The following is a 61,123-nucleotide window of genomic DNA, read 5'->3' as shown; positions in this document are numbered from 1 at the left end:
AGTTTTTAACTTTGCAGAAAGTGTTGTGGTTTAAAACAAAAAAATGAAGGAAAAAAGAACAAGTAGGGAACATCTAAGAAAATCCCTTTATGGATGATATCAGCACGTGCATTGAGAACCTTTGTGATGATTTTGTGGCTGTAAATGTTTTGCTGGGCACACACACTTTATCCTAGACTGTGATAACAGAAGGAATACACACCCCCAGTACATTAGAAAGGAACTTCTGTGTGGGAGGATATGGACTTCTGTTCACAGATGTAAAACTACTATGTTGGCAGGAATTTTCACCAGAAATACAAAGAAACCTAAGTTAGGTGTCCAGCCAAACACTATATTCCAATTACCCAAGAGAAAAAGTGGACCAAATAATGAAAAAATAGTAGGCAATCAATTACCTGTGGAATTGTCAGTAGAACAGCCTAGAAAAAAATTGACTAGAAATACCTAATGTTTGCTTTACTAGGAAAGGGTATTGTAATCTCTACAAGGAAGATGAATAGCATAAATTGCTTGGACTAACCAAGGCTGAGCTAAGTCAGTAGCAAACTTGAGAAAGCACACTTGAGAAAGAATCTGGGGCTTGAATTAAAGCCTGATGTTGCAAAACCACATTTAAAACAGGGTCTAATCAATTACTATAAAGTAATTATTTCTATTAGTAAAGCATCATAATGAAGTCCTCTATGTCACAGAGTCTCACGGTGGATGATGGGAGTGTTTGAGAGAGAATTTTCTGCATTCATATTTTATAAAAACATTTGTGTAGTTACTTCTAGTAGCTTTGTGGCACCTTTCTTTATATGCCTTTTCTGCTGTTGCCAAAGGAAGACTATCCAGGTACTAACAGCTGTGGAGTATGTAGTGAAAAGCTGAGTTGCAGGAAGAAAGGAAACAACAAAACCCATGAACTACACAACAGCTGCTCCAAGCAGTATTACTTCCCTGGTACCCTGGTCTGATCTCCAACCATTGCTGCCTTCCCTCTTTTTGTTGTCATATTCACTCCCCCAAAGATAGGTGAAATATGGGGAATTCAAGTGGGAAAAGAAAAAATTACAACAGTCTTACTGAAATTCCCAGAAAATCAAAGTACTGTACACATGTGCACACAGTGTACAGTACTTTCTTTTCCTCCAGAGCCATTCTTTCAGTCAGGCCCTTGACACCAATTCACAGATCATACACATGGATAGAAAGCGACCGGCTTTGGTTTTTTCATGCTTACTAATCCTTACCCCCAGGAAAAAACATTGCAGGTATAAGACAGCTAACGTTACCAGACAATAAAACAACTACATTCTTGTGATGTGCTGTCTTTTTTATTTTGTTCAGTTACTCACAGATTCACAAAATTCAGCAGTTGGTAGTGGGTCACCAAGTCATTCATTAGTGCAAACTCATTAACTGTGACATTTAACCCTCCTTGTCTTTTAGGCAAGTGACACACACTCCTGGTGCCTGGCCTTTGACCTCGGTTTGTTTTCTTAAACTTCCTCCATTCTAACCAGCATTAGTGATAATTTAAGTGGATTTGCACTTCAAATGAATTTAGTGCTATATAAAAATGGTTTTGCAGAAGGTACTTGGTGGTGTAAGAAAAACCCTCAAAGTGGTGGAAATTTTTGAAGCTCTTACAGAAAAGTTCACATAAGACAGCAGTCTGTTTGAGCCCGCTGCACCACTGCTGTGACCAGAGCTCTCTACAGGTACAGCTCCCAGTGTAAGCTGTGCATATTGAATACAAAGCCTTGAGACAATCCAATATGTAGAAAAATAAATTTTTGGCAGAATTCAGCTGCTGCATTGGAAAGATACATGAACAAATACAGGTAATTTTTTCTGCATGTACACTTTTAACAGTGCAATATGACATGTTAACACAAGTGTGTTGAATTGTATTCTAAAATCATTTTCATGTGTTTACAAAATTCTGCGTAAGTTAAATGTCATGGAATTTACAGGTAATATTTAAAGCATATTACAAATGGTGATTTAAAACACGTTTTTACTGTATAATAAGGAAGCACAGTTTGCTAAAAGTAGCATTTAATATAATTCACATGAATAAGGTGTTAAATTTTAGTATTTTTTTAAACACGTCTTTGCAGTTCAGCAAATATATGCCAATAAAACTAATTTTGAAATGCTTTTATGTTACTGTGCATTTAGGACAAACCTGACCTACATAAAAGGATGACAGGTTTTAGACTGTACTTCATTCAAGTACATCTAAATTTCAGTAAGAACATTAAAGAAATGAGGTTATTTAATACTAAATAATGTTTTTATCTGTGCAAAGCGTAACTTCAATTTTATTTGAGTTTACTAGATCCAGTATCTGAAACTGAACAAGAACACAGAAAGCAGCAAAATTCACATTACCTTTTTTATACCCTTACAGCTCAGTTTACATTAATATAACTCTACAAAGTTATAAAAAGGACATCACAGATTGAAAAGGGAAACCAAATAAAACAAAACCAAATTTAAAAAAAAAAAAAAAAAAGCCTGCGAGACACCAGACCAAGAAGAGAACGGGTAATATTTTCTCTTTTATTATTTTTTCTTTGAAGATTACCTAACATCCTCATGGTAATAACCCAAGGTACTATGTAAACAAATTTCAATGCTGCTCAAATGAATTAAGATACTCTGTTCAGCTCCTGCAGTAAGTCAGAACAGTGGCACCAATTCCTTTCAACGTTAAATCACATTCATCGCATTGTACATGACTCCTGTGCAAGTAGTAAAGGCTTTATTCGTGACCTTGGCTACATCAGTAGAGAGGGATATATCAGCTATTTATGTATTTTTAAAAAATGACAGAAGAACAGATTCTGTCGTCTCAAATACCAGCAGCATCTTTCTACATATTTAGGATACGTTTGGCCTAAGCCTTTAACACCTTTTAGAACAGCCATGCAGTAAAACAAACTTGGAGATGTTTCTTTAAAGAACACTGAGCAGTTTAAACATTTTTCTGAATGATAAAGCCAAGATAAAGCAAATCCAGGCCCTTTTAAATGGCTGCAACTTTTCATACACTTAAAGCTCTATAAAACTAGAGCTCATTAGTATATATATTTATATTTTTATATATATATATATATTTTAAATAAGTCTCTTGTTTGCTTTCAAAATTTATGGAGGGGTTTTTCTGGTCTTTTGAAAGGGCAATAAATAAAAGTAGAAAAGGCTGAACTGTTTTGCATATATTTGTGGAAGAACGGAGAACAATTAAACTTTTAGAGTTCCAGAAAGATCACTGTACAGAACAAAAAGCTTATATACAATTAAGTGTGCAATTTTAGTTGGCTGGGCCTTTTATTATGCAAGGTATCCATTTCGACTAGAAGTCACTTCTACTCTTGTCCAAATCCCTCAGTTTCTTCAATGGCAAAGAGCAACTTCTCTTTTAGTTGTTCATAGCTTTTATATGGTGGCAAATCCAAACGATTAAAACTGAGCAGGAAAAAAAAAAACAGAATTTTGTTAAGTTTATCTAAATCCCATGTAGAGCTGTACAGAACTCAGTTGTTATAGTAGAAGTTATAAATGTTCTGATTTAACAATTAGAAAAAAAGAAACAACAATCAGCACAATCTCACTGTCTTGGCTTTTCTACAAGAAGTAAAAACAAGGTCTCAGAGGAATATTTTAAGAAACAAAGAGTCTGTTTCCAGATAAAAAGTCAGAATGGTGAAAAACTAAAGACTGTCCGACATACAGGGAACTATAAAACTTAAAAAAATACCACATAAAAACATGATACTTAGAATAATAATTGCTTATAATAGTAATACATAGAAAAGGAAATTTTCAGCATGAAGTTTAATATAATCCTAGTTTGATACATCTCCAAATTTCAACAACAGCATAAAAAAGCTGAACTTTCCTCCTTCCTACAAATGCTTGGATATAGGTTGGTGTTTATTCCCTCTAAACTTTGCCCTGAAAGGCTTCTGCCAAAACATATCGTTTCATGTCTTCCCCAAAATTATCCTAGACAAATTACATTTATCTCTTGCAAACATCACTCAAAATCCAGTGAAAAAAATGTAAATTGAAAATTAGCAGTTTAAAAGTATGATGATTATCATTGTCACAGGTTGCTAAAGGAAAGTGTGTCCATTTTGCTATAAAAAATATAAAAAACTGATCTGTGTACCTGATGCACCAGTTCAAGTATGCACAGGAATGCCAAGCCAATAATGGCCATCTGAAGCCTGCTGGGAGAAGGTATCAGCATTCTTGGCTGAGCATCCTTGTTTTGAAGATTTACTGACATTTCTTTCATGCTATTTCTTGTGACTATACATTTTATCTTTTATAATGTTACTGCACAATAAATTTATCTACTAACTATGTGCCTACTACTAACATGACTTGTTCAGTTACTTAGTATTCTCTAAAATAATTTGGAAAACACCTTTCAGTTCTACACAAGGATGTTTTCATTCTTTTGATAGATCTGACACTGACAAACTCTTCAGCTCAGTTGCAAAATTTAAGAGGGCAGCTAGGAAAGTTTTCAATACTGGCATGTCAGGGCAATCAAATGAAGCTGAAGATGGAGACAGAAAATTAATCCAAATTAGATTTAATTTGATTTGGCCAATGCAAGGCTGGAAGAGATAAACCACTAAAGGCACAGAAAGTTTACACATAACAACTCACCAAGTGTGACTTCTTGGTAACCAGGTTTCCTTACCAACTTTTTCAATGCAGAATTTCTGAGGACCATTACTTCCTAGAAAAGAAGATTTTGAAAAGTGTAATCTGTACCTTGCATACATGAACATGCTTCTGACAGAAACAAGCTAATTTCCAAACAGCTTATAAACATATTCATGAGATTTACAATATAAAAATCCCTTCTAGATGCAAGGTGATGAACATGAAGTTTCTCTTATCTGTACACTTGCAGCATGGTTCATTTGCAAATGAAACAGTGACAATATAAAAGCAGTTCTGGTCACCTTTTACTTACCCATTAGTTCAGCAAATCCACCCAGTGGTAATCTGCAAGTGCCCGTGACAAACTGCAGAAGTCGCATGCGAACCTCGTTGTCTGTTTCTTTTACAAACTAGGCACAGAAATTCAAATTACTTAATAAAAAGCTGGATAAAAATAAAAACCCCATGAGATGGTTGAAAAACTATAATTCCATTTTAAAATACACCACCTTGTTTGGTTGCATTTCTTTATTTTAGCAAAATTGGGTGGAGGGAAAAGAATGGTGATTTCAGATTATAGGCACTGGGGCCATTATAATGTAAAGGCTGGGAACAGCAAATAAGAATTCTTACCTATTCTATTCTAAACTAAAATATAAATCATGCCAATGTTTTGTATGAAGACTACTGCCATTGTTATTAAACACAGCACTAGTCTAGCCACAGAGTCTGGGTATTTCAAGACTAAGAAAAATATGCATATGAATGTTGATACTTAAAGTTCTGCTATAGATTTTTTCAGTACCAAGCATCTTAAAAAGATACATCATCAGTTCTTACATTATAAATAAGATAGGAAATAACTGATTTGCATCACTTTCCCAGAGAAACTTAGTCAAAAGCATCTCTAAAATGTTTTTCAAAAGATAGGACCCTAGGTCTGACTTCTCTTCAGGAAAATCACAGAAACTGAGAGCCTGAGTAGTGTTTGAGGGTTTTTCTTAGTCAACTTCATTAAAATTTGAGTGAAGACTAGCACTGGCTAGACTGGAACAGTTAATATAACAAATAATCATAAATACTATGTGACATTTTTAGATCACAGAATGAGAATGATTTGGGTTGAAAGGGACCTTAAAGATCATCTAGTCTCAGCCCCTCTGCTATGGCAGGCACACTTTCTACTAGACCTGGTTGCTCAGAGCTCCATGCATCCTGCCCTTGAACACATCCAGGGATGGGGCATCCAGAGCTTTTCTGGACAATCTATTCCAGTACCTCACCATCTTCACGGCAAAGAACTTCCTCCTAACATCTAACCTAAAGCTACCCTCGTTTTGAATCCATCTCCCCTTGTCCTGTCACTACATGCTCTTGTCCCTCTCCATCCTTCTTGTAGGCTCCCTTCTGGTACTGGAAAGTGAAGATACACAGGTGTACTACATATAAGAACATTTAGGAGGCAGATCACTAAGAATAAAATAAACCTCACTGAATAATCACTAAGGACAAGATACAAAAGAAAATATTCATTAGCCAGCATCCATATGTAGTATGTGTACCTATCTGCCATTTCTCACCCTAAAGTATCCTCCCTAAAGACCAGTAATCCTTCTTTCCTTCTCTGCAAAGAAAAAAAGAAATGAAGCTGTAAGAACCTTCATTTGGACAGCCTCCACTCCACGTCATTTGTGCTACAAATCAAAACAAAACCTACAGGATTCCAAAATGTAACTGATGAACATACCTGCCAGAACCATATGATCTGCTTGCTGTTCCTTGTGTAATGACGATAAACAGTGTTCCTCTGCCAGTCTGCTAAATCAACTTCTTGCATACCACAGAGCATAACCTAGAAAAGAGAATGATTTCTTCATATTAAACACATAAATCAAGAGTATTTTCTATTTTGTATGAGACACAGTAAAAAAATAGAAGTTTTTGCTCTGAAAAAAGGACTGGTAATTTTTTTATTTTACTACACAATTAGCTTTTCCTTTATCCTAAGGTTACAGAGCTACTCCAAAATTGTCTCTGTATTTAAGTGGTCTGAAAGACTGAATATCAGAATCTTGGTATCTTCCAACTAAACAGATCAATAATAAAATATACTACCTTTCCCACAAGAGGAATTTTTACACTAAGGAGGATATTACCCTTTCCCTTATATCTTCACCTCATATTCCAAAACAATGATGATTAAATTGCTGCTACTGCTACTACTAATAAAGATAAAACATACTGCAAAAGAAGTCTGAAAAGTATTCATTACAAGAGGCAATGAAAGCTGAAAGTTCTGAAGGCAAAGCCTTCTACGAAACTGAACACTAAGACTGAGAAAAATCTTTTCATAAAAAAAAAAATCCTCCCTATTTAACTTAAGATTTCAGAAAACTGCTCATTATATACAGGGAATGTTGACAAGTCAGACAGAAATAAATGAGCACAGCACTACAGAGCCTTTTGTCCCTACTCCAAATCACAACCCCAAGAGTGAACACAGGCCAGACTGATTGCTAAGTAAATGTGGAGCATGCAAGCAATCCCTGTTACCTGTCCTTGGGTTGCATACTGAGGATCTGCAAAATTCCATTTCATGCCTTGTTGGTTCCTCTAATTTTCTGTCTTTAATTATAAAAACCCTAGAACCTGTCTTAGATCATGTATTTGATACCAAGCAATCACTATACACTACAATCAACTTCTGTGTCATCTGTTACATAGTAATTCTATCCATCTACCACAAAGGGAAAAAGTCTCTGACTCACAGATCCATCAGTGATCTCATATACTTTCACAGAAACTTTCAAAAATACATTTTAATGCTGAGCACCACAAAACATGAATTAAATTTTCATCATGATCTAACGCCATTGCTCCTAATAAATTCTTCATGTTCCAGAAGCTATCAAATGCAGCACACACAGATGAGTGATTCAAGCTGACCTATCCATTTAATCTCCTTAGGTATTACCTTTGCAAAAGGTAAAAATGCTGAATAAAAACCCTCACCTCCAGTTCCTTTTCATCAAAATAATGTAGCCATTGTAGAGGAACTACTTCATTAAAACCATCAAGAAAAGCTTTGGTTTGTTCTCTAACTCCCCGAGAAAATCGCCACTCTGCCATTAGCCTGAGATAAAACAAAACCAAACATGAATTAAACATCAATTCACATTCAACATAAAAAGTTCAAACACATAGGATTGCGTATATATTCCCCTCAGGTAAGAATCCCTCAAGCTTCACTTCTTACCTGTTCAATTCCATTAACTATAAGGAAACTACTACACTATATTATCACAAATCTTCAAATTTAGATAATAGTAAAGTAGCATGATGTAACTTAGATTGCCATTACAGTTAAAAATAAATATTGTTATTAACCTTACTTTATCTATGTACTATAGAAACTATTTCTCTGAGAAACTGGAGACTACTAATTTAAGTAGAAACTTTATGTGCAGCACTGGACATATACTGTATCCCAGCAAAGGGTCCGTGTACATCTGCTTTTGGGATCACTGAATAGACAGATCAGAAACAGAGGTTCAGAAAAAGAAGGGCAGTGATAAAATTAGGAAATAAGCAGAAAAGAGTAGCAGAAAGAGTTTTAAAAAGCAGTTGAAATCACAGCATGTTACACACCATTCTGAATTTCAGTTTCCATATTTATAGCAAAGTTCAAAACAATTTTAGAATCTTCTTCCAAACAGGTATCTTCCCTCTACCTGAATTTGTTACCTGAAGTTACTGAAAATAGACTTTCTCATTTCAGTTTCACCTGTTCTCTCACTGTACATATAAAAGCATGACAGGTCACCTTCTCTCCATATGGTCTCCTTTTGTACCAAGAAATTGTGTATCAAGATAGCAACATGTACCATGATACCATTTCAATAACAATCACAAGAATTACACAGTAACATGGGAAGAAAAAGTAAAAACAAAATAAAACAAAACCAACAGAAACAACCATCTTAAAGAGGACTAGAGCAACAGGAGAAACATGGAACACTTTTTTCAGCATCTACACCTTCCTACCCAATATATTCTTCTTTGTTCTCCTCAGTTACCAAGATATTTGAACCTCCTGATTTCAGTTCATGTGAGGTTACTTTTCCTAAGAGCTCCATATCCACACAGAAGTACATTTCCAAGTTACACTCCTCAATGTTATTATCCCTGGATGAAAAGAAAAAATATTGCAATGAATTCTATATGAAAAAAAAAAATCCATAAAATATCAAAGACACACAAAAAAATAAACTACAAACCTTATCCAAATTAGGGAGTTATAAAATTCAGTATCAATAGATTCCAGGTCTTTAATAGTAAGCTTTTTGCTCAGCATTCGTTTGTAGAAAGGCAGAGAAAAACCAGTGTCAATAAATTTCCCATGAAACAATGCCTGTTGAACAGAAAAATATGCTTAGTTTTTATTGAACTACTGAATGATTGAAGTGTTTCTGGACTTGAAGGTTTTTTTTTTTTTCATTCTCCTTCAAATAATAAAGAGTACCAAATAGCTGTAGCAGCTTTATAAAGCCATGTTTATTAAGAACAAAGCATTAAATGGAAAGCAAAAAAATAAAATGGACAAAATTAATCCAAGCATACGTTATTACAATTTAGAAATTCTTTGATTAAAAAGAAACTTTCATAAAAGGACTTAATCCTTTCTTCCCTTAATTTGGTGAATAGACATAACTGTCAGGTGTTATTTTATCCTACTTGATCAGAATATTTGATCCTACTTGAGTATTACTGCCATTTCTTACTACATACATACATCCAGCAACATCATCCTTTACAGAATGCTACTGCAGCTTGTAAGAAAGAGCTTTGGGAATCACATTTTTTTGTAGGTGAGTAACAGAACTGAGGACTTAAGTTCTCCAAGAAACTGAAAAGAAAAACCAAAACAAAACCCAAAACATGGTCACACTTGTCTCATCACACGTGCAGATAGGGTGTAAGCTGATTTCTAGTACTGAAGCATAACATTACACACACACACACACACAAACACAGCGTGTTAACCGCTACGCTGACTCAGTGTGTTTGACAGCTCACAAAGCTCAACCATAACCATGAAAACCCTTTTCTTCCCCTCAGCTTTATCAAGTACACTTTCTTCACTAAAATTCCTCTTTTAAAAAAAGCATCCTAAACATAGGCCATGTATGGCATTCATTGCTTCTCTTACCTCTCACCTGAAATTCTGTGAGCAGAAGAGCCAATTAGCAGCCCATTTCCTCTAGGCTCCATCTTTTTTCCTCACCCAATTTCCCCCCTTTTAGGCTTAGTCTAAGCATGCATTTTCTTCTATTTAAGGAGACCTTGAAGAGGTTCTCTTGAAGGCCTTTATTTATTTATTTGTTTATTTATACATCTATTTACTTTTAAACTATTCTTCTCATGGGAGGGTGATCTGACAGAAATTCCATGTGAAGCGCAGCATCTGGGCACGTGATTTTCTAATTTTGCAAAATTAAGCTCTTAAAATCATCTTATTTGATGTGTATGATAATCTTACAGCAAAATATAAAAGTTGCCTCAGACAGCTTCATTTAACAGGTTTTTATTACAAAGTTAGATGTGTATTCTTTATATTTAATCCTGTTTCAGTTGAAAACAACTGTGGCTACCTCAGTACTTAAAACTAAACATCTCACTACTATTTTACAACTGTGAGAAGAACAGAAACTGCAACTTCATTTCCCAGTTGCATTATTACCTGAGCTATCTAAAGCCACTAGAGGGTATCCCAGGAAGCACTGCAGAAAGCTCAGTCCAGTATAAACCATGAATACACACAAACCTTGCAACAGACCACACCAGGCAGCATTACACAGGTCTCTCTCTCTTGCCCCGCTTAGAGAATTTAAAATATAAATACATAAATACTTCAGGAAAGGAAAGTTTGCCTTTTAATTACATTAATAAATTAACTTCTCTACTATGATCTGTACTGTTATGAAACAGCTTTCCTAAAGTTAACATTTCTTACACACAATATCAAAAATCATCAACTGAAAGAAACACTGGCTCGAGCACCTAATTGGCTTTACCACGCCTTCCTGCTAAGTGGCCCTGTAACTTACTGAGGAATCTAAAGTAAAGAAAAAAGGTGGCAACCTATTCAAAGTGTTAACCCAATGAGGTAAATTTTCATGACAGCACGAAACTTGTGAACTCAGCCATAAAACTCTTGAAATCAGAGATGTTATTCTCATAACCAAATATATTTCTTAAGAAGCATCTGTAAGAAAAGCAGAAGTAAGAAGCCACCCAAACCTAATTTATTTTATGTCTGGAAGTGTTTTTTCATTTATGTTACACTTTGTTTATATTTATTCTAATTTTGTACAAAAAGCCTGAACAACACAAGGCAATATTCTCTTCAGTTTGAAAATGCACTTGTATCTACTCTTTTTGGTTTCACTATTCACCAGGTTGTGGGATGTTGCTGAGGACTACCTTTAGACATGATGATTATGTGGAAAGATGACTTTATCACTACATGGAAGGAAAGAAATGTGACAGAATAGGAGTCACTACAGAAGACTGACTCAGTGGTAAAGAAGAAATGATACAACATGCCTGATCAGCTTGTAGTTTAAGAGAAATCGGATGTCAGAGAATCAGCTCCCTGACAGCTTGTGGTCTCCTCAGTATCTGACTTTTATATCCAAGCATACACATTTAAATTAAGGCCCAGTGTACTCTGCAAAACATTCTAACTCATTTTTTCAAATATACTAAGGTATACCAAGTCCAACTGAGGAGCCTTTTTCACAAAATATTAGTCACATTTTTCAGAGCATCAGTATTCAGACACTCAGACAACAGTTTGCATGAAGTACACACATCCAATTGATAAAAATAAAGTATTATATCGAACATCATATTAATTTTGATCACTCTCCCAGGAAACATGAGTGTGCAAGAGACTTAACTCTCAGGGAATTGGCTCAATAAATTTATATGCCTTAACCTTCCATTTCTATGAGATTAATATAACCTTTAATAACTGTACAAACAAATACTGTTCAGGAGTAAATGTATAGCTACAGCAAATATAAAACCTTAAAAATCTAACCTACCATGGCAATAAAGCGCCCAATGAAACAGAAATATGAAAGATGGTCAGGATTGATTGTTGATGCTGGATTTATCTGCAGGCAATAGTTGCTCTTGCCAGCATATTCAAATAGGCAGTACATAGGGTTCAGTACTTCATGGGAAAGCAAGAAAAACCATTCTCTAAGGAAAAAAAAACATGTATACACATAAAAACCATCAAATACAGCTGTTTATCACCATTCCCCTTAGGTAACTAGCAAAATGGTCAAAATATATGCAAACTTTGAAAAATAATATAAACAGTGTTGTATTAGAATCACAGAATAATATATGGTATTATATATTTCTTAAATATAGAAAAATAGTTATCAGACCAAATAATGTTACAAAATCATGTTTTCCAAAGTTTAGAAATTATAGTTAAGACTTCCATCTTGAACACACCCTCAGAGCACAGGTTTTAGCTGCCTATTAGGAACATTTTTCTTACACAGTCCTTGCCTCAACCAGTACGCAGCATTTACCCTCCTTATGCCTACTTCACTGTCTACAACTCACATCTTTACTCAAAAAAATCACAGATTATTCCATGCTTATTATAAACAATTTAGATAAAACAAATCAAAACAAACAAATTGAAACCTCAGCAGACCTTATTTGCTTTTCCAGTCTGACAGCAAAATACTCATTGAGTTACTGTAGTTTAACACATTACCATACATTGGTGAAGCCTACACAACATGACAGTGTAAAAGTATCTTTTTGCTGAGGTTAAATGAATACATGTTTTTCACCACTTTAATTTTTTTCAACTCAGCTGATCTGAAATAATACCAGAATCTGGTATTTCAGTGTTCAGATAGGTGATTTTTATAATATTTCTTGCTTTGTATTATTTGCATATATTATTTGCAGAGGCCTCAGAACAATCATATACACTCAGGAGCTTTTGTATTAGGCACTAAATGCTTGGCAATAAACAACCTGGCCTAGAGATAACCCATAAAAACAGCTGAAGGTCTGTCCTGTAATAACTGTAGGGACTGAATTCCATTCTGACTGCCTTTCAGTTGTCACAGTTAAGAGGCATCTCTTCTATCCATGTATTTACTCAGGATCAAGGAACAGAAATGAGGTTTGCTGGCATGTTTCTCCTAACAGTGCCATGAAACTCAAGTCATGGATCATGATGCACTATGATAAGCTTACAACCCAAAGGCCAAGTAGAAAAAGTAAACAGAGAAAGGCAGCCAGGATCCAATAACCCTAACAGATTCCATGTATCTTCCAGTAAGCACATGAATGTTGTACAGCATTCTAGGCAAGGCATCACATTAACTACATAATAGCATCAAAATGAATAGGCATTTAAATTAGAACAAGTCAGATAACAAGGGAAGAATAAACTAAATTGGTCATTAACAAGAAATTGTAGAAACAATGAATTTTTCACATCAACAGCTGAAACTTGCCACAGGACATAATGTCAGATTGGTCCTGCTGCATGCAAGGTAAAAATCTGACAGGAACACTGAGTTTAGTCTGCTGAGAGACAGCTGATCTATTATTTGTATTAATACAGTATTTTATTAGCCAGTACATGAACATTTTTTCAGTGTCACTTAGGAATTCTCAGCTCAAGTTACAATGAGATCCTGGCTGGTTCTCAGTTTCACATACAAAATCTTGGGCAAGTCTTAAGTAACTATGGAACTAAACTACTTATGGTTTTATTATTTATTTATTTATTCTCCTACGTTTTTTATTAACACATTTCAGTTAAATTATTCGAGCATCTTTTCTATGGAAAGATCTGTGAACTGTTCCAGTTCCCATCCTAAACCTATGGCCCTCACAACAGGGACATCAACCAAAGGAAACCCATGCAAAGCAAAAACTGAATTCCTCCCTGCAATCAGTCCCCAAACATCTGTGTGATACTGTAATCAGAAGCAAAACACCACATACCTAAGGAAGCTCAACCTTCAGAGGCAAGCTTCCTTACTTATAAATACTATCCATTTTCACTGAATTCAGTTTTAATGCAGGAAGCTACATAAAACCAAAACAAAACCAACCCAGAACATCTTAACATTAAAAAAAACCAAAAAAACAAAAAACAAAAAACAAAACAACCTAACAAGAAAAACTCTATCACCTATGACCTCTTCCACTTCCCTTGATATACAATAGTGCTGATTTTTTTTTTCCTAGCAATAACATTTCATTCAAACAACTGGCAGCAGTAGTCAGTGGTTGTATTCTCTGTGGTCAAGAAATGAAACTTTGTCTATGGTTTTCCTGTTATCAGATTTTTCCCTTCTATGTTCCGCTTCAGAGTCTAGAAAAACCTGTAGTCCAGCTGTTTCACATTCCAGTGGAGCCACATAGCCTGTCTGCTGTTCCTTCATGCCTGCTCTACTCTCATTTATTTCCCTTCTGTTCTTATCAACCCAATCTGGTGTTCGCTTCCCACTTTTCCAAATAAGAAGAATACTTTATTTTCCTACAGTCCCCACTTCTAGGAAAATTGAATTTTCTATCAGAAAGTTTCTAACTCAGTCTAGAGTAATTAATTTCATTCCAATTTAAACATCACTCTTTGTCAAAGAACTGAACAACTGAGACCATAGTTTAACCAATGTGAAGTTATAACCTGTGACAATAGCCAGTATTGCCAGTTCCACCTCCTTAATACATTTAGGGGAACTAAAAAGGTACCTAGGGTCAGACTGCAAGAGAAATCAAGGCTCGAGTGATATTAAAAAGATAAAAACTATTTAAGAAAATTTCTTTACCTTGCCAAGCCACCATAGTCCAATCCTTCTTCTCCTCTAAATATAACATATAATCTTCTCCTCAAATCATAGGGTTTTAATGCCATAATCTATTAAAAAATAAATGAATAAGTTATAAATTATGCATTGTCACTACATCACTCAGATGTAATTTATGTTGATACAGAAATTGTGTATATGTTAAATGTTACACAAATTTGAAAAGCAAGTAGACCATCTCATGGAACAAGCAATCAATGAACTACAGACAAAACTACCAACTTGGACTTAAAATCCTTGGGCAGCAGACTGCTAGAAAGTAAAAGGAGTAGCTGGAAAGTATTGATGTATGGGTACCCTGTTCCTACATTCTTCCTCAGGCAGTCATTATTTAAGGAAAACAGGCGAAAAGGCACTTCATCTGATATTTATGATTTTTGGTTTTAGGGAAATCACTTAAAAGAAATAATTTAATGCAGACTAAGTTCAATATACTTTCACTTATAATATACTTTTTACTTATAGAGAATCCTTGCCAAGAGATCTTGTGGTGACAGCAACAAGAATTTTCATTGTACATTGGCTGCAGACTCTAAGAGCTCAAGGAATGTAAGCTTCAATTACACAGACTTAATCTTTGAAGAACAAAGCAGCACACCAGTTTTAACTGGAGAAAATGACATATTGTAAGGTATCTAACACACAGGAATGAGAAAAGCAAATCCAATGTGGTTGATGCCACAGTAGGCTAAGCTATGGAACCCTACCACAGCAGTCTGTAGATACAAAAAGTTCACAAGAGGAGCACAGACAAGCTCAAAGAAGATAAATCCCTTGAGGATTATTGAAATACTCAGAAACCACTTCAAGCTCAACAAGCATTTCAATTGTAAACAGATGGAAAATGAAAGATCATACGGTAAAAGTATTATATACAACACTTCTTTTCTAACAGTCTTCCCTAAAAAACCCCCACTAGCTAACACCAGGGGAAGATTACTGTGCCTGAAGGGCCATTAGCCTGAACTGGCTATGGCCATTCTTGCTTGTCTGCTTTGTCTTGATAAACAAACACAGTATTTTTTGCAGGCTTACTTGCTGGAAGGAATCCTCAAACAAAGTCTGTCTGGATACATTGATTTTCACATGACTTGGCAGTGCATTGGACTGTAATCATAAGGCAATAACATTAAAAGGCAGCACATACATATGTAAGAACTCATATATTTTCAATAAATTAATTAGTAAATCAGTACCTGACACAAGTAACGGAAATGAGCAAGTTTCCACCTAAAGCTACGCTCATAAGCAATCTGTGGCCCTTTATTTCTGTAAGGAAACATATTTGAGATACATTAAGCATGCAGACATCAAATAATACTTTCAATGCTAAACAACAGCATGAAAATATCAAAAATACACAAAAATTGTTATTTTAAGATATGATCAAATGCAGCTGGCGGTTTGGAACGTCAGTCTTACTGTCCTCCATCTCTTGCCCTTTATTTTTTTTTGGAAGTCAACTTACCGAATTTGATAGAAAGATAAAACATCAAGAGGATATCAAATCCCTATGAAATGTGTAAAAACTACAAGTCACATAAAGGAGAGACATCTAATTTAATATCTTCACTGAAAGAAAGACTGCTAAGTTAGGCTTATAAATACAGCTGCTCCTGGGACTACGAAGGACTTTCTAGTGCAACATTCTACAGGCTCACTGAATGGTAAGTCATCCCTGTGTCGTCAGAAGTAAACCCTAACCCATATAAAATACATTAAGAAAGCCACTATAGGTTGGGTCAATACTTCTAATCAAAATATTTAAAAGAAGATTTGCATGTACACTTACTGTTGCTAGAGAGTGCATCATTATAAGCAATACTCATAATGACCGTTTGCTCTTACTTTAAAAATGCAACTATTATTTACATTAGTTCATTATTCAAGTTAACCTCATGTCCCCTCTCTATTTATAAAATTATTACAATCTTGGTATTTCAAAAGCATATAGAAACTATTCAACATCAGAGCAGTACAGAAAAAATGTGTCATAGATAAAGTGAAAAACAAAATTTTAAAATATGTTAAATTTGTAATATAAAAACTTGGTCATAATTTAATGTCCAAATGAGAAAACGTCACTATTAAACTATGACAAGGTAAAACATTCAAAAATATATTTAATTTCTCACTTACACAGAAGATTTCCCAGTACGAGGATCATTGAAGGTGGTGGTTCTTGTATTATGATCAACAAAGTATCTGACACCTTCTCTGGTATATCTGATTTCCCAGCCCTCTGGAAGAGGGTCCTCATTTTGTAAACTGCAAAAGAAATTGCAGGCAGTGTTTTTTCCCCCATATCATGATATAAAAGAATTAAGCAAGATCTTTTGAATCTGCACAGTCATTATACACACCTACCCTTGAGTTCGAGGGTCTTCCCACTGCGTTGTCTTTGTGTTATGATTTACAAAATACACCCTATCATTTGAATCCACTCTCCTTTCTAAGGCAAAAAAAGAAAAAAAAATCCACTATATAACAACTGCATTCCAAATTTCTGTAACTGCCACTTCCTGAAATCCACAGCTTATTAACTTACCCCAGCCTGGTGGTAAAGGCCCAAGCGGGTCATTTTCTGCTGACAACATCGAAGCCTATTTAAAAACAAGACAACTTTCAGTTAGGCCAAATATTATTCATATTACTTTCTCAGTGTGTTCCAAAATTACCACTAGTCCTGAAGACTATTCATTCTGCAGAAAAACCCCATCATGAATTTTTGAATCTGGTTTTGCAAAGAAACATAGATTATATGATAATAAGATATGCTTTGCACACTTGTTTCCAATGCAATGTACCCTCCCTTTTCCTTCCTACAGCAACCTTGAGTGCTCGTACAAAGAGGTGCAGTTCATACAAGTTTTGAGGAAGCATGTATCAGCAGATAAGCACTAAATTTTTGCTTAAGAACACATTTTACCATAATAAACATTTCCATGCTCAGTAACTACTGCCAGCATAAGGGGGTTTTACTTCCTCAAAACATGATAACTTCCCTGGATGTTTGGCTATTTTCAAACATTGTCATTTCTTTTTTAAATGCAGCTGCATTTATATGGATGGGTAAAATTATACCAACATACAGTAAGGTTAAAAGGGAAAAAAAAGGGATTACATTATTATGTAAACACATGCTAAGCTCATAATATACTGTAACCTTGCAGAAGTCCCCAAGTAGCTCCCAAAAATACAAAGCAAGGGGAAAATAAAAATAAAAGGCAGAAATCCCACAGACTACAGGATCCATGCTCTGATTTGCAATTAAAAGCATCCACCTCTAAAACTTTGTGGATGCTAACTTTTAGTGTTTGTGAGTGCAGAATGGAATTTTGATCTAGAACCAAGCTATGTTCTCCAAAGAGTGTCTTAGGAACTAATACTGCTTTATAAAGCATTTACAATACAAAAATATCAAATAAGAGTTCACAGGAGCAAATGAAGGCAAAAAAAAAAAATCTATGATATTTTTTTCTCTGAAGGAGAAATCGACCAAGGATCAGAAGGAAATGCATTAGTTACTCTAAAAATCAAGCTGTGCAGTTGTTCCAGCCACCAGCTACTACACATGAACAGAGAATTATCACTATTTCAGCAGCAAATGCAGTTAGTCTTTTCTGCTTTAGGAGACCACACAATCACAATAACCCTCTAACCAAAGACTTCTCTGCGGTGACTGTAAAAGAACAGTGCAAAAAGGCAAAAAGCTGTCTGCCAAAGAACTGAATGGTGGCACAGTTCAGATATTTCCGACCTTCTTCATGGGTCCAAGGATATGTGGGTGACTGCTGGGCACACAGAACTGTATACTTAACAGAACACACTGAAAGACCAGGCAGATTCACTTCCAAAATGACTATGGTAGATTAATCCAGGTAAAAATGAAAGTAATTCAAATAACTATATCCCATCTATTTTTATTTCTTACATAGTCTAGCTTTGACCACTGAAGGTAATTTAAACATTCTCTAACTGATAGTATTCCTCTGCTTTTTCCCAAAAAATAATGTACAATCTCGCTCAGGCTGCTATATAGGTATGTCACCAGAGCATGAAAAGATAGCTATAGTTTGGTCTTAACTATTCTAGAAGAAAAATATACAGAAGCATACTAAAGTAAAAAAAACACTCTTTCTTCAATATATTTTCAATTTCCCCCCTCAAAAAACTGTGAGTTCTACTTGTGCAACAGATATAACACTTAGAAAACAGAATTCTAAAGAGATGCAAACAGTCAAGTTTTCTCTTCCTTCAGGTATATTCTATCTTACTAACAAATCCTTATTTATTGATTCTAAGGTCAGATGGGACATTTAAAGGAATGGGTTTGTGGTTTTCAGTAAGGGTTATCCTTTAATGAAGGAAGTAACATAACTGAATTTAAAAAATATATTGTTCGCCGAAGGATAAATCTAGTTCCAGAAAAAATCTTGGCATTGGAAAAGTGAGTTTTCTCAGATGTTTTATGCAACTGATCAAACTGATGAGTTTTTGGCTCGACATGCCTCAGCTGTGATTCCTGAATTTGCATCATAAGTTACCAGTGTGTTTAAATACCTGAAGGTGCAAAAAGGATGGAGCCAGGCTTTTCTCACTGGTTCACAGTGGCAAGACCAGAGGCAATGGCACACGCTGAAACACAGGGGGTTCCCTCTGAACATCACGAAACGCTTTTTACAGGGAGAGTGACCAAACACTGGCACAGCTTTCCCAGAGGGGTTGTGGGGTCTCCATCCTTGGAAATATTTACAAGACATCAGTCCTGGATGGCTGGCTCTAGGTGGCCTTTCGTGAGGATGGACACTGGACCAAATAACTTTAAGATGTCCCTTCCATCCTTGACCATTCTACTGCATAAAATGAATTTGATGACAGCTCTGGGAGTTCAGAAAATTAGTGGTGATGAATGTTTCTGCTACTGTTAGTGACAAGATATAATGTCTAATTTAATAATGAGAGGTTGAGAATTTTTAAATGTAATATGGCAGCATCCTTTACTTCAGAGGGGTGTATTAATAAAGTCCATCAAATTCAAACTCAGATCTGCACATGCAGAGAGTCCTATTAAAATGAAGTTGTTTTGCACTTGTACTTCAATGGTTTCATCTTTAAAATGCTCCAGCTGTGCTGGATGTCACTACAAAGTTTCTGGGATCACATTATTTTTATAAGAAGCCAAGAACAATTCTTAAAGTACACTGTTTACAGTGACAGCGACACACAGGCACCATCATTCCTAACTCTGAAGAAACAACTATCCTATTTATCCAGTCACTGATGGAAAAATCTGACTCACAAAATATGCTTTTTGAAGCTACTCATATTTTCTTCAGGCAGAGGTAAGCAACTATGTGAGAGAAATGGAAAACCACGTAGGAAATTCCAGAGGTGAACCAGATGTATAACTTTCAAAGTAAAATAACTGCCACTGGTATTAGTGAAGGACTTCTAATCACCTGAACAGTTTTTTGAAGGCTATTTAATGCTCAAAATGACTCCTAACAGTATTTACATTCCTTTTCAGTTTAAGGGACAACTTTAATTGTACCTCCTACTACTGGCATTAAAAGTCTTATGTAAAATGCAGGATGCAAGGCAGGGAACAAACTCAGAAGGGAGTACTTTCTGCCTTCAAGGATGATTTTTAACTTTTTTCAAAATAATCAGAACCTAAATTACTGATGTTAAATGTCTTTTAACACATATGGTTAAATAGTTACAAAATCCCTTTCTTTAAAGAACAAAAAGTATACCTATACCTCTGTACTACTTTCAAATTTTGTATACTTTACCGAATAGAGGTATCGTTGGTTGAATTGTTGCATAGCTCCCTGCAGCTGATTCCTTTGAGACTGCCACTGCTCAAAGTTCCTCACTGACTCCATTGTTGGTCGCTGCCACGTTGTTGTTCTGGTGTTGTGGTCCACATAGTAAACTCTCCCACGATCATCAACTCTTCTTTCCCAGCTTTCAACAAACACAAACGTGAACAGTTAATTCTCAGTGATTTTCTCTTTATGCTAAATTCCTAGGTGGTGCTTGAATGAACTACTGGAGTCGCAGGCACGATTTCAATTTCTAAAGGACACAAAAGCACCCCAACTTAATTAACAACTTAATTTTTCAAAATAACAACCATAATGAGCAATTGCCTGGTCAGCTCTCTGTCACCTCATTTTAAACTTTGTAAACACCTGTGACAGCAAGTAATGTTGGCAGATTTTACAGAGAACACTTTGCTGGGAGATCTGAGGTTTGGAACCAGTGCACTACACTTAGTGGTGCCACCTAAATGTAGGCAATCAAATATGCATTATTTCATGCTTAAGTTTTAAAGGAAGAACAAAATACTTCAGTAGCTGTACTTGAACAAGTGATCAAAACTAATGACCTATCTAGTATCAACACACCAGTAACAATAGCTGCAATTAATATAATTAAATGAAAGCTAGAATTTCTTAATATATGATACAGAATAGAGGTTTGATGAGCTGCTGTTTGTTCCCAGCAACAAACAAAAACTTAGTAAGTTTATCATATTTAATTCAGAAGGTCTGCATTACCCAGGAGGTAAGGGCTGTGGTCTTTCCCATGTTGTAGTTCGTGTGTTGTGATCAACATAATAGGTTCTACCATGAGGATCCTTTCTTTGCTCCCACCTTCAAGACAAAGAGATTTACATGTAAGTGAAGGTTCAAATACTTTTTTGGAACTTCCCACTGAGACAAAAAAGTACCTTGGCATTGAATGAAAATACCATGGTCCAAAACCCATTCTCAAACACCAAAGAAAATTCACACCAGAATACAGATCAGTTACTACCTAACTGATATCACCATAAAGACTTCTTTAAAGGATTTAGCACATAATGAGCATACATCAATATTCACAGGCATTTTTCTATTATATTTTAGTTGAGAACAAAGTCAATTAATTATCTGCTCAATGCTTGGATGCTAAAATAACCTCACTCAAAAAGTGCTTAGAGAGATGCATTCTTTGCATTTCTCTCAATGTCTCTCAAAGAATGAGTGTTTACATTTTGAAGCCCTATTCCCTATACCAAACAAACAGCATCTTTCAGAGTGAACCTGAAGTGTGTGCTATCAGCCATTTTCCTGTGTTTCTATTTCCTACCCTGGTAAATTCTGTATCTGATATCCCTGGGGATAGGGATCAGATTCGTTTTGCAAATTGATCTTACACTGAAGATGGACCAACCATTATCAACAGCTGAAGTTTCATAATGCTGAGAATTGCCATCATACAATAAAAGTACATATAAATGGTGAGGAAACCAGCCTAAACATTAGGTGAAAAGCTGAAGTGCTTGTCTGCATTTGATATATATTTGTTTTTCTTACATAAACACTTAATTAGATCCTAAAAATGTAGGCAGAACTCCTGGCCTGCTACTCATAGGACTGGATGTGCATTTCTTCTGCATGTACTGCAGAGCATTGTATAAAACTAGAAAATCTGTTCTGCAATTCAAGAGGCTATATGTTAAGAAGAGTAGAGGGGAGCAGCAGCATTTTAAAGAGTTCCAAGGGATATACATAAATGGAGACTCAATTAGGCTGGGGTGATAAGAGGGCAGAGGGGACAGGAAGGAAGGGGTGTGGGGAGCCACCAAATAAAAACCCCACCGAAACATGACCCGGGAATGATAAAGAAAAGCAGTTGGCCATAGCTTACACTATGCCTGGAACTCATGACCCTCTCCTCAGTGGGAAAGCATTTAATTAATTAAAAAGAGAATGTGTGGAAAGAATTCCCACCTATAAGGACAGAACATCTGAAAATTAAAAACTAGGTAACTCTTATACAGTTTATATACAATACTTCTATCTTTTCAAATGTTTGTTTCTATAACTGCAGGAACTCAAATGAAGTGTCACTAACAACTTACTGAGCCTTCTTCACGGGGAACAGGTAAAATACAAGATCTGAAAGATCAGCTACAGTGCCACATGGTATATAGACTTTGGGTTAAGGAACAGTTTCTGTGGTGAGAAAATGCTAAAATAGTTAATATTTCCAATATTATGGAAATGTTAGTATTTCTAATTTGAACTGAAAGTATCTTTTCACCCCAACATGAAAGCATATTTTAAAAATGTTAAGATCTATCTATCTATTTGAACATGTACTGAACTTTCATTTAATGCCTAAGCACATTTTTGATTTTGTATTTAAGACAACTAAAGCAATTTCTAACAAACTAGTAAAATTAAAATATTCTTGCTCTTCTTAGCACATACCTACATACACATCAAATCTTATTTTTAGCTATAACGTGATTGAACTCATTCTGACACAGCAAGCACCTACAAGCATTTACAGACTAGTCATTTTCACTTCTTTGTGCTTTGGTCCCTACTACTAAGAAACAAAGGAATAATGAAGTACGGCCCAAGCAAGTTTGAAAATATCAAACTAAAATACCACATCCATAATGCCCAAGAGTTTGCCTGTTTAGATCACAATATTCAGCTTCTAGATCACTTCTCATCAAATCAGTTATCAGTTGTTAATTTCTGGGACAGGAGCAACCAGTTATAGCAGCAGTACAAATCCCGTTTTAGACCAAATAACCCCATCTTGGCCAGCTGACCTGCATTTGACAATCCCTGTACAGATTAAATTTCTGTTTCTTCATATGCACATTTAGATGACACAAAATGATAGCATGAAAAGCAAAACAACATACCCTGGTGGCAAAGGCTCTGTACTGGCACTAGCAGGCTGCTGTCTTACAGGTTCTGCAGATGCACTTGGTGTGGAGGAGGATTCCCTTGGCTTTGCTGCATCCACTGCTATGCTGTTTCGAGCATTAGGCTGAGCACAGTCTGTTGCAGCTGCAGGTTCTTGTCCAGCAGACACAACAGGTAATGCAGAAGGGTGGCCTTCAGAACAACTAGTTGCTTCTTCTGCTGACTGAGGTTCTGCTGTATCATTAGTGCAATCTGCTGAGGACACAGGAGCTTCGACTGAACCCGTCGGAGCCTCCGAGACAGAGGAATTACCAGCTTCAGATGCAGAGGCAGGTGACTCACCATTAACTGAGAAATGGAAAATAACATTTGTGTATCAGAATCTGATAAGATTTACTTTTCAAATAACCAACTTCTAGAGTCAATGAATTGAATATATTTAAGTTGCACCTGTATGCCATAAGTTAAGATGACAAAAAGTCACAACACACTTGCCTTCAGTTAAAACTTAGTTTACAAGCCATTCTCTATATTTCCCTGCTAAAGGAAAATTTCTTAGTTTCTGCATGTCTTGGTCAACTCAATGTTACTCCTTACTCTAGATTAGCAAGAGGCACCCATCTGCTTTCCACAAAACTGTATAACCTTTTTTAATACTCTGAACTTACACTGAAATTCAAAAGAGAATCTTGATCAGTATGACATGAAAACAAATATGAAGAGATCGCTCTATGAGATTTGGAAAACTAAGAGGCATTTCCTACAGATAATTTCTTTCCTTTTTCAGGAACTCTACAATTAACCTTATACCTGTGTGTGACTTGAAAAAAAAAAATCCCCCTCCAAAAGAGGGATTAAAACGTAAAAACTACTATTGGCTAGCACAGCTTACATAGTCTAATGACCAAAGGCAATTACTTTAGATTCACAGAGTAAATCAATTCTATCTTTAAAAGAAGAATAAAAATGCCATCAAACTGAAGCAAGCACAATCTCGTAAAAGGTTTAAAGTAGGCATGGATTTAGCAGCTTTATTAGTCCCAAGCCCACTTGGCCAACAATATACCAATCATCTGCTTAACAGAACGGTGTCTCAGCTCATCAAGATCTTGTGTAAGATAGACAAGTGACATCAGGTACAGCAGTCTGTAGGACACCCATTAAAAGTCATGGCCCTATAAAAAGCAGTGTAACATCATTCAGCACTTACATTTTCTGCACCACTGATCAACATCATACAGTGACAATTCTATTTATACTTAGTAGTTTGTACCTGTTTTAGAGTTGCAACCATTTTCTACAGGACTAAGGATATGCAACACATGCTTCAAGCAGTTTTATTACCTTACAGTATATTCCCTTACCATGCTAAGGACTGAAACCAGTATAATTATATACTCTCAACCTTTTTGATACATTTGCAAAATTTCATCCTACACTAGTGCTTATAAAATGTTGTTTCATTATTTTAAAGAGTTCACTTGTTTAATTCTGTCATCAGAATAAAACTAGCAAGAATTTAAATTAGCGTCAGAATTTAAATTAGCAAGTCAGTTTCTTATCACTGCACCATATGAATTTTCTTGATATGCATGATGATAAGCATGATTTTACGGGCAACAGATTTTTAAGTTCTATAAATGCACTGATTTCTGAACAAAAGTTTTCCAGGGTAACACATCACTGCTTCCAAATGGCACAAAAGAAATTATCTACATCAAGACATATCAAGATTTTATATTGTTTCAGCATGACATGAAAATTATGAACAATTTGATCGAGTTTCCTCAACTTTCTGCTTAAACTAGCAACAACTTAACTTACACAAGAAAAAAGCCAACTGAAATTTCAACTTATCCCCATGAAAGAGTGAAGGATTATGTAATAAAGTTAGAAGCAAAATAATGAACAAATCATCTGCTCTATTAGTAAGTTCATCTCCAAAACAGATGTATAAAACATTACATCAGATGATTACTTCAGCAATTATGCCTAAAACATCAATTCTGGCAATGTCACATAAAATTACAATCCTGCTAAAGCACAACAGTTGGAAAAATATGTAATCAAAAAATACAAGAGATCTGTTTCATGCCTTGCCTTAAAAACATCTTCACCCACTGGTAGAGTGAGAGGAGTTGATTACTCCTATATCAATGCCTTAGTGCAAGCTCAGTGACGATTTCATCAATATTACCACTTTGAACAAATTAATTATTTTTCAATTACCCTATCCTAATAACAGATTTCAAATGGCTCTCTCTGTGGTTGAAGAAAAAGGAACCAATGTCTTAATAATATATATGCCCTCTAGCCTCGAGCTAAAAAGAGAGAGGAATCAAATTAAAGTTCTCCAAATAGAGAAAAGCTACAGAGAAGACCTAATTTTATTATTACTTTTTAAAGTTTATAATTGTTTCTGTTATCTTCCAACCATACCAACGTTTTTCACTCTATTACTGAGAGTTTGACAATCTCTGTTCTACCATTTTGTAACAATTTGCCTATTTCTATTTACAGTTGTCTTTTCTCTCTGCTATCACTGTCATCTCTAACAGCTGAGAAAAGACAAAGGACTTAGAAAGCACAGTAATTATTAGATGTCCAAGGAACAAAAATCAAAAAACTTTTTTTTTTTTACTTGTCTTACTAAACCAAAAGTGAACTGCAGCCAGAATCAATGTTTTTGTATTTAAAAGGAAAATTATTTGTATTTGGCACTACCTGTTTTTAAATGGAATTTTCGAAAAGAATTGAAGGCACGGAAAGTCTGCAACACATCTTGACCCAGAGCACAGCAGTTCCCTGCCTAAATCAGATTTATGTAATGTCATGAAAAATTTAACCATAGTTACTCAAATTAATTGTGAATGAAATCTGATTTTTCCTCCAGACAAACAGTAATATGGTTTCATTATCTAGGACAGAAAGCTGGAAGATTTTGGACACTTATATTTCTTCATCAGAGAAACAAACTTAAAGTGTGAAACTCAGTATATTTAACAATGGGTCTACTGCAATAAAATATTTACAAAAGTGGACACACAAGGTTATAAATTCAAGCCACATCCTTTCAGTACTTTTGAATTCCAACGAAAATTTTATGGAAAAAGTAGCTCAACTTGAGATACAACTAGATAAAAAAGCCTCACGGAACAGGTTCCAGTAACTCTCCCATTCTTACCAGTGCTGTTGACAGGCTGAGCTTCAAGTGGTTTTGGTACTGGTGTATTTTTGGGTCTGGCTGCAACATGATTAGGAGATGGTGTGCTGTCTCCATTAACAGCTTCTACACAGAATGTATTCTGTATTACAGAGTTGGAAGGTACTTGATTGTCTATCCCATTAGAAATGTCACAAGCAGATCTTGGTAAAAATAAAAGATGATTTTAGGTTACTACAAACAACATGTTAAACAGTTATGAAACTAAACTAAATGCTACACTAAACCATGCTATAGAAACAAATAAAGAAATGGTGGTAAATTCACAACTGCTTATAGCATGGTGTTTGCAGCCTAGGTAATTGTTTTGGTCTCACACTTGACTGTTAAAAAAAGGGCAAGAATCAGTTTTGAGGATTTCAGAAACTTACAACAGGTAAGAGTTTCCATTTTCACTTTCTCTTTTACTTTTAATGAAATATTAGAATTGAATTGAACAGACTGTAGCACCTGCTGCATCTTCCAAACAGCCTTAGGGACCCTTCCAAAGTGCAGCTATGAGCAGGAAAGCTTTTTCTCTCATTAAGCAAGAGGAAGAACTGGTTTTGTTAGGTCATATCACTAAAAATACCCATCACATCAGAAAGCAACAAAAAATCTCCCTCAGTAAAAGGACAGTGAGATGAGCTTCTCTATGCATTGGCAGGATGGGACATTGTGAAGACAAATACAGGCAGCTCTGTGTTTACAAGGCCACATGGAAATAAATGCACTTTAAGGGCCTGTGAATGGGAAGTGTTGTTCAGGCACACTAGTACACTGGTTTTTGACCTAAATCTTTCAGAATGCTTAAAGCCATCCACCACAGACACATATTTTGAAAATCACGCTCAATGTCAACTCCTTATCATCTCAACAAATAGAGGTTAAATACTGAAATTATACAGGTGACAAAAAATGTGAGAACAGCTAGAAGTCCAGCTATATGGAGTAAGAAGGGAAGAAGCAGCATTTCCATGCTACCTTACCCAACTTCAAAGGAGCCCGGTATAAACAGAGAACTGAAGTCCTTTTCAACTCTGGACTGCAAACTCAATTTACCTCCAAAAGACATGCAGAGAAGCTACCTTAAAACTTTTCTTCATCTCCTAATTTTAAAACTGTAAATTAAAACTGCTGGATAGTTGTGTGGAAAACTGCAGTTAATTAAAATATCAACACCAAGAGCAGGATCCCAGTAAGAGAGATTATCTCCAGCAACAATAGCTGAATGAAAACAAATGATGGTTACTACTGTTTAAAAATGGTATGCAGATGTGTTTCAAATCACTTTTAGCAGTCCCAAACCTTTCTCATGAAAAAAAAAAAAAGCAGAAGCAATTTTTTATTCTCACTCCCTCATCTTGAGCACCCATTGAGGAAGAGATACAAACATCCATAAATTCAAAAAAAGAATCAAGTCAAGCATACAAGGACAAATGTGTCCCTGTCACTCAAATGCATAGCAACGGGATGTTTTTTCACTCCAGTGAGTGTCAATATCTTAAACACAAATGGGTTCACACAAGGTAACTGAACAGACCAGTAACATTAAATTGATCTGAATTGACCTGTTTGTCTTACTAGAGATGAGGATGCAAAAAAATCTATTCCTACTCCTCTCCAGCCAGTCCTTGAGCAGGTTACAAAAGTAGAGAAGCCAAGAATGAAGCTCTTAACTGGTCTGAATATCTTTTTCTTGCCATTTCAGGAGGAAACAGGCCTTGGAATCAGTGTTACAAATACTGCTTGTGAAACTCAATACAAGTCTCTTAAGTTCCTGATCATGACCTTAGAAAGGCAGAGGAGGAAGCAATTCACGAATAAGGAAGGCTTTTTTTCTTTTTCCTTCCGTTCAGGTGCTACATCACAAAAAGATCTATTAATAGAAATAGTTCTTAAGCAGCAAAAGAAAATACATTGAATAAGTACATAAAAATACACTGAGCCACTGTTCCCCTAAATTCTGCTGCAGCATTTTATAGATTTCTAATCAGTTGAACTAAATTATGTAATTATCAAACAAATAATGTTTCTAAAACCTGTGGCAACATAATTTTGACCTCGACAGCTGGAATGTCTCATCTTCAAGACCATTTATAAAACAAAAACAAAAAAACACCAAAACACAAACAACTGAAACATTTCAACTGATAACTTTTCTACTACACTTCATATCACATTAAACACAAAAATAAATTCCAACCTGGATGAACTTCTTGCTGAAGCATCTCTGCTTTCATGTACAGCCTCGCCATTTTGCTGAACTTCTACTGAACAGTAAGAAACAAATTCAACAGAAATATTCTATTATATCTGTTTGAAATCTTTATCCAAATATTATCATCTGACTTAATTATTTTAACTTACTGGTTGCTGATGAACTGAGATTTGTAAGAGATTCTTGTTCAACAACCAAACCATCTAGCACAACTGTCAGTTCACCTGTTTGCACCATGCCATTCTTGTTTTCCAAAGAGAGTTTCAACTGTTCTTTCACCTTCTCCACTAAAAATGGAGTTGGGGTGGGATAGGATGAGAAGGAAAGAAGGGTAAAGGAAAAAATTAAATTCTAAATAACATTAAAAGAGATCTTTAACACACAAATGTGATATATGCATTTCATTCTATAAAACTGAACATTAGAGATATTCAAATCAAAGCAGAAATCACTATGGAGCTGTATATACTCACACCTGCTGTGTGCAAATGCACACTTTATTTTAAAAAAGAATTGTCCATTTACATAGTATATTCTATAGGTATGCTAAAGAATCCATCTGGATTCAGCACTTTGTTGTTAATGATTTCCCAGGTCTGCCATTTCCATTAAGCTCTTTGGAAATAATGCACTACTTACATAACATATGATGGCTTGAAGTCAAACAACTTCTGAACTACACATCCAAATATTAAAAGTCACTGGGAACCTCATTTTACAACCAGAGCCTATATGCATTTCTCATTAGTACCTTCCAAAACTAATTCTAAAAGACCACTGAAAAAAACTCTTTGAGGAAGAAGTAAATGCAGAGACTGCATAGTCCTTCCTCAATTTTAAAACTATTTTTAGTAAATCCTTACTAGCATTTTCATAGATTGTAACTCCAAGAATTAAACAGTAAGAGAGGATGCCTCAGGTAACCAAAAGTTAAATCAGAAACTACTTTCATCAAAAGAAAATTTGAGATAACTGATGGTGCAATAAAATAATTCAATCTGACTGACAAGCAATACATACGTTTATATAGAGACATGTATAATCCAGAGGTAAAACATGCTGGGGATGCTGTGTAATTCTCTCTAAATCAACTATTACAACAGTTAAAGCTACATGTCATAAATCCAAACACAGTCAGCTAGGAGTTCACATTAATCAGGTTAAAATGGTTAAGACCTTTTAGTATTTGAACTCTCAGATTAAAAGATTAGTTTTTAAAGATATGCCATCATATTCCCCTCCATATGATAGCATTCCAAGTTAAATTTAAATTGGGCACATCTCTGCATTAAACTAACATTTCCATTTTATTTTCCATTCTTAGCATGCATCATAAGTGAATAATAGACATGAAAAGAGGGGAGGAGGCTGACATAACCTATTGCCAGATACCCCCCAAGCTATTACTTGAAAGAGCAGATTTAACAGTGTAGTTGGGCAGCAGTTGCACTGCTGTGCTACAGTGGATTTTAAAGGACTTTAAATCTCTGCAGCAAGTACAAAGCTCCTAAATCTACAGGATTACTGATTTAATAATATGCATTTTTGAAAAAAGTGCTATCTCAAAGAAGAGAAGAAACTAACCTACCCCTGAATTGTTTAATTAACACATTTTTAATTTTTGCAAATGGTGGTTGATTTAACTTCTGCTATTTTAACAGGTTATCCTTCTAAACCAGTTCAACTGTTGGCTGTAGTTCAATTGAGCTAGCAAGAAAACTGTGAGGTGTGTGGGCAGCAATTTAATAGTCATGGTGTTTAGCAGAAGAAGTACCTATATTAATTCTAAAATTTCTGCATTTAGAGGACTTCCTGTTCCATATTCATCAGCAAAGAGCCTTCCAAGTGCTGCATTTTAGAATAGGTATTAATAACTCAATGAATGAAGGATACCGACCTGATTATTCTACCAGTGAATGCTTAGATAATCCAGTAAGTGTCTAAATACTGACTTGCCCAAATAAGAAACATTGCACATAAATTACTTTTGGTGCAATGTACAACAAACTCAGTCAACCATTACCTGAAAAAAATTGTCAAGCTCTTAGATCCCACCTCCCCTAGACATACATAACATTTGGTTAGAACTTGCTAAAATATTAACTACTTTTCTGTGGCAAGCATTATTATAATCCAGTTTCTTCTGATATAATTTTCTTATTTAAAAAGAAAATCTGCTTAACTATGAAATTTACTGTAGAATCATTATAATACTGTTGAAGAAGCCCCACTTACTTATTAACTTAAAATTCTGTTTTGTAAGAATCAGAAAAATTTAGCTTTTTTTTGGATCTCCTTAACCCCACCTTTCTAAACAGTCACCTCAGGTTTATACATATAACTTGTGAGAAAGGTTAAGAGTGGTTTAGCTGGAATTCTACTGCCACTCTGGAGTGGAATTTAAAGTGTGGATTTACCATCTTGTACTAAACAAAAAAAAATTTGAAAAGCAAATCAGATATATTCTATCAAAAATATTTAATATTAGAAGTTACATAGAACAAACAATCTCTTATGTACTAAAAGGAAGATCACAATTGTTTCAATAATTAATGTTTTCTATTGCTCTCTGGGCAGCTATATTATGAGGGACAAATATCCAGCCTTATTATTAGTGACCCTAGGGAAGGAAAACATAAAAAATTACACAGCTTTTCTGAAAGTTTAGTTTTTTATCTTTTTTTTTGTTACTAAATCTAAAACAGATCTTCTATCAAATTAGTTACTAGCTTGCTACAAAACATTGTATTTAATCACTTCTGCTGTTACTTAATTTTCAACAACTACTGCTGTTTGTTTCAAAAGCATTATATCCTATTGTTATATCTAAAATGCTCTCAATAGCACAGATATCTCTAGAAGAGACAAGTAAAGATATCAACTGAAAATCAGTTGTAATTACATGTACAGTTAGTAGTCTGGCTTCCAGTTTGATATATAGTTTAGTAATAATAATTTTATTTTATTCAAAATATCCTTCATGATGACTTACATTTTCTATTGTGTACTTCCAAAGCTTGTCTCAAGTCTACAGTGGCTCTTCCTAATAAAGCATCTGCTTTTAAAGTGTGATGGCTCCACACTCTAAATTCCAGCGTAGTCTGTGGAGTCACAGTCCTGCACATAAAATACATTTTAAAAAAATATAGACAGATTTTTAATAAGTCGTTCTTGTTATTAGAAGTATTTATACACTCTTGTTGGAATTTTTATACTAATGAAGTGAAATTTTGTATTGCAAGGGGAAATTTTTTACAAAGAACTGTAAACACTATGACATTTACACTTACGATCAAACTTAAAGTGCATTATAATGATAGTCAGGAATTTGAGAAGTATCAGAATAACTTACACTCAATTCAAATCTCATTTATATAAAACATATCTTTATTTATGAAAGGCTCGTTTCCCTATTCCTCCAGAGTTCTAGCTAAAAACTTACTAAATATGGAGAAAAAGGTGGGAAGTAAAATACTTTCTGAAAAGAAAAATATTAAATATTTTTAAAAAAGGAAAAAGCAATGAAGTATCTATTTGCAAGCAAGAAGAACCCACTCAACAGGTATCAGCCTGCCATGGAAGTGTCAATAAACATTTTTTGTGAATCCAGAAATATATATAAAACCGTAAGGCATACTCACAGAAATCAGAGGGGAAAAATCAAATGATGAAGCTAAAGTAAAAACTGGAGGGAAGCAGAAAGGTAAAGCACCCAATTGCAGTAATATTATTACAAAATTGGGCATTGATCTCTCCCCTGCTCAAGCTATGCTAGGTCCTGGAGAGTTTTGTAATATAGGGTCTAGTACTGCAAAGGTACTCTTGGCTGTGAAAAATGGGAGTAGAAGTACTTCACTGCAAAAAGTCACATACCCATCAGAATTCAGCTAATACATACAGAAAATTATGTTAGTAATGATAAAATAATAATAAAAACAAGCCCCACTCTCCCAACAAGAAGACTAGCTCTACAGTCACTTGAATATGTTGGACAGGTAGACCATTTTTGCTGAAACACATGCAAATTTTATTTTTTTTTTAATAGCCTGACTTCTAAGGGAGGTATTAGTAAAATAACAGCTCAACAAAATAAAGGAAAAAAATCCCCAACACCTGCACACACAAATATATGGCTAACCCATAGAAGTGAGGGGAATTTGGCAAGCCAGAGAGGTCACTTAGCCTCAAATACCATGCCAACAGCCAGAGAAAGAGGGGGCCAGAATTCCTTAAAAATACATATAATGTTAAGACCCTAAGTAAACAATACTCATTATTAAATGGGTCTGCCTTTACTATGCATTGCAATTCACCTCATTTCTACCAGACCACCAAATCCTGCCAAATCAAACCTGCCTCCTCAAGAAAAACTTGAGGAATATACTGACAGCGCTGTACTTGTTCTAGTCCTTGATCCTGGAAATCATCCTCAGGTCCAAGACTACATTATTCTCTTTTGCAGCATTGCAAAGGGCTAATAAGTTCACTAAACCTGAAATACCAAGAAGTGAGGCACAGGAATCCTACTTGCTTCAGACCAGGTCTAGAGTAAGTGTTCCTAAACAAAGGGTTTCCCAAAGATGTACCACTCCCTACTCTCCAGCACTGTTCTTGGAATCTAGCATGGTTCCTACTGCTGACAAAGCTAGCTACTGCACACAGATATGTCAGATGCTGTGAAATGTACTGGCCCAAGCTCAGTGCCACTTGCTAGGAGTGATGCTGTTCCCAGACTCAAGTCTGAACCAATACAATCCTGCTTGCGAATAAATCATTCTATACCACGCGCAAGATTGCCACTTCTTCATGGAGCCCTATTCAGGTACATATACACCGCTAGCATCATTAAACCAAACTACCACAAGAAGATTAAAATGGTCAGACATCAGGGTAAGTTGCAAGGTAGCTCTGCAGTTTTGTGTGTGTGTATCCCTTCACTGGGAAATTCAAAGGAAGAAGTGACCTTCCTCATAACTACTACTTATCCAGTTGAGACTTTTTTCCTTCTAAAGTTGAGAATGGTTACAATTAGTAACTCTTTCTAGCAACCTGTGCTAAACACAGTCCTAACAAATATCAAGACTATATCATGTATGGCCACTGTATGAAAGTAACACACTCTGTAAGAAAAAAAATTCTCAAAACATTGTAAGGATTCATTAAAAAAAATCATTTGAGATAAATAGCGACTTATGTCTACATTTAGACACCAACAGCCAGAGCAAATTATGTAGGCAGCCAAGCTTAGTAAATATTTGCCTGCAATGTCTGTCTAATAAATAGTATCAAACAACCAAAAAAATCTACTTACACTGTCAGCTGCTCATCCCATTTGGGATTTGAAGAATTACTTGATTTTGCTGTTTTCTTAATTTCTCCATCTGCAGTTAATTCCGTGTAGAAAGTTGTTCCAAACCAATTCTTTTTCCGTTTCAGTTTGGCACTAGAAACTAATAAAATAGACTGCTTTATCTATAACAGCATACTGTTGCTGAAAAACAGAAAATGTACTGGCTACACACTGTATGAAATACTTTCATGGCAATGTTTTTCCTCACCTTCCCTACTTCTGCTGAACAGAAAGAAGTCAATGCAAAAATGGTTGATTTTCAGAAGCTACTTTGTCAGATAGTTGAAACCCAGTGTCACATGCTCTTTTCCCCAAATACTGGCAAGGATTGGTTGTAGAGACAGCACAATGATTTTAGGGATAAACACTGGAAATAATGTAGGTTATTTTCTCATTGCTCTCCCTATTCTTCCCCTTAACTGGAAAATGCCTAAGTATGATACATCTGATGATGCAACTGAGGGATTATCAGTTTGTTTTTTTAGTTACATATTGTTATGAAAGTAGATGCAGTTCATGCCTATTTCCAAATGTCCCTGTATAGCAAAGCCTGTATACAGAGCTTCATTTCTTTACCTGTATTACTGCTTGGTTGAATTTGTGGGTTTACACATCAGTTTGTTAAAATTAAGAAACGTACTCTTAGATTTCCCCTATTTAAACAGCATTGCGGATAAACTCAAAGGTTTCAGTAAATATTCAAAAATTGATAGAACACCACTGACCAAAGAAGCTATTTGCACCTCCAAATCACTGGTGGGTTCTGTGTGCTCCTGAAGGTAAATCTATTCTTCCTCTTCCATGCCCAGCTGAAGAAGTCACTATAAAAACCAACAGCAGCCTAACTGCCAAGATTTTAAATTCTATTTCAGTCAGATGGTGTCTTGAAAAGACCACAAGAATGGACTCTCAACTATATTTACCTGGCTGTGCCTTCTCTCTAATTCCCCCCTTGCTTCAGTGTGATTCTTGTTCCCTCTACTTGCAAACTAAAACAAGGCTGAGTATTTTCAGCCATTTGAAAATAATTATTCCTTGTTCCTTTCCCTTATGGCACTTGCTAACTCAATGTGGAAGTTTACTAAACTGAAAGGGAGACATATTTCTGGGCTGCAGTATTCTGAAACATATACATTAGTCATTTAAAACTTAGTGGGATGCAACAATCCAAGATTCTAAAGGCACCAGCCATGGACTTTTACTTGGTTTCAAATAAAAGGTGCAAACTTAACTCCCTCACATTTGGAAAGCCCTGTCTTAATAATGCATCACAGGTCATAAAAGGGAACTGCAGCCCTGTGATGAAAGCTGGAATGCAGAAAACTAAAATTGTAATTCCACACACAAGTCATATTGTTTCATATGAAATCATGATATATTTTTAAGCTTTGACAACCTCTAATTCTTCCACAATTTGCTTTCCAAAGGAAGATGCAACAGTTATTAAAACACAGGTATTTAGTAATGATATTCAAGCTTCCTTTTAATTTCCCCTCTTCTATCTGACTATGTTTCAAGTTAGTAAGTTTAGAGTCCCCAAACATAAAAGAAGACCATTATCATCTTTTGATTAGGACATCTTCCTAACAAACTATGAATAAGTAATAATACCAGCCAGACTTTCAAAAGAGCTAACAAGACAAGATCTCACCAAGTATATCTGAACAAATACTGATGGCAAAGCATGCCTACAACATGCTGTTATCTGTCCAAACTCAATCAAGTCACCACTCCATATGAAGTCCTTGTTTGCAAAATGAGTCTATGATATTTGCTGCCTTTATAAAAGTGCTTTTTAAGTATAGTTCTTCAAATACAAGTCTAGCTTCTACAGCAGCATAAACAAAACTGCACATAAATATGCAGTGTAGGTCAGCAATGCTACAGTCCCACACTTGTCTCCCACTACTTTCCCTATGATACTGCCAATGCCATTCACTCCTGTGATCTTGCAATAAAGACTAGGTTTAGAGAATTAAACCTTCAGAGAACTAATCAGAAATGTTGTAAAGACTTCTTCCCATTTGAGCCCTGACCCAGATTTCTTGGAGTCAAAAGAAGTCTCAGTACCAGAAAAATACAAGACTATTTACATAAGGAGCAGCTCAGCACAGGATAAAAAATCACCATTTCTGTATATATAAATCTGAAATTAAGGGTCATTTGTGTAAGTCAGTTTACAGTTATATATATACATTCAAACTACAGGTGGCTCCATCTCTGCTGTTAGTTATTGCCAGTTTTGATGATTCATCACATTATTGAGTAATGTGCTCCCTTACATAAGGTTAACCATTTTTGCGGTTCCTCTCTTATCTAATTCCATAAAATATCCATCTGAGAGAGTCCTCAACAATGTATTTTTTTTCTCAGATAACCTGGCCATGTTTGGATCATCCAGCAAGATGCATATTTCTTTAGATGCAGCCTTTATTATGACATGGTATCTTACTCATGCTTTTCCCAAATTTTGTTCAGGATAGCCTTAATATATTCTTGGCCATGCATCCATTTCTACTTTAGCATTCCCAGATTTATCAAAATCCCTGGAAATTTCAAGCTACTTATCAATGGTAAAATAATACTTACACATGTAAGTATAAACATATATATTTATGGTAAGTGTATTTAGGTACAGTATCTTAGATACCTATGTGCTGGTAACATTTTCATCTTTAACTGCTGTAACATTGTCTCAATTAGCTACCAAACTTTTTTACTTAGATGAACTTTGCTTATCTTCAGACTACAAGTCTCAGTTCTGCTCTGATATCCCACAGAGAGAGTAACAAAGACTGGCAAAAATGGTCACGTATTTGACCAGTTCTTGTCCATCAGTAGCAAAATGCATAATCTACTTGGCCTGTTCAACATCTATTGAAAAAGTATTCCCAACACAACCAGAAATTTCTAGGACCATTTGTAGCCTACTGTGTTTCCCTGCCGTCCCTGAGATGGCTGATTTCTGGCTCAAACTATGAAAAAAAAGTAAACAGTCATGAGAGACAATATAGCAAATTGTAACTGGATAAGAAGGAAAAGCATTCAAAGTGACATTCCTTACCACAAGGAAAGCTGGTAATCTACAATCTTTGAGATACTGAAAATTCAACTGGACAATATAATGAGCAACCTGATCCAACTTCAAAGGTAGCCCTGCCTTCATCAGAAGAGTGGACTAGGGAATCACCAGAGGTCCCTTCCAACCTATTCCATATGTTCCAAATTATTCCATATGTCTGTTTAGCCCAAGCTGTGGCCCGAAGGATATTATATTCAACAAATATTTGCCTGGTATGTCATGAAAGAACTTAATCTTTTTGAAGGGCTAGAAAATTTTGTGATCTCCTCCAGCTCTCCACCTTCACTAAAACATTGCATCCGTTCTCAGCTTGGAGCTCACGACAACCACCTATCTTTTTCCGAGAATTTCAGTAATATGTGTTCCCTCATCAGAATGCATGTCATTAACCACTCGTTCCCAAGCAAAATTTCCTGTAATTGCCTGTACTGTTGTACAGAATACCTTTGGGTTTTTTTGAAGATTTATTAAACCCTGTCATGCAACAGACTGTATAATCTCTATTTAGCTTCAAATCATTTACATATATTATAGTCATATTATTAACTGCAACATTCATATCATTAATTAAATACTAACTAATTCATTTTTACACTCACAGGATTGCTTTAGTAGAACACATGTGTTTTCCTGTAAAAATCTCTATGATATGAATCACTGCTTACCTGTTACTTGCATCTGTAATCTTCCATTACGGTTGTGACTTGTATCAGATCTTGGTGAGGCTGTGGCCATGTCAGAGGTTTAGGCTTCAGCCTAAAAAAACAAACAGATAGCTTATTAAAAACTACTTATCTCTGCACATTAGCTACAGCTATTAAATAAAATGTTCAACTAATCAAGAAATTACCAAATATTATTTAGCTACAGCAGAACACATTATTTCATAATAGCAGTTAAAAAAAGCAATCACTTTGGAAATTTGTCCCACGTTACACCTCTAAGGATGCCAAGACATTTCAGTAACATATATATTTACATAATTTAGAACAACTGCGTAAGGCAAGAATAGAAATTCAGCTGTGATGTATCAATAATTCTCTCTCTAGAAGACATACTTACGGTGTGATTTCATATAAGCTGACCACCAACAACTTCAAATGAACAAAATGTTTGAAATATTTACATGTTTGAAAATTATGATGTCACCAGAACAATTCACTCAAGCAGCAATGACAGCAATTCAGACAAATGTTTGCATCCTATCCCTAGATTTGCCACCAGCTTTCTGCCCCACTGCTGTCCACCCACAAATCACTTCCCTCATCTATTGAGACAGGAAGCACTTCACAAGAACACCCCACCTCACCACTCAGCATCTAAACCTGAGTGTGTCAGATCCCAGCTGGGGCATCCCAGCACATACCCGTGCACACAGCATCACTCCTGTCCTCCTGAACTACTACACCTGAAACATCTAGAAGTAAAAAATTCTGTTTCTATCAGACAACAGCTTTTCACGAGAAAAGAATATATACGTGAAAACTAGACTTTCCCTGATCTGGATGAACTTCCACATATTTGTTTCTGGGAACACAATTGCTTCCAAAAACAATATGGGAAGAGCTGTCACCAAACCTTTCTAATCATGTACCTCTATAAGTACATTCCCCCAATATGTGTGCATTTATGAATTAAATATATGTACCACTTTACTAATGCACTCCATATTTATTACAACATGTAAAACCAGAAATTAAAAAGGGTGAGATGAAGATGAAATAAGCAGTATGCTTAAAGAAGATTTAATGATAAAAAGTCCTTTTGCTCTTACCAAAAAAAAAAAAACCAAAAAAACCACACAAACCACAAAACACAAACTTTTTTTTTTTTTGTGAGAGGTGATTGAATATGCTTCAGCATTTCTTAAAATGTTGACCTAACACTCCGTAATACAGTGATTTGAAGGTCTAGTTTTAAATTCAGTTTATTGGCTGTCATAGCTGGAAAACACTATTTACAAAGATATGTACATCCAAATCTAAGTGCATCACTGGTACACTTTCTAAATCATGACTCTCATTTTGCACCTCCATCCACTAATTATGCAAAGGTTTTTCTTGAAATCTGGCCAGTAAACCTCAGTCTTCCCTGATATCAATCACATGTTATTGCAATCCAACGGAAGGTGATGCAATTTTATACGTTTATCAAATTTTCAGATTCTGGAACTCTTAATTGGGAGGACTTTTAAGCAGATAAGGAAATTCTGCTTCCAAGTTTAAGTGTACAAATATGGAAGGTTTTACAGATGACACATCTTTTCTGGCAACAAAAATCACACAAGGAAACATTTCAAAACATCCAGTTTCAAAATGCTTTCTCCATAGCATCAGTTTATTTCAAAAAGCAATAGGTTTCTTGCTTGTTAAAATACCTTCTTCACCTTCAAGGGAAGGTGTTTTAAGTGTCTTTATTTTTTTGAAAATAACTGACAGTCAACATACTGTTGACAGTTATCACCAAACAGGTCAGGAAATTCTTAACACTTATCTTTTTGTGAGATAAAACATGTAATTAATCTTCAAGCTTTACAACTCTTCTAAGCAGTTTGCCATGATAACTACCGATGCTCTGCGCAGTACACAAGATCTTCCTGGACACACCCCGTGTCATTACAGATTATTTTAAATACTCTACTATTTAAAGGTTTTATCATACAATGAACCACAATGATGACATCCTGCAGCATTTTGAGCACTTATGGTTCCAACTTCCTTGTTGCTTGCCTATGCATGATGAAATAAATTCTGCAAGTGGTGCTGAACTTGTAACTTTAGCCAAAAACTTTTTTTTACTTCAGTCAAATCAGCCACCACATCTGCGGTTACTTTTGTACAGTTTTTCCATTAAAAAAATAAAATTTTGTTAATAAAGAAGATGCTGCTTAGAATTTATGCTTAAGAATGTCTCTTCCCTGGTACATCTTTCCCTAGTGACTTAGTTCTTTGTGAACTTCATTACGGACACAGAATTTAGCAATTACCCTAAGTTGAACCACACCACAAACACCTATACTTTCATCCAATTATCTGTATGGCAAGCCTTCCCCACACTGTGTAATTTTTTCTAATATTTGTTTCTTCAGAACTTTGGCAATGTTTTCCAGACATCTTTCAACAGTATCTACTGACAAAAGAATGTGTTTAAGTTTGTCACCACATTGTTTGCCACATCTTATTTCAGACATTTATACTACCGCAGGAAGATGAAATGTTTTCCCAACAGTGTCTGTGTCTTCTGCTACTGAGAAAACTCAAAAGATTCTAATGATTTATCATTAAATTTAGTGAAATCTTGTAAAGTCTTGGATTGAGTATAGCATGACTTTAACATCACTGAAAAAAACTGCAGATGTTTGTCTCCATGTTTTGCATGCTTAGATTTTAAATGCCTTGCTAATGGTGATGGCTTCATACTATCATTAGCTGATACCTCAAGAAACAACGTTCACCATTTCCAATAGCGGATGTACATCCGTATTTGAAATACCATTCTTGATAAACCAAATTGTTCTGGCTGACTTCTTGTCAAATCTAATTGCCAGTGGCTTTATCTCATAATACATCTGATCAAGAGCTCATGCTAAAATAGAAGAAGTGTCAGTCCTGCCATGTTCTCATTATTCACATTACCGGTATTATCTTCAATCCATGGTCTATTTGCAGGATTTTTTATTAAGCCACTTGCCCATTTTGTGAGGGTTTGTTTAGTAAAAACTAAATATTATAATCCAAATCCTCCTAACTGTGCACAAGTAAACTGCATCCATTACAATACACTGGAAGTGAATGAACAAATGAAGGTGCTACTGTGACCCCATCATACTGTGGAATACTAAATCTGTCTTCAGGACACCTCATGAACCAAATGTGACACAGAAGCATCTGACACACAGACCTACAGAGGGTGGAATGTCAATATGTATACTAAATAAAGCTTAAGTTCTTTCTTATTTTTCAGGTAAAATATAAGTCCTAGATTTTCTTCCCACATTTCACTGGATGGTGTTCTACACCTGGACTTTGGAGGCCATTGATATGGAAAATGTCATAAAAGTAACACATTCAATGAATTCTGAGGCAAATAAATTCAAGTTCTTCATAAGAAACCAAGATCTGTAATCTAATTCTAAGCACACATTAGAAAACTAGTCTAGGCATACTTTTGTAATTGACAAATTATAATTATTTCTTTCCTCCAACTGCTTAACCTGCATAGGTCTAAAATGCTAGGGGGATTTAGGTTTTTATTTGGTTGGTTGGATGAGTTTTGTGATTTTTTTATCTTTACATCAAGGATGCACAAAGCAAAATAAATACAGAAATAAATAAATAGTGTCAGAATCCTCAGGTAGACAGTTCACTGTATAATCTCCTCAGACTTCATGTGTTGATTTATCTGCAAGTAATACCACCTGCCCAAACCTGAGTTTCTGGTTCTGCTAGCTATTAAGCTGCTAACTGCATTTGAAAAACATGTTTGCTTATCTTCTGATAACAGGGAAGTGAGATGTCACTACACTTAGCTTTGCATCTTTCCTCTTGAAGGAAAAAAATGAGCGCAACGCTTGGGAGAAATTATTGCACTGTGAGGGAGACTTCAACAGCTGATGGAGATGAAACAAAGTTAGGCTTGGGTTGGCTGAGGGGCTGTAACTGCATGACTGCAACCCACAACAACAGTCCCCTGATGTTCTGTTCTGACCCTGTTGAATTAACATCCTTTTATAACAGAAATCTATTTTAAATTCTTGCCAGTATGGTACACTTAGGTGCATTTAAACATATTACAGTTCCACATTTTCAGGATATTGTAAACAAAATACTGACGTGCACATCAAACACATTTTTAGAAAAATACACTAAAATATATGAAAATTTTTTAAAAAGCATTTTAAATTTAAAAATAAACACAGGTTTTTACCACTAATACATAAAGTTTTTTATCACAGCTTATATTGAAAAGGGCTTTACTGAACAGAGCAAATTAGTTCAACTGACTGATTCTGTTTTCATCATGTTCCAAAGATTCTAACAGTTTTCATCATGTTCCAAAGATTCTAACAGCTGCAGCCCACTCATCCTTTCTTATGTGATTAGAAATCAAGATTTGGTTAGGAATTTAGGAGAAAGAAAACATTAAATTTATTTAAGGCTTCAGTCATCAGTTATTTTCATCACTAACTATCCAAACTCATCTACCAACATTTTTTAATTAACAGGTTATTGCCTAATCAGCTCAGATGCAGGTTGGTTCTTTCAGGAAACAGCCTGCTCACATGACAATGTTTGTCATTTTCATTCAAGATCCAAAAAGCTACTCTAAATGTTAATATTTAAACAAACCAAACAAAAGAGTCTTCACTGCCTGATGCATACTGGGTCATACTCACTTCCAGTCAAACATGTTTTTATTCCAGGTAAACAAAGCCTTCAGGAGGAAAAGTCAGCCAAACTCAGTTGTACAAGATGAACAATTTTACCTATAGCTTCGAATGCCTCTTAGTCCCTAAAGGCTGGTCTGAACATATGACAAATGCTGCTGCCCAGTTGAAAAAGAGAAGCGTAATCCAAAACTTGGCCCTTGAACCTTTGACAGGAAAATTACTGATGCAGACATGGCAGGGTGATGGCAGAGGTGAGGTGAGACATTGGACAAGAATTCTATCACAGGAACTATTCGCAGTGCTGACAAAAACAGTATTATTGATGTTTTGTAAGGTACTACTACAGATTGTCACACTCAAGAAAAAGACATGAAAAGCTCTCCTGGGATAATAAACCATGAAAGAGAAGTCCAAAATTAACAAAGACTGGAAGTAAATAGTGTTGACATAAATGTTTCCAAAAACCCCAGGTTTCTGGGGAGCAAGGCTGCTGCAGAGAGACCACTTGTATATTGAATGAAGCTAAGCAGAGACAATACAGAAGTCACATAAGTAGAATAACTGACAGACTTACATGAGGATGTACATACATCATTCTTTTACCTTATTAGAAGTATAACATTTTATAAACTGAGGAAAATTTCTGAAAGTTCTAGTAGAGATTCTTCCTATACTGAAAACCTGCAAGTTTCAAGGACTAGCAACCTCCCATCTTGATGAGCCAGAAATTATATCTGCACAGCCAAAAATAAATGAAATTTCAACCAAACACATTGTCTGATCTGCAGAAATGCATGGGATGGCAATTAGACCAAGCGAAGTGAAAAAACTCATTTAGGAGGACTGAGTAGTTTTCCCATCCAGAGTAATGTCAAAAACAAAATACCTGTATTTTCTTCATCTAATTTGCAAAACAGTCTCCATGAGAAAGAAAAACAGATGGTGAAGAAACACTGAAAGATGAAGATTTTTTTTAACTAAACTATTTTAAAAGTCATATTGCCAATAATGAAAGCCCTTACCACTAATGAACAAGGGAGCACCATATCCTATGTGCACTGTTCACTGTTTTCTTGCATCATGGAAAAACTTCTTTTCCTCATCCCTAAATCCTTTTCTTGTCTCTCAAAATAAATGCCCAGCTTGGCTGCTCCTGAATATGTTGATTAAGGGTTAAAATCTTTGAGGTTATCTTTACATAATCCTAAAAAGAGGATTACATACAGCAATGCAAGGGTCACCATCCTCGTAGTTAAAATATTCCAGAAAATGAGGGCTTTAATTCTGACAGGGCTAAAATCACGATACATTCCCAAATATGAAGTTGCTACACTTCCTTATTCAAGCTTTAGGTTAAACTTCACTGGTCTAAAGGATGTGAAGCTTTACTTTCAGAACTGTTTCATCAACACATACAAATACCATCCCCAGCCTCAAAATTCCCGGACAACAAAAATTCACAGAGAGACTCTGGAGGGCCCCATGAAGCCCACAGTGATCACAACCCTTCTGTCTAAACCACCCTCATCATACATAACCATTACATCAACTGGAAGAGTACAATCTAGTTATTAACTCCTACAGCTGGTATCTTAATATTATTTCAGTTGTATATATTATTTTGGGTAACTACAGATAGATTAGGACAAAGCAAGACCCAAGCAAAACCATGGAATGGACAACATAGTAGTCTGTTAAAAGAATTAAAGGATCATTTTCTAATTCATGTGAATCAACAGTTTCATGGAAGTCAGTCTCATTAACAATAACAACACTTATAAAATTTACGCTTCTGTGAACAATACTCTCTAAATCTCAAAATGCTATTAAAACATCAGAAATCAATGGGAATAACAACAGTGAATATTTCATTTATTTATTTTTCCGTCATTAGTAATTACTTATTCATAGAATTTAAGCCGTCAAATTTTAAATTGCATTACTCATTTGGTAATGAGTGCACCTAGTGCAGGGATAGTTTGTAAGTTAAAAAGTATCACTGGAGCAGCAAACACACAAATTGCCTGCTGCAAATCAGCAATTGAGGAGATACTTGATGAAGAATCAAGGCACTCAGACGTAAAAGAGTACACCCACCAAGAGAGAAAATCATTTCCTTATTCATATGATACCACAAGAGTCAAGCTAGGAATAAGACAAACAAAAAAAAAAAGTACCAAGATAGTACAATCCAATTACCTGTGATATCATTTCGTAACATACGGAAAATCCCATTTACTTTTTTTTTTTTCCACTTTAATTCACTAATGTAAAAACATCAAGTAATGCTAAAGGTTGGAGAAATTAACAGTGATTTCAGGAGGCTGTAGGGGTCGGAATCTCTACTGTAGCTGTTCTGATCTTCCGAGTGTGAGTTTGGGAAGGAAATATTCTAAGGAAACTCTGCCCATGGTAGAGCACGCAGGGTGACAAAGCAACCCTGTGTGAGCATCTTTCAGGAAAAAGACAGCTGGTCCCTTTGCTGGGGAGCCAAGGAAATCATCCACACTTCTAGTCCTGCCTCCACGCCCTCCTCCACCAAAGAAACAAGGCTGGGGTGGGGGTAAGGGTGTTACCATGCAAGCAAGTTTCTTAATCAATTTCTTTCGATTAAGACTTTAAAAATCCAGAATTTTTATTCAACACAATTCTGATTGAAAAGTCCATTTCACTATTTATCAACAGTAAAAATAGTGATGATTTTTCACAGCTAATTGAACACATGTCTAATTGACTGGGGTTTTAAAAAAAGAGAACCAAAACAGTATGATTTCCAGAAAGAACCATTAACTCTATTATCATTAGAAAATGAAGGGTTTCTCCCTTTACCATCAGGAAACTTTCAGTTCAGTAATTCAATATGCACAAACAGAAACCAGATCTGAAACAGATCCAGAGAAATATCGGTAGACCCAAAAATGTGTTGGCTTTTCTTACACTGTGCAAGGTAGCAGAGTCATTTCTACAATTCTTCTTGCCCTCTGCAACACTAACAAAAAAAAATAAAAATCTAAGACATGGCATTCCCTTTATGGACAGCTTTGATCATCAACAAAAATTACAGCAGTATTTACACATAGGCAAATAGAGAATTTAAAAGTTTATTTCCTCAAATGCCAAAAACCTTACCACAAACCAAATGCCACTTTAAGAAGCAATGGAAATATTTATTAGCATGAGATGTCTTCCACAAACAACCAGTAGGGCCTGCTGAGAACCACTGAACATTTGCTTCATGTTGAAGACAAAACTAATTTGTTCTTCACAAAAATTTTGTGTCTCCTCCGCCATTTCAGATGTTAAGATCGTCTTTAAGATTTACTGTTACAGGCCAATTCACAGTGTTCACAGTGCCATTCTCTACTCTGAACAAATATATGAGAAACAGGAATATACAGTGAAGCCAAATACAAACTTCAGTTTTGGGGCGATGGGCTGGGATACAGAAAAGACATTATGTAGGCCAAGGTAATAGATTTAATTAATCAACAATTAATTGGTGTATGGGGGGAGGAGGGGAAGAAAAAACAACCCTACTCCTGTGAACATTAGCTTCCAGTATAAAGCTATATTCATGGACATGTTATACACACTTACTGAAAATATTTGCTGGTTTGATTCCTTTCAATAGAATGCCAGAACTTAAAATACTCATAAAGCTGGCAAAATGGCACTTCAGCATGCTTCAGCCACTCAGAACTCTTTCACATATATACTCTGTTACACTCACTCTTAAGGAACCAAATAAGAACAACTTTAAGAAAAGGAAAATACTGCCTAGCTATACTATTATTTTAATTATTTCACATCTTTCTAGCTGGCAAGGAATTAACAAAGGGTATATAGAGCTGTAAATTAACATATTATAATAGTTAACCAGCCAATAAGTCCCATTTAAAACAGGACTTATTACTAGAAGTTGCAAAAAACATTAAAGAGATTTTTTTTAACGTAAAATAAAAAGGCTTGACACCCTTTAGTTAATTGAAATTAAGTAAATGAACTGAACAAGAGCTACGAATTAATGAACCACCATTAAGCAGCAGGTGGGTTTCCTGTCATTCTTACAGATACATTGAAAGAAATGGTTCAGTGGCAAAATCCAGTAAACAGTGCTTCAATGTGTGACTCCTGCTAGACTCATGCTAGAAAAGCAAAGTCCAAGTTACACGAACAGCTCTAACCTTTGATTTCTAATCTGGATGCCTTACCTTGAAACTCTTGGATTCATTCAATTTAACTTAATAGATCTGTTTATATGACACTGAAATGCTACTTTTTTTTCACAGAAAAACAGAGTTCCGTGTCTTCTGGCATTCTGCTTTTGCTGCAAGCAGACAATTCCCAAACACACCATTTTACCTGCATGAATTCAAACACTTCCTGGTTTTTAGACCCCTTATTTTTTTGTTTTCACCTTACTATCTTTAAATTTCAGTCTTATGTATATTTTTCTCTTTGCATTTTATACCCATATAATTCAAATTTTTTTCTGGGAGATATTTTAATTATTAAACACAAAAGTACACATGAAAGCCATGGTACAAAATAAAAAATATTTAAGAATGGAACAAAGTAGCATGCATGCTTACCATCAGGTTTTCTGTGTCTTAAAATTATGTATGAAGTTAAAGAACCTGAAATATTACAAATATTTAAGTGACAGTATGCTCAATGAAAGAAACATTATTAACTTTCAGAATCCCTGTGAAAATAATTTAAGCAATAGTTCTATACTCAAACTGAATGCAAAACATGGTAGAAAATGTATTCAGAATCATAAAACGTAGAGCAAGTTTAATTATTAGCCAGTAAATTTGTAAGATGCAGTGAGTAGTACTGAACAGTCTCCTCACCTATGAAGTACCATTTGTAAAAGTATTATAAATAGTCACTTAAGTAATTGTTTAATAGATTAGAAAATATTAGAAAATATTAGAAATGGAAATCAGTTTTTCCCTGATCATGTAAAATAATGCTAGGAGCATGGATTTTACTTCTCACACAATGGAAACACGTGGTGACAGTACTTCTAGGACAGGATCATAGTAATGACCATCATTTGTTGAGCAATAAATTATTTTCTGTGGTACCTACTGCTAAACTTGAGTCAGACAAATACTGATAGACTGAAATGTAGGTCTCTATCTTAAATAAAAATCTAGGATACTTTATAAAAATGGAAAGCTAACAACCTGAAACTATTTAACAGAATAGTTAGCTACTTATCAAGATCATAAGACTCCTTCAGATCCCTTTAGTATTTACTTCTTACTAATAGTTTCTCCAGTTTCTGAGGTACTGATGTGTTTAAAATACTTATGTTAAAAAAATAACTATTCCATCAAACACATAAATATTACTTATACAAACAGATCTGGAAAACCAGAAAGGACAATGAAATATACTGTTCAAAACATTTGTAACTGTAGGACATATTCTATGCTAATAGTGAATACTGGAAACTTTTTTTTTAAGTAGAGATGCTCCAGTGCCATAATCATCGTGATGGTCCTTTATTAAACTCCCTCTGGCACATCCATGTCCCCTCTGTACTGAGTGCTGTAGTGCCCAGTAGTGGGCACAGCACTCCAAGTGTGGCCTCATCACCAGTGCTGAATGAAAGGGAAGGACCACCTCCCTCAACCTGATGGAGATTCTTTGTCGAACGCAGCCATCATGTTCAGCCTCATTCCCACCATGACACCCAGATATCTTCTGCCAGCAGAATGTTTTGCTTCTCCTGTTAAAACTCTAAACTACTATTGAAACCATAATCAACAGACAATATCCCTCACTCCTTTAAGAACAGCTTACATGTATCCTCCCAAAAAATGAGAATTACTTGAGGCTGAGAGGTCTTGAAAAGGAACCAAATTTGTTAGTTAGTACTCCAAGAAAATAAATGAGAAGAAAGCTATGAGAATATCCTCATACTTTCTGTTTTCATCAACATATTTTTGGGAGTGAATCTTCAGACCAGCCAGAACAGTCAGTGATACAGGAGTATTTAATTTCTCATCTTTTTGCCAAGCCCACAGTACATACTGGTGGGTACAGATACAGCAGTGGCTTCTTTCCTTTTGGATCTGCTTTCACAGAAGTAGAATTTCAGCTTAAGCACTCGTCTCCTCCAAGGTTTATGAGGCCTTGACAGTAAGACAAGGCATTAGTTCTCCGTGTCAGTAAATCCACAGCTTCTCCAGAGATACTTCAACATCCCTGATACATCGTAAATATTTTGTTACTAAGTTCCAAGTTGCCAACCCTGCAGCAGCCAACAGGGAACTGAACTGGAAAGCAAACTGTAACTGTTTTTAAAACACAGGACATCCTGAGATGGAAGAGACCCCTGAGGAGCATCCTAACCAACTCTGGACTCCACATAGTACAACGTAAAAGTTAAACAATGTATCCAAGAGCACTGTCTGAATGCTTCCTGGACAGGATGGATTGGTCAGTTACCAGGGCTATGATATTATTGGCATTTGTAACAGCTGGTGGACCGAGTCCCATGGCTGGGGTGCTGGGATGGAGGGATACAGGCTGTTCACAAGCAATAGGCAGGGCAGGTAAGGTGGAGGAATTGCTCTGTATGTGAGGGAGGCTTTGATTACACAGCCCTTATAGTTAGTGATGATGTGACTGAGAGCCCCTGAGAGAGGATTAAGGGGGTGGAAAAAAAGGAGTTACAGCAGTGGGTGTCTACAACTGATAGCCCAGCCAGGATATAATCAGTGATGAATTGTTCTCTAGGCAATTTAGAGGAAACTCTTGAATTTGTAGCCCTTGCCCTTACAAAAGATTTCAATTCATATCAACCAGGAGCACCATACCACTGTGATGAGGAAGTCTTGCAAATTCTTGAAGTCTGTAGGAGGTAACTTCTTGTCACAGGTACTCAATGAGCCAACTAGAAATGATGCCCTCCCAGACTTGCTGTTTGTGAATACAGGACTCATGGGGGATGTGACAGAAGGTTACTGTCTTGGCAGCTGTGATCATGAAATGATCCTATTTCATTTTATATCCTTCTAGGATAAGGCCACTGACCTTGTGGATGAAGGGAAGGTGAAGTCTGCAGTACTGGATTATAGCAAGGCTTTGATATTGTCCCTCACAACATCCTTCCGGACAAGTTGCCCAACAGTGGGATGTTCATGGTATGCTCAGTGAAGTACTGTCTAAAGGGCAGAACTCAAGGCATTGTACCAAATGGGACCAAATCTGACTGGTGACCAGTCCCAATGTTCCTCAAGGCTCAGCTCTAGGGCGAGTCCTGGTCAATATTTATATCACTGATCTGGATACTGGAGTTGAACACACCAGTAGCAAGTCTGCTGACTGGAAACTGGGGAGGGAGGCACTAATCTCCTCTCCAGGTTATTTAGTGACTGTACATGTATGAATGGTTCAACATGGAGTAAGGGAAAGCTCAGACCTGTCATTAGAATGTATTTCTTCACTAAGAAGTTGGTCAAACACTGTAATGGGTTTTTTACAGAGGTGGTCTATGCCCCAGGCCTGTCAGTGTTTAACAGATATTTGTACAACGCCCTTAACAACACAGTTTATCTTGCTGTCAGCCCTGAACTGCTCAGGCAGGTGGACTAGATGACCATTGTAGGACCCTGCCAATTGAAATATTGTACTCTATTTCATTCTTGCAAACTGACAACCTGGGGCCATGACCTGGGGAGCCTGTTCCAGCGCTTGACCTCACTTTTGAGATCCTTTCCAATACACACCATTCCATGATTCAGCACAGAACTTCTTATTAACCAACCAAACCAAGTTTTAAGCAATTCCCTCACCTCTTATCACTGGACACCAGATGATCAGCACCTCCCTATCTCTTCCCCATCATAAGTTGAAGATAGCAATGACGTCACCTCTATGTCTCATCTTCTCTAAGCTGAACAAACATAGTATCCTGAGCTGCTCCTCATAAGTCATGATCTCCATTCCTCCTTTGGACAAATGCTAATGTTCTTTACACTGGGTCTGATATAAATATTACTGTATTTATGTTTCTTAAGCCAGGTTATATGCATTTTCCATCCCTCCACCTCAAAAACCAAATCTTCATCTACTCCTAATGATATGGAGAGCAAGCTATATACAAACAATATTTTCTGCATTTTTTCAAGCACATTCACTGACCATTGCTACAAATGCTGCAGAATTGATCTGTGCATTATCTATAACATTACCAGCCTCATAAAATGGTCTAAGAAAAAAAACAGTACCACTACAGAAGTTTACAAAAAACTGTACTTACGAGTGTTATGCAAGAGGCCCAGACAAATTACTATAATTCCACTGCACACATCTGCCTGTTCTGTTCTGCCTTATACTTGGACCTTTTTAGCCTTGTTTTCCCAAGCAAACATCATATGCATGACTCATACTGTCCACCTGCCTCTTCCCCTCTCTTCCTTTTATCTCCATGCCTCTAAGTGAACCTATTCACCACCAGATTCAGTTAAAATAAACTGAGAAGTAATATCTTCTGAAACACTAAATTTCCATGAGTTTCACAAAGTTCAATAGTGTAGCAGAGACAAGAGACACAATTTCATGCGCTTGCTGAGCGAAGGGCTGCAGTGTGAGCTCAAGCTCTCTACGCTGCCTGACTCAAAAGCTACACAAACACCACAGAAAGCTCTGAATCACTCTGAGCTGCAGCACTGCATAGTGCCTTTTTTACTACAAGTAAGAAAGGTCTAGAAGGGCACATGAAGCAAAGAATTGTAATTGTAAGAAAAGACTGTCTAGAACCTAGCTCCACTGCTACACAGCAACTTACAGCAAAATATTTACAGTATGCATTGCTTGTGAATATTAATCACAATGATGCTTCTAGATCCTATCAAAATGTCAATATATGAAAAATATCACAATGCCTCCTCTGTGTTGCAGAAAAAAATACACACATGATGAAACACAGTAAACAACGTCCAGGTTTTTTGAATGGAAAAATGGTAAAGGCCAACACGCATGTCAAGAAATCAGGGACGAATATTTTCTCCTTGATTCTAATATTTAGCTGAATAGTTCTCATGTCTGCCAGAACATGTAATATGCTAGCTACACACGCTTTTCTGGGTTGTCTTCTCTTATGGATAATCCTAATGCTTGGTACAAATTACTGCTCATCAAACTTGCATCAAGAGCAATGTAAAGAAATATATTAAGATAGATTGTTAAAATATGGGCAGATTTTAGTGTACCTACACTGCAAACAGAAAACTTTGCCACCTAGTTACATACAGGCACCTCCATATTAAAGTATATAGGTAACCTTTTTTAACCACATGGAAAATGGAGAGGCATAAGCTTCCATACAGGCAGAGAGCCTGAGCATATACCAAGAGCGTCCAGATAGCTTATAAAATCTACTTGCAGGAATTTGTGCCTGTCAGCATCACCTTATTAGTTACAATAGCTTTGACTGGTGTAAATACACCTCTACTGCAGACACAGCAAAATCAGCAAACATGGAACAACTTTAAAGATGTTAACCAAGACTGCTGCTGCTACTGTTACATCCCCCCCCACACACACTATGTTTTTATGTGGTATGAAAAAAGGTGACTAAGGAACACCAATAATGGGAAATAAATTATTACAGGTCCACAAAATAGTTTCCCAGCCTCCTCATTGTTTTGGTAAGTCAGAAAAAAACAACAATTCAAAGAGGGGAAGAGAAGCCTACTCAGTGTTATGAGAAAGTGGCAGAAAGGGTTTTGCACAATTTTTGTCAGTAAGACATTTGATGTGATCCACCTCTCACCAGTAACTTTATCTCAAAAAATAGCTCAAAGAAGTATAAGTAGAATTCACTGCATGTTCTCACTCTCTTTTCTCTGAATATTTGATTTTTTAAAAGTGCTATGCAAGGCTCTTTCCAGCTGTCAATCTCAGCAGTGTTAAAACACTAAAACATGTCTGTCCTACTTCCAGTCACAGACTGCACTAATCTTACCTATTTCTACCTGAGAGCATTCAGACAAGTATTGTCACTTACTTTTTCAAAAATAGCCCTTCAGTCTCTACAGTGCTACAGAATCCAACCTGATCCTTACCAAGGCTCTAAGCTGATGAATAATTCTCACTTCTTAAAACAAAGGCTTGCTTGTTTCGGCTAGATATTTTCCAATCCAGTTTTAACCTGAATTAATCCGATTCCAAAATTTAACTACAAAAAAAACTTGCAAGATAAGAACATGAAAATTAATAAAACAGAAGTCTTATCAGAAGGGCCCAAAATTTGACTTCTCAAGTTCAAGGGCCAGTACCAGACCACAATAATACAGTTTAAAACATCATTACAAAAGCAACAGTGAAAGAAAACACTTCCATGAAGGTCAGTGCCCTTTCTAGTGAAAAGCTATAGACTAAGTTATAAAACTTAAAATGATTAACAGTTTATTCTTGAGAGCAACACTGCCTTGAAACCAGCTGGCTACAAAAAGTGCACAGAAAAGACCAGCTTCCCACTGAAGGATGTCAAAGTTATTCCCTAATTCAGGTTGATTTTCAGGGGACTTGTGAGGCTAGATATTAGAGGAAAGAAAACAAGACAAATGCATCTCCAACATCTTTTACTCACAAAACACACACTTGCATGATATAGTCAACACACAGGCCTTTGGCCTGAAGAGTATTAAAAATGCTTAGTCATTCTCTAAGTCTTCTTCCATATGAATCCCTCCTCTTCTTGCTGGCCTTCTTTGTGCCTTCTTCGTCCTGTACAGCTTTCAAGACAGGGCAGAACATGGAAAAATTGAAAAAATACACAAAGCATTCATTTAAGCTATGAATGCACTGTGCACATAAACGGTGGCATGATGATGTTGTCATCTTTAGTCTATTCCTACATCTTCTATATCAACCCTTAAAATCACCAGTTGTTAAGCAGTGGAGTGCCCCTAAACATCCAGAAAAATGTGCTTAGTTCCCCTCTGTTATCAGGGAGGGATTGAAACACAAAATGTTCAGATATTCAGGAAAATAAGCTCAAAGTGTATGTCTCTGTTAATAAAGATTTAATCAATTTTGATTTCTTATGGCCTTTAAAGCTTTGAAACTGAAGCAATCAGCATGATAGATTTATACAAAAGAGACAAGAACAGCAACCAACTCTGAAAGTAGGCTATCCCTGACAGCTATATTCCAAAAAAAAAAACAAAACATAAACAAACTATAACCAAAAAAAGGCTACAATGGGCAGTCTAGACTAACTTGCTCTTAGAAAATATTTTAAGATGCTTTTAGTTTATGCACTGAAGTATGATCTGTATGGTCTTTTTTATTAAAATCCCTATTTCTTAGCAATGGATTTCCTTCTTGTCTGTATAACAACGTATTCCTTATTTTGAATCATGCATCAGTACATCTCAACTGAATTGTGTAAGAATTATTTCTTGACAGACTACCCTCCTCAACTTTCAAAAGGGTGCTCTAACATCTCTTTGTTTAGTTGTATGGATTAAAAAGCATAGGCTTAAAAGGATTAAAAGCATAAGCTGAAAATTATATTTAATATATTTAATATTTAGGGTTCTGTTGGTCTCTGCTAGAGGCCTCTCTTCATTTTTTTTTAAATGCTAAAAATTAACATTTTCCATTTCATTTGCACAGAAGCTGTACTACTTTGATAGTTTTCTCCTCAATCAGTTGTATTTTCCTGATCAAAGACTAAATACAAACAACAAAGAAACCCAATAGTTCACTTCTAAAAGATCTGGGAGATTCCCAAAACCATTTATCATAGAAAAGTAACAAATATGCTTATGTAAGTAATATAAAAATAGCATGTAAGCTCATATATATTATATTCTGAATACATTCCAACATTTAGCTTTTTACTCCATTCCTGATGGGACATTTTTGTAAAATAATTCTTAACTATGTTTGGTTCTTGCTACCAAATACTTCATTAAATCTCGTTTTGAGGAATTTTCATTATTCCTCATTTTGAGGAATAGATGTAGCTAATCTTTCCAACACACATTAGGTCTCCTATGTTAAGACAAAAAAAGTACCTATCACCAAATATTACACTACCCACTTATTTCCATCTGAAGATTCAGCTTTCATTACTCAACAAATAATTTCACTACCTAAAGATTTTGTCAGTTCATTAGCAGAAGACATTTTATCATGTTATGAAATAAGATTCCAAATAGTTTTATTTCCCTTAGCTATTCCCTTAACAATGCATTTTAAGTCACCATCCCATGACAACATTTTGTCAGCAATCTCTTACAAGACATTCAGCCAGGGATTTATTTTATACTGGAATGACACACAGATATCAGTGTTCCACCAGATTTTCAATACTAACTGAACTTTTCCTGTCCTTGTAACCGGCATCTTGAAGTCAAAATACATCTTATTCTTTTTTCGCCCAAAATTTTTTAATCTACTAAGTAAGAAAAGTGATCATTTTTTAAAAAGATAATGCTGTACAAAGAGAGCTGGAAGTGGAAAATAAATTGTGCCAAGAATGGAGGAAAAAAGGGAACTGAAATTTAAGAAGAAGCAGCTTCCACACTTCTAACCTGAGGAGAAAAGGGAAGTTCACCAGTCCTATTACTCTTCATCTTCTATTGACCCTTCCTCTTACATTTTATTTTGCCTTTTAATTGTTATGTTTACAAACATAATTTTATGTCATCATAGATGCTAGGAAATACAAGAGAGAATTTAGTATGTAATTTTGATACACCAGCTAGTAAAAACAAGGTCAGCTTTCAAGATTTAGGTATCATGATCTGTTCAGGAGTTTTGCTTCATCCTTACAAACAACAAACAAGAAAACTCTGAATTTCTCATGAACTACCACAGCACTCCGTTTCAAAACTGGACATGTGTTATTTTTTCAGTTCTGACGCCAAAGCATATTGTACAACTTCACAGATTATCAACTTAATCTTTCCTGTTTCCCTTAGCCCATTCTAAAACTACAACTAATTTGATTTGATATATACTGAGAAATTGCTGGCTACCTTGAACTGCACATACAATCCAAAGTTCTCTTATGTTTTTCACCCACCTATATATGAGCAACAGATAAGTTTTTAATTGCTTCCTTTTTTAAAGGATTCTTCTGCAAATCTCCTGCTCCATTTAAGTCTTACAGCAAAAGATCTGGGTTAAAAACCCCAGTAATGAGAAGTGTGTGCAGAGTATCCTGTTTACTGCTGTCTATGCTCACAGAAGCACAGATGAGAGCTCTCCTCTGCCCACTTCAGGCTGCAAGGTGAAGATACTTAAATGCACAAAACAGAATTATTTTGCTGATTATCTTTAGAATCTGACTTCCTCATCAGTTTTTAACATGCTTTCTTCTATCTTCAAGACAATTTCCTGCAAAATAAGCCTAAAATCCTAATGGAATCAAATCAGATGGGAGCAAATCTACGCTCTTTGAACTACTTGAATGGTCAGTTGCTAATACGTATTTGCATTCTCACTGTCATTTACACATAAATCAAGAGATTATCCTACTGTGTAACAGATAATTTTATTTTAAAAAAGTCTTCAGGTTTTGAACTGGTTACATTTAAGTATGCTCAGATGCAGAAAAGCAGAACATAAGCATATCTAACATACTCCTATGAAAAGACAAATGGTGATTAATAAAAACCAAAGAACGTAATCTGCTCTGTTAAACACATGCTTCACTCCAATTTTATTTGTGACTTTATTTCAGTCATCATACAGTAACACAACCAGCTCAGTAAATTTCAGTTGACTCTTCAAAATCAGTAGAATTTATAAGTTAAATCCAAAGCCATACTCTCTTTTAACAGGATTTTAAAGTGATTTTCTTGACAGTACTGAATTGTCAAACTGTACATTAGATTAACAATTTACACAATCCTCAACACTGACTGAAGGGAGAGGGAATTAAAATATAATTGTTTCTTTGCCATACGTATACTGCTAGAGAACTACATCAGTACAGTCATGTAATCCTGCAATGATTAATTGCTTCTTACTATATGTGCAATAATTAGTAAGACCTATATGTAACAGAAACCTAAAGGTTTTCCTGACATACTTTCCCTGCAATGCTAAGAAATGAAAAGGAAAAAACAAAACCAAACCTAGCGCTCTCCCCTGTAAACAATTCTGGCATCCTATAACCACTCTGACAGCTGATCGCTTGCCTGGAATCTCCAGTGTTTCTCTGTAAAGCAACACTACACTTGCAAAACAGAACTAAACTTAAATACACTTCTGATTAAACTAGCAGGTCCTCAAACACAGTAAATACATATCCCAAGCAGCAGTAATAAGAGCTTTTCACTTAAAAAAAGGAATTAAAAACAGAAACTCCCTCTTACTCTCTCTTAAAAGTATCACAGCAAATTTTAGCAAAAACTATGTCATGTCAGTGTTCTATGAGAGAGAGGGCCAGGGTGGGGAAAGAGGGTGCACCACTCTAAGACTTCTTTTTTACAAGCCTCTGGAATGCCTCTTCTGGACACTCCAAACTCCTGCTGATAAGAGGTTTCTCCTTCCAGCTATATAATATTTTTTTAAGAAAACAGAGGTGAGACCTCCAATATTTCCAATGATCTGTACCCACAGCCACTTCATGTAACCACAGGAGAACTCCACAATACTATAGTAAATCTGAGTGAACATCAACACAGAAAGTGGCCTAACGATGTAATGGCAACAAACTTTGAAAGAAGGACCTGGAGGTAACCAGCTCCGACTGTCTACAGCACTGGGACACAGAACTAAGAATACAGAAGAGTGTCAGTATGCATTGCATAACTCAGAATTCAAAGGAAGAGTTCAGCAGTTCTGGTTTACAAGTTTCGCAAGGACAGGAAAAATAACAGGATTTTTGCTAATATGACACTACCGTAGAAACTGGGGAATCCTGCCCCAGTTTACACACTTTATTATAGGCACACTGGAGCAGCTTTTCTGATTTTGAGTCACTACACAACTGATTTTCTGGAAGAGTCAGAAGGGCTTTTTCTTTTTTTTAATTCAGGTGAATGTCACACTGTGAAGAAGCAAGCAAGTACAGTACAAGGCTTGCTTAAAAGATAAAACATTTTTATCAGTAGCTTCACTCCTTTTCAATCTTTACAAAGAGTGTTTTTAACACAGTTAAAAGTAACTTACAAGAATCACTTAAAGACAGCTTGCAGCAAGTACTTATTTTTGTTTATCACCCAACCATTATCTCACCTAGCCTTCATAATTCATTATCTCAACTCAATTCTATAATCAACTTGGGGGTTTTTGTGGGGGATTTAGGTTGCAGGGGTTTTTTTAAGCTAACAATGAGTATTTGCTTTAAGTGCATAAAGAGAAGATATTTCCAACTAAACAGACATGGCTTAGATCATGATGTTTTGATCATGGCACCTTAGCTTTCAAGTCTAATGTTTTAATGGCATAAGGAAGCATGAAGAAACTGAATGCTATATCAACTCCCTGCTGTAGATCCTTACTCCTGATTCTTCCTGTCCAAAACCCAGAAGAAATCTCTTTCCTCACACACATTTTTTCATGAGAAACAACAGGGAAGTGGGTAGAAATTCCAACTTTTTCATATTTTCCACTTCATACTGAAAGATAAAAAGGAAGATGAAAAGCAGTAAAACTAGCAAAAATTTCTCCTTCTTCCAAAGGAAGAAGACTCATGAAAAGAGGTTGGCTCTGAACTCCATCAGTATTCCTGTGATTTAAGAAGCACTTGTAGGCAAGTGATTATTTAAACTTTATTGAAAACTCTTTAAAAAAAACATACTGTCTGACTTACAGTGTTTTTTTAACTGATATTTAGCAACAAATGTAAACTATTTTACAAACAAAAATAATCCATATTCTTTTGGTAACAAAGTGTCGCATACCAAGAGAATAAATCAGTCGCAAAGCTCTCAATCTTTTAAATATAATTGCTTATTTAAGGGAATTGTTCTCCAATATTGTTGGGGAAAGTCTATGGATAGTACTAAGCTGCTCAAGCTAGAAGCACTCACAGGACCAGACATTTAAAATAGCTATAGCTCAAAATACATGTCGAAGAGGTGACAAAGGGGTTCTAAACCCACAGGTTCACAAGCAGAATCAACCACAAGCATTTCTAGTTGCCCCATTTGAAAGCATCTTTCTCATGAATCCAAGGAAATTGTACTTTTGTGGCTGTAAAATTTTTCTCAAAAGGATGAAATACCTCCAGATTTTTTTCTCTACGTACTATATATAAATTTCTTTTGTCTTTATTAGTATTTAAATCGACCAGAAATAGTTACTCAGTTTATACCTTGACCAACATGGACTCGGATAAGGCAGCAAAGAAATTTTTTAACAAATATACAACCAGCCCAAGTTAGTAAAGCATTACCATAGCCAACATCAATCCCTTTGTTCCTGTATTGCAGAGATTAAACCATTATTCCAGTTTTAAAAGTAGACTTATTACTATGAAGATCATACTGTCTTTCACATGTATGACTGTATGTAACCTGCAGACAGTGACTGCATCCCCTAGTAAACCGGTATTATTAAACTTGCATAACCTGAGTTTTTTTCAATGCACAGCATCCTGATTACTTTTTATAAGACACAGCTGCCTTGTGAAAATACAACTGAAATATGAATACCTCTTTTTACAGTTTCACCCAAACACTGAAGAGCTCCAATTAAAATGATTAGATGGTGTTAAGTCCTTTTTTCTCTTTGATGTACAGTTTAAACATTTATAGATCTGGAAGCAGAGCTAGATCACCCTAGTTAAACTGGGATGAGAATTGGTACGGTTCCAAAAATAAGACGACTACAAATATAATCAAGTAAATAAACACACGGAGTTGTAACGTTTTGCAACAACATAAACAAAGATAAACGACACAAACAGGTCTTTTGAGGTTTTCAAATTCACCCAGTGTGCTCAGCCGAACACCCATCACAGGGACCCGAGAGAGGAGCAGACACCTATAACCTGAGCGCTGACCGAGAACACGCCGCCCTGCGCCCTGGCACCGTGAGGGGCGACAGCAGCGCACCGGGGAGGGGACACGGCTCCTCACCTCCTCCCTCCCCGGCTTCACCAAAGGAAGGTGAACAGAAACGTAACAATATCCTTCTCCTCTGCTTTCACCCCGCACATAAGCAAGCCAGGGCCGACCACGGAGCTGCCTCGCTGACTCCTGGCCACTAAAGCCTCTCGCAATCCACTCAGCATTGACACAGGTCACGACTCAGCCCCCAGTCACCCTCTCAAAGGCCGTAGCCAGGAATAAACAAGGTTATTCCCCTGACACCGGACACCGGCGACACTCCCCCTCCCTTCTCCCCCCGCCCCACAGCGGCACAGGCTCACCACAGCCCCGACCCTCCCTCCCCTCGCCAGGTGCGGGCCCAGAGGCCCTCAGCCCTGTCCGGACGCCAGCCAGAGCGGGAGACGGCAGAGAAACAGCAATTCTCCGAGCACCATGTGGGGCATCGGGAGGGGAGAAGCAACAGCCGCCGCCCCCCGCCAGCAGAGCCCGAGGGGTGCGACGAGTGGAAGGGCCGGAAAGGAGAGACCGAGACCTCACTACGGCTCCCTTCGCCATTTTAGCCCCCACGCCCATTCCCCTCCTCCCCGCCCCTCGGTGACAGGGGCAGATCGCACCCGTCCAGCGCCCACCCCGCCGGCTGCCCACGGCCGAGCGGCGGCGAGGAGCGAAGACGGCAGCCGTGTTTCTGCCGGGCCAGACCGCAAACCGAAGCGGCTGCGGCACAGCCTGTTTTGTGCCCTTACCGTGGCTCGCAGCCTCACAGCTGCTGCCGCCTCCTTCTCCTTCCTCCCACCTTTCTCTTCTTCTTCGCTTCCTCGCCGCCGCGGCGGCTCCTCACCCCTCCGCGCCGCGCTCCGCCGCCGCCGCCGCGCAGAATGATGCCATCTCACAGCGGCATCGGCGGCTCCCGCAGCACAGCCCTCCTCCCGCCCCTCCCGGCACTGCTCCCGCCGCCGCTCCCGCTGCTCCCGCCGGGCGCCCCCGACGGCCGGGCCAGCCTCGTGCGCGCGCCCGGGGCACGGGCAGCAGGAACTTGTGGAGCTGGAGCCGCTGGAGCCGCCCCGGCGGGAGGGCCCAGTCGGGACCGAGCAGTGCGCAGCGGCGGTGGGAGGGAAGAGACGAGCCTGAACCGAGGCTCTTCAAAGGGGACAGGGCTTATTCCTAGCGCCTGCCCCGGGCTGAACCAAGTCGGGCGCCGCGGCGGGGAGAATAGCCGAGAGCACGGTATCGACCTCGGGAGAGGCGGGTCCGGGCTGCAGCCCCGGGGCACCGTCCGCGGGACAGAGCCTGCTGGGGCAGGATAAGGAGGGCTCATGCGAGTCGCTGTCCCCCGACAAGGCTGCTCTGCGGCGCCGAGAGCCAGCACACCCCGGTGCGGTGCGAGCGATAAAGGCGGGGGGTGTCTCCTCCTCCCGCCTTCCCTCCTCGGCCCTGCAGGCAGGCCGGGCTCCTGCGCCCCGCCGGGAGCTTCTGCCGCCGCCGTGACAGGAGCCGCTGCCCGCCGT

General features: G+C 36.6%; 1 protein-coding gene across 15 annotated transcripts; it reads right to left on the bottom strand.

Moving 5' to 3' along the window:
- Positions 1-1,306: 1,306 nt before the first annotated feature.
- WWP1 (WW domain containing E3 ubiquitin protein ligase 1) lies at positions 1,307-60,470 on the bottom strand. 15 transcript variants are annotated; one of them, XM_015616835.3, is made up of 24 exons: positions 60,362-60,470; positions 37,850-37,940; positions 34,064-34,202; positions 31,745-31,869; positions 28,902-29,039; positions 28,738-28,804; positions 26,514-26,695; positions 23,326-23,677; positions 21,176-21,271; positions 20,405-20,579; positions 17,155-17,209; positions 16,974-17,058; positions 16,746-16,874; positions 15,803-15,875; positions 15,642-15,713; positions 14,568-14,656; positions 11,790-11,949; positions 8,958-9,091; positions 8,725-8,865; positions 7,693-7,813; positions 6,428-6,532; positions 4,994-5,090; positions 4,681-4,753; positions 1,766-3,465 (listed from the first exon to the last, which is right to left on the bottom strand). In XM_015616835.3, exons 2-24 carry the CDS (start codon positions 37,917-37,919, stop codon positions 3,366-3,368), a joined length of 2,778 nt encoding a protein of 925 aa, XP_015472321.1. In that variant the 5' UTR covers positions 37,920-37,940; positions 60,362-60,470; the 3' UTR covers positions 1,766-3,365. The 15 variants fall into 15 exon arrangements, 12 of the variants coding, with proteins under 12 accessions (XP_033368211.1, XP_033368213.1, XP_033368212.1 ...); XM_015616842.3 differs by having other exon boundaries at positions 28,738-28,801; XM_015616850.3 differs by having other exon boundaries at positions 28,738-28,801; positions 28,977-29,039.
- Between the last annotated feature and the right edge of the window lie 653 nt (positions 60,471-61,123).

Source organism: Parus major, chromosome 2 (genome assembly GCF_001522545.3).
Source record: "Parus major isolate Abel chromosome 2, Parus_major1.1, whole genome shotgun sequence".
NCBI classification, from domain to species: Eukaryota; Metazoa; Chordata; class Aves; order Passeriformes; family Paridae; genus Parus; species Parus major.
Note: the sequence above shows the minus strand (reverse complement) of the source record. Positions and strands in the feature narration are given on the sequence as shown.

Bases quoted from the DNA above. Each gene is read 5' to 3' on its own strand.
- WWP1 (XM_015616835.3), bottom strand. From the start codon at position 37,919: ATGGCCACAGCCTCACCAAGATCTGATACAAGTCACAACCGTAATGGA. The intron at 16,875-16,973 runs GTAGGTGTGTAT...TTTCTTTTGCAG, and splicing joins GAAGACCCTCGAACTCAAGG to TTTACAAAATGAGGACCCTC. The intron at 5,091-6,427 runs GTATGTTCATCA...TTCTGTGCCTAG, and splicing joins AGATCATATGGTTCTGGCAG to TTTGTAAAAGAAACAGACAA.